Consider the following 72,089-nt stretch of genomic DNA (forward strand, 5'->3'; position numbering starts at 1 on the left):
AAGTAGCAATCACTTTGAATTGTAAGCAAATGACATTTTGGTGCTGGCTTCTGTTCCAAAAACACAACAAAAAGACAGCATAGCATGTGTATGTATGAATGTGAGCTAGAGAGACCTTAGATCTCCAAACTTTCTACAGAAAGATGGGCACAGAAGCTGCATTATATGGGCACAGAGGCTGCATATGATGGGCACAGAGGCTGCATATGATGGGCACAGAAGCTGCATATGATGGGCACAGAAGCTGCATATGATGGGCACAGAGGCTGCATATGATGGGCACAGAGGCTGCATATGATGGGCACAGATGCTGCATATGATGGGCACAGAGGCTATATGATGGCCACAGGCTCCATATGATGGCCACAGAGGCTGCATATGAATGGGCACAGGCTGCATATGATGGGCATGGAGGCTGCATATAATAGTCACAGGCTACATATGATGGGCACAGAGGCTGTATAATGGACACAGATGCTGCATATGATGGGCACAGAGGCTGCATATGATGGGCCCAGGCTGCATATGATGGGTACAGATGCTGCATATAATGGGAAAAGTGGCTGCATATGATGAGCGCAGTGCCTGCATATGATGGGCCCACTGTCTGCATTTTATGGGCACAGTGGCTGCATTTTATGGGCACAGTGGCTGCATTTTATGGGCACAGTGGCTGCATTTTATGGGCACAGTGGCTGCATTTTATGGGCACAGTGGCTGTGTTTGATGGCACAGTGAGGCTGAAATTGATGTTTTTTTCAGAATTTTTCAGTTTGTTTGCACCCCCTCAAAAATTTTGAGCACCAGCCACCACTGATGCAGACTTCTGGGAATATCAATCAGCCAATCACACAAGCAGGTAATTACATTTCATGGGGGGGGGGGGGGGTGGGGGGGGGCGGTCTTTATACCGTCTCTGTACAGAGCGCCTCCAGGTAGACGTATTGCATTATACAGAAAATTACAGCGGCTGCAGATTGAAAAGGAATGATCATTTTAATAACATTTAAAGAGGGTTGTAAACCTCTGATTAAAAATTTCCAAAAAAACAAAAACAAAAAAACAAACCTGCAAGACAAAGGCGTAATGAGCTATATTATACTAGCTCATTATGAAATACTCACCTTATAACGATGCCCTGCACCCGCTCCCACGGGTGACATCTTTCCTGTAGTTAACTGCGGGTTCACGGGCTCTGGCGATGTGATTGGCCGGAACCGTGGCGAGTGCCGCTGGTCACGGCGTGGGTTCTGATGAAACGTCACGAGCTGGCCGTTCCTTCAGTGCGCATGCGCCGATGACGTAGACGGCGGCGTATATAGTAAAACTCTCCTAAACGGTACAAGTTTAGGAGGTATTTACAGTACCTACAGGTAAGCCTTATTATAGGATTACCTGTAGGTACAATTAACCACTTCCCGACTGGCACACGCCGATGTACGTCGGCAGAATGGCACGGGCAGGCATATTGGCGTACAGGTACGTCCAGTTTTAAATGCCGCCCTGCCATCGCGAGCGTGCCGGTCGGGACCCCCGTTGGTCCGGTCGCGGGTCCCGCGGACTCGATCGGCGTGGGCATACCCGCAATCGTCTCACGGGGCGGCTGAACAAGGAGATGCTGTTGTAAGCGGCATCTCCCCGTTCTGCCTAGCAACAAGTGACGCTGATCTCTGCTCCATGTGATTGGAGCAGAGATCAGTGTTCACTAAAACAAAGCCCAGCCCCCCACAGTTAGTAGCACGCCCCTAGGAACACTCAACCCCTACACTGCCACCCACTGGTTAACCCCTTCACTGCCAGTGTCATTTACACAGGAATCAGTGCATTTGTATAGCACTGATTGCTGTATAAATGACAATGGTCCCAAAAATGTGTCAAAAATGTCCAATGTGTCCGCCATAATGTCGCAGTCACAATAAAAATCGCTGATCGTCGCCATTACTAGTAAAAAAAAAAAAAATATTAATAAAAATGCCATAAAACGATCCCCTATTTTGTAAACGCTATAACTTTTGCGCAAACCAATAATCGCTTATTGCGATTTTTTTATCAATAATATGTAGAAGAATACGTATCGGCCTAAACTGGGGGAAAAAAAAAGTTTTTTATATATATATTTTTGGGGGATATTTATTATAACAAAAAGTAAAAAATAATGCGTTTTTTTCAAAATTGTCGCCCTATTTTTCTTTATAGCGCAAAAAAGAAAAAACGCAGGGGTGATCAAATACCACCAAAACAAAGCTCTATTTGTGGGAAAAAAAGGACATCAATTTTGTTTGGCAGCCACGTCGCACGACCGCGCAATTGTCAGTTAAAGTGACGCAGAAGTGGTCTGGTCTTAAAGTGGGGTGCCCCCTAAAAAAAATAAAAAAATAAAAAAGTCAGCAGCTACAAATACTGCAGCTGCTGACTTTTAATAATCGGACACTTACCTGTCCCAGGGTCCAGCGATGCGGGGGGAACGAAGCGCCCCCCTCCCTCGTTCCCCGCTCCGCTCGCGGCGCAGTCATTCGTACTGTGGGCACCCAGCTGTGGCTTCACAGCCGGGCACCCACTGCGCATGCGCGAGCGGCGCAGGGCGCCGTGATACGCCGCACAGTCACCTGGGACACGTGACAGGTCCCAGATGACTGTGCGGCGCGAGGGGGAAGTGACCTCACCAGCCCGGGCAAGGAAGAAGGCAGACTACGAGGGACCCCCTAGCAACAGGTATTTAGAGGTGAGTAAAATAAAAATTATTTTTCCAATTTTTTTTTCTTTTTTATTAATTTTATTATTATTATTTTAGAATTTTATTTCTTGAATTTTAAACAATTTTTTATTTTTGGGTGGCAACACCACTTTAAAGTGGGGTACCCCCTAAAAAAAAAAAATTAAAAGTCAGCAGCTACAAATACTGCAGCTGCTGGCTTTTAATAATCGGACACTTACCTGTCCCGGGTTCCAGCGATGCGGGGGAACGAAGCCCCCCCCTCGCTCCCCGCTCCGCTCGCTGCGCCGTCATGCATACTGTGGGCACCCGGCTGTGGCTTCACAGCCGGGCACCCACTGCGCATGCGCGAGCGGCGCAGGGCGCCGTGATACGCCGTACAGTCACCTGGGACACGTGACAGGTCCCAGGTGAATGTGCGGCGCGAGGGGAAGTGATGTCACCAGCCCGGGCAATGAAGAAGGCAGACTACGAGGGACCCCCTAGCAACCGGTATTTAGAGGTGAGTAAAAAATTTTTTTTTTGCCAATTATTTTTTTTTGATTTTTTTTAAGAATTTTAAGTAGTTTTATTTTTTGGGGGGCAACTCCACTTTAAGCCAGTAAAATGGTCCGGTCTGAAAGTGGTTAAAGAGAATGACTTCACTTCCTCTTTAATTACAGAAGTTGTATAGGCTTGTTTCTTTTTTTTATTATTATTTGCTATTTTTTCCCCATGACAGCAGAGATTTATTTTAAATTTTTTTTACTTTTATTCTAAATGTTACATTTTTTAAGAATTTAGAATTTTTACTCTTTTTTTTTTTTTAGCTATAAATCTTACTATCCTGTGACACCATCCATCCAGCTGTGCTTCCATTGTGCCCCCTCCCGATGATAAGAAGGTGACCGACTCGCCAGGGTTAGCTGCTTGACATGCTTGCGGCGTCCAGTTCCCGCAATTATACACTATTTACCTAGCAGCATATGGCAGCGCCGAGCAGGTGTCTGACTAATGAAACACTACACTTCAATTATGCATCTGGGAAGCCGACTCAGTCCTGTCCTGATTAGCAGAAGGCTGCTTTCTTATTTATTTATTTTGCTACTTTTTACTTTTAATTTAGCCAGATTACCGCTTAATGAGATGCTGGATGGCTGGGCGTGAGGACAGTCGCACCGCCGCTCCTGGAATTAAAGGCGGACTCCAGACTGCGACAAAGCACGGGAGGATTTTTTATTTTTTTTTGCGGAATTCGTTGGCTCAACACATTTAAAAAAAAATAATCATACGCTCTTCCACAAACCCAATCTGAGATTAGTCGGACAGTTTCCGCCAAACTTAGTTATGCGGCAAAATGTCGCCATTGCCGAAATGTCTTCAAAACGATGTCTCTAAATTCAGCATGCTTAGGGTTGCCGCCTGTCCGGGTTTTACCCGGGTTTTGAATCATGTGTCCGGGTTTCAGGTGGACTGAAACCTGGACACATTATTCAGACTGGGCTGTAGCTTCCCAAGTAACCAAGATAAGTCACACACAAATCTGTTGGCATCTGGGAGCTGCAGGCAGCTGTTTGGTGGGGGGCAGGGTGATGTCAGCAAAAGCAATTTGGCCACACCCAAACGCTATGTGCACCGCATTACTACTCTCCTTGGGGCACCCAAAGTGTTCGGGTTTGGCTTGAAGCAAAGGTGGCAACCCTAAGCATGCTGCAGTGCAAGGCAAAAATTAGCTTTGCAAAAACTTTTCTCCTTTAACCACTTGCTTACTGGGCACTTAAACCCCCCTCAGTCCCAGACCAATTTTCAGCTTTCAGCGCTGATGCACTTTGAATGACAATTGCGCGGTCATACAACACTGTACCCAAATGACATTTTTATCATTTTTTTCCCACAAATAGAGCTTTCTTTTGGTGGTATTTAGTTACAGCTCGGAGTTTTATTTTTTGCTAAACAAACAAAAAAATATGCAAAAAAAAAAAAAATAATAATCATGTTTTAATAGTTTGTTATAAAATTTTGCAAACGGGTCATTTTTCTCCTTCATTGAAGTGCGCTGATTAGGCGGCACTGATAGGCTGCATTGGTGGGCACTGATGGGCTGCATTGGTGGGCACTGATGGGCTGCACTGGTGGGCACTGATAGGCATAGTTAAGGCGGCACTAATAGGCACAGATAAGGCGGCACCGATGGGCACAGATAAGGCGGCACTGATAGGCAAAGATGGGCACAGATAAGATGGCACAGATGGGTGGCACGGGTAAGTGGCACGGATGGGTGGCACGGATGGGCACTGATAGGTACCACTGATAGATGGGACTGATGGGCACTGATAGGTGGCACTGCTGGGCACTGATGGGCGGCACTGCTGGGCACTGATGGGCGGCACTGCTGGGCACTGATGGGTGGCACTGCTGGGCACCGATGGGCGACACTGGGGTGCAGCACCTTTGAGGCAGATTTTGGGTGGCACTGTGGGTGGCACTGCTGGGTGGCACTGTGGGCACTGCTGGGTGGCACTGTGGGCACTGCTGGGTGGCACTGACAGGGGGGCACTTACTTTATTTCAGGATGGCACTGCGGGTGGCAGGTGGGCACTGGCAGGGGGCAGGTGTCCGCTTGAATTGCTGGCCGTGATCGGGACTGATGTCCCGAACACGGCCGCCGGCGATCGGCTTTTTTTTTTCTCCTCGCGCTGTCAGCGCGAGGAGGAATACTAGCCGATTACCGGCTCCGTTTTATCACATGATCAGCTGTCATTGGCTGACAGCTGATCACGTGATAAGGGGTCGGGATCGACCCCTTGCACGGATCGGTGATCAGGCGAGTCTCATGGACTCGCCGATCACAGAGGGGGGCGCGCAGGGGGCGCGCAGGCCGCTCGTACACGGGACGACGTCTATTGACGGCGTCCCGGAAAAGGAGATCCGCGCTAATGCCGTCATTTGGCTATAGCGCGGATCTCAAGTGGTTAAAGTTAAAGAGAATGCGGCGCTCAGGGGCGGACTGACCATTCGGCCACTCGGGCAGTGCCCGAGGGCTCCGGGCCACTAGGGGGCCCAATCTGAGTTGCCAGCCTCAGTAAAACCAGGGACAGTATGTAAAAATCTGTGTGTTTTTTTTCTGACTCTGAAATGTCCCTTACCGACATCCTTTTGGTCTAAAAATCCTGAGATTATAGCTGCCCCACCCCTCCAGTACCTTCTCAGCCAATAGAAACATGTCTGTGTATATTGTGTGTACATGTATGTGTATACTGTGTGTACATGTATGTGTATCCTGTGTGATTGTATTCTGTGTGTGTATACTGTGTGGCCCCATAATCTCTGATTGCCCGGGGGGCCCCATGAGTTGTCGGTCCGCCCCTGGCGGCGCTCCTAGGTGTACTAACCTCTAATGCCCTGTACACACGGTCGGCCATTCCGACCACAAAATCCATCGGATTTTTTCAGCCGGATTTTGTGCCAAAACTTGTCTTGCATACACACGGTCGGACAAAGTTGTCGGAAAATCCGATCGTTCGGAACGAGGTGGCGTTCGTTACGTACGACGGGACTACGTTCAGGCTAGTAGCCAATAGCTTTGGTCTCGCAATTTAATCTGAGCATGAGTGGCACTTTGTCCGTTGGAATTCTCTACACACGATCGGAAAAAGTCCGATCGGAAATTCCGATGGAAAACGTTAATTTTCAGACCCAGCTCTTTAACGTTTTCCATCGGAATTTCCAACGGAAAAAGTCCGTTAGAGCCCATACACGATCGGATTTTCCGACAACATAATCCGATCAGACCTTTTCCGATCGTGTGTACAGGTCATTACTTTGTGGCATGACTTTGTGTATAAACGGTGCTATAAAACACATCCAATAAAAAAAATTTAAAAATCTAATTTCTTCATCAATTTAGGCCATTATTTATTCTGCTACATATTTTTGGTAAAAAAAATAAAAAATCCCAATAAGCGTAAATTTGATTGGTTTGCGCAACCGTTATAGCGTCTACAAAATATGGGATATTTTTATGGCATTTTTAATGATTAAATTCAGCGGTTAGAGATTTTTAGCGAGACTGCGACATTGCGGCTGACAAATCGGACACCTAACTGACACTTTTTTGGGGACCAGTTACGCTAAGTAATCAATGCTAAAAATATGCACTGTTACTGTACTAATGACACTGGCAGGGAAGGGGTTAACATCAGGGGCGATCAAAGGGTTAAGTGTGAGCCTAGGGAGTGCTTGCTCACTGTGTGGGGGTTGCTCCGACTGGGTGAAGACAGAGATCCATGTTCGTGCTTAGCAGGAACACAAGATCTCCATCTGCTCCCCTGTCAGAACGGAGATCTGCCTTGTTTACATAGGCAGATCGCCATTCTGCATCATCCGGGGAATGATCGCGGGTGGCCAGCAGATATTGGGTCCGCCGGACCAGCTGATTGACATTCCCTGTGTCCAATCAGTGTGCGATCACGCCTCCGGTGGCGCACATGCCCCACAGTGGCTATTGCACAAAAAGCACGTGCAGGTACATGATTTTGCACAATAGAGCCGACCTGCCTCAGTAAATATGCGGTAGGCGGTCGGCAAGTGGGTAAAGTGAATGTAAAGTCTCGTTTTTATTTTAAAAAACCTTCTCTGCTGCTCCTGGCCCCTCCCTCCTGACAAGTCACCCTCCATAAACCAGCAGCTTGCTATGGGGGCACCGGAGCCGAGTCAGAGCTCCGCGTATCCATTCAGACTCAGAGCCCCGACCCGGCCCCACCCCCTCTCTCCCCTGATTGGCTAACTGACTTTGATTGACAGCCGCGAGAGCCAAGGACACGGCGGGTGTGCCCCAGCCAATCAGGAGGAGAGTCCCGGAGGGCCGAGGGAATCGTGGACATCGCTGGATAGAGAAGGGGCTTAAAGCGGAGGTCCACCCTAAAGTGGACCTTCCGCTCATTGGAATCCTCCCCCCCTCCGGCGCCACAATTGGCACCTTTCAGGGGGGTGCAGGTAACTGTACAGTACAGGTATCTGCACCCACTTCCGGGATAGCTCTCTGTGGAAAGGGGCGTAGATGTACGCCCCTTTCCGAAAGTCCCCCGCTGCCTGCTGGGAAACACACAGATCCCAGAGGCAGCGGGTCCATCCTTATTTCGCAGTGCGACTCGCGCATGCGCAGTAGGGAATCGGGAAATGAAGCCGAAAGGCTCCACTTCCTGATTCCCAGTCCCAAGGTGGCGGCGGCAGCACCCGAGAGACGATCGAGAGATCGGCTTCGGGTGCCGACATCGGGGGCGCGCTGGGCGGGTAAGTGTCCTTATTTTAAAAGTCAGCAGCTGCAGTATTTGTAGCTGCTGGCTTTTAAAAAAAAAAAACATGGCGGAACTCCCGGCGGACTCCCGCTTTAAAACCTTTACCTTTACAACTCCTTTAAGTGAACTTAGTTCCTTTAGCACACAGGGGTGAAAGAATTTATACTTATTCTGTAATGTATCCATTTGTATATAATCCTTAAGAGAACTTTTAATAATACAGTACACAATAACAGATGTTAGGTTTCCTGGTCTGTAGGTTCATGGTTCTAGCAAATCCTTTGTTACTTTCTGAGCTGAAAACAAGATCCTAAGATATTAGGATTTATTGATCTATTAATAACTGAACTTAATTCCTTCAGCACATGGAGGTGAAATAATTCATCCTTATTTTCTAATATATCCTTTTGTATATAATCCTGTAAAGTACTTTCAATAATATATACACAATAACAATTGTCAAGTTTACTGTTCTGTAGTTTCATGGTTCTAGCAAATCCTTTGGAACTGTCTCAGCTGAAAAAAGAGAGTCTAAAGCGAAGTTCCACCCACTTTTGATAGGTGGTCTTAAATGAAAGACCCCCACCCCTTGTTTTTGGATATTAAAAAAAAAAAAAATCTTCTATCGTACCTTTTTATAAAGTACAGCCTGTACTTGCGATCCATCCCCCGTCCCCCCATTGACCTGTGTGTGTCCCAGAAGACAGCTGGCCATTCAGAAAGTGTCGCGTGACTTGCGCATGCACAGTAGGAAATGAGCAGTAAAGCCGCAAGGCTCCACTGCCATTTTCCCTTAGTTAGAATGGCAGCGCCTGCACCCAATCCAATGAATGGATTGGCCTCGGGGGAGGCTGAGATTGCGGGCTCCCAGGACAGGTAAGTGTCCCTATTAAAAGTCAGCAGCTACAGTGTTTGTAGATGCTGACTTAAAAAAAAAAAATTGCGGGTGGAACACCGATTAAGGAATTCAAATTTAGTGATCTATTAATAAGTGAACTTAGTTCCTTTAGTACATGGAGGTGAAAATTGTTTTATCTTTATTCTCTAATACATGCCTTTGTATATAATCCTTGGGGGAACCTTTAAATAATATTTATACAATAACAGATGTCAGGTTTACTGGTCTATGATTGAATGGTTCTAGCAAATATTTAGCATATCCACGTGGGCAGGCACTCACATCTCTGACAATTCATGGCGCCAAACAGGCCATTTAAACGGAGTCTGCTCTGTTCTAGTGCTGTCTCTTCTACAGCATTCCCATGCAAACCTGCAGTTTGCTATCCTGCATCTGATTCTAGTTACTGACCTGGCTTGTCTTGATTATTCCTTGAACTCTGCCTGCACCGACCCCGCCTTGTCTTCTGACTTCTGCCTGCTCCCTTGGTTTTTACAACGCTGATCTGTTACTGACACTGGCTTGTACACTGACTTTGCTTCTGTCTGTGTCCCTGTATCTGACCCTCCCTACCTGACTCCGCTGATATCCAGCCTGCTCCTAGTCCTCTGCTGCAAGCACCTGTCTGCTACCAGCCTGTGCCTCGCCAGTCTGCTGTCGCCAGTGCCAGCCTGTTCTGTCTACTTCTGACATGCCACAACCATGCTCTACCTCCCTGGTTGGCTGTATACCCCCGCCAACCCCCCCGTGGCTGGTGGGTCATCTAGCCCTACACTTACCCCATCTAGGTCGCGGGCCGTGCTCCTACAGGCGGAAAACGGCGGGAGCAGGTGTGTTAAATTTGGTGTTATCGCTCTGACTCTCATACTGCTCACTGGAAGTTCAACATGGCACCTCATGGCAAAGAACTCTCTGAGGATAAAGATGGCCTAGGCCAGTGATGGCGAACCTTGGCACCCCAGATGTTTTGGAACTACATTTCCCATGATGCTCATGTACTCTGCAGTGTAGTGGAGCATCATGGGAAATGTAGTTCCAAAACATCTGGGGTGCCAAGGTTCGCCATCACTGGCCTAGGCTATAAGAAGATTGCCAAGACCCTGAAACTGAGCTGCAGCACGGTGGCCAAGACCATACAGCGGTATAACAGAACAGGTTCCACTCAGAACAGGCCTCGCCATGGTCCACCAAAGAAGTTGAGGTCACGTGCTCAGCGTCATATCCAGAGGTTGTCTTTGGGAAATAGACGTATGAGTGTTGCCAGCATTGCTGCAGAGGTTGTAGGGGTGGGGGGTCAGCCTGTCAGTGCTCAGATCATACGCCGCACACTGCATAAAATTGGTCTGCATGGCTGTCATCCCAGAAGGAAGCCTCTTCTAAAGATGATGCACAAGAAAGCCGGAAACAGTTTGCTGAAGACAAGCAGAGTAAGGAGATGGATTACTGGAACCATGTCCTGTGGTCTGATGAGACCGAGATAAACGTATTTGGTGTCAGATGGTGTCAGGCGTGTGTGGGGGCAACCAGGTGAGGAGGACAAAGACAAGTGTGTCTTGTCTACAGTCCAGCATGGTGGTGGGAGTGTCATGGTCAGGAGCTGCATGAGTGCTGCCGGCGCTGGGGGGCTACAGATCATTGAGGGAACCATGAATGCCAACATGTACTGTGACATACTGAAGCAGAGCATGATCCCCTCCCTTCAGAGACTGGGCCGCAGGGCAGTATTCCAACATGATAACCACCCCAAACACACCTCCAAGATGACCACTGCCTTGCTAAAGAAGCTGAGGGTAAAGGTGATGGACTGGCCAAGCATGTCTCCAGACCTAAACCCTATTGATCGTCTGTGGGACATCCTCAAATGGAAGGTGGAGGAGCGCAAGGTCTCCAAAATCCACCAGCTCTGTGATGTCATCATGGGGGAGGGGGAAGAGGACTCCGGGTGGCAACCTGTGAAGCTCTGGTGATCTCCATGCCCAAGAAGGTTAAGGCAGTGCTGGAAAATAATGGTGGCCACACAAAATATTGAGCCCTACTTTGGGCCCAATTTGGACATTTTCACTTAGGGGTGTACTCACTTTTGTTGCCAGCGGTTTAGACATTAATGGCTGTGTGTTGAGTTATTTTGAGGGGACGGCAAATTTACACCGTTATACAAGCTGTACACTCACTACTTTACATTGTAGACAAGTGTCATTTCTTCAGTGTTGTCACATGAAAAGATAGAAGAAAAGATTTACAAAAATGTGTGGGGTGTACTTACTTTTGTGAGATACTGTATATTTTTGTAAATAATCCTGGGGAGAACATGCAATAAAAACATAAACAATAACAGATGTCGGGTTTGTTGGTCGATGATTTTTTATGGTTCTGGCAAATATTTTGGAACAAAGTTGAAAAAGACAGTTTAAGGAATTAAGATTTAGTAATCTATTAATAAGAAAATTTAGTTCCTTCAGCCAATGGGGGTGAGAGGATGAATTCCTATTTTCTGATATATACATTTTACATCCAGAAAATATTCACAGCGCTTCACTTTTTCCACATTTTGTTATGTCACATCCTTATTCCAAAATGGATTTAATTCATTGTTTTCCTCAAAATTCTACAAACAATCCCCCATAATGACAACGTGAAAAAACGTTTGTTTGAAATATTTGCAAATTTCTTTAAAAAAAATAAAAAAAACAAAAAAAATAAAAATCCCCTGTACATAAGTATCACAGCCTTTGCTCAACGCTTTGGTGAAGCCACTTTGGCACCAATTACAGCCTCAAGTCTTTTTGAGTATGATGTATGATGAGTATGATGTATGAGTATGATGTATGATGAGTATGATGTATGATGAGTATGATGTATGATGAGTATGATGTATGAGTATGATGTATGATGAGTATGATGTATGATGAGTATGATGTATGAGTATGATGTATGATGAGTATGATGTATGAGGAGTATGATGTATGAGGAGTATGATGTATGAGGAGTATGATGTATGATAAGTATGATGTATGAGGAGTATGATGTATGATAAGTATGATGTATGATGGGTATTATGTATGATATGTATGATGGGTATGATGTATGATGAGTATGATGTATGATGAGTATGATGAGTATGATGTATGATGGGTATGATGTATGATTAGTATGATGTATGATGAGTATGATGTATGATTGGTATGATGTATGATTGGTATGATGTATGAGGAGTATGATGTATGATAAGTATGATGTATGAGGAGTATGATGTATGAGGAGTATGATGTATGAGGAGTATGATGTATGATGGGTATTATGTATGATATGTATGATGAGTATGATGTATGATGGGTATGATGTATGATGAGTATGATGTATGATGGGTATAATGTATGATGAGTATGATGTATGATGAGTATGATGTATGATGAGTATGATGTATGATGAGTATGATGTATAATGAGTATGATGTATGATGGGTATGATGTATGAGGAGTATGATGTATGAGGAGTATGATGTATGAGGAGTATGATGTATGAGGAGTATGATGTATGAGGAGTATGATGTATGATGGGTATTATGTATGATGAGTATGATGTATGATGGGTATGATGTATGATGAGTATGATGTATGATGAATATGATGTATGATGGGTATAATGTATGATGGGTATGATGTATGAGGAGTATGATGTATGAGGAGTATGATGTATGAGGAGTATGATGTATGATAAGTATGATGTATGAGGAGTATGATGTATGAGGAGTATGATGTATGAGGAGTATGATGTATGATGGGTATTATGTATGATGAGTATGATGTATGATGGGTATGATGTATGATGAGTATGATGTATGATGAGTATGATGTATGATGGGTATGATGTATGATGGGTATGATGTATGAGGAGTATGATGTATGAGGAGTATGATGTATGATAAGTATGATGTATGAGGAGTATGATGTATGAGGAGTATGATGTATGAGGAGTATGATGTATGATGGGTATGATGTATGATGAGTATGATGTATGATGGGTATGATGTATGATGAGTATGATGGGTATGATGTATGATGAGTATGATGTATGATGAGTATGATGTATGATGAGTATGATGTATAATGAGTATGATGTATGATGGGTATGATGTATGATGGGTATGATGTATGATGGGTATGATGTATGAGGAGTATGATGTATGAGGAGTATGATGTATGAGGAGTATGATGTATGATAAGTATGATGTATGAGGAGTATGATGTATGAGGAGTATGATGTATGAGGAGTATGATGTATGATGGGTATTATGTATGATGAGTATGATGTATGATGGGTATGATGTATGATGAGTATGATGTATGATGAGTATGATGTATAATGAGTATGATGTATGATGGGTATGATGTATGAGGAGTATGATGTATGAGGAGTATGATGTATGAGGAGTATGATGTATGATAAGTATGATGTATGAGGAGTATGATGTATGAGGAGTATGATGTATGAGGAGTATGATGTATGATGGGTATTATGTATGATATGTATGATGAGTATGATGGGTATGATGTATGATGAGTATGATGTATGATGGGTATGATGTATGATGAGTATGATATATGATGGGTATGATGTATGATGAGTATGATGTATGATGGGTATGATGTATGATGGGTATGATGTATGATGAGTATGATGTATGATGAGTATGATGTATGATGGGTATGATGTATGATGGGTATGATGTATGATGGGTATGATGTATGATGAGTATGATGTATGATGAGTATGATGTATGATGGGTATGATGTATGATGAGTATGATGTATGATGGGTATGATGTATGATGAGTATGATGTATGATGAGTATGATGTATGATGGGTATGATGTATGATGGGTATGATGTATGATGAGTATGATGTATGATGGGTATGATGTATGATGGGTATGATGTATGATGAGTATGATGTATGATGAGTATGATGTATGATGGGTATGATGTATGAGGAGTATGATGTATGATGGGTATGATGTATGATGGGTATGATGTATGATGAGTATGATGTATGATGAGTATGATGTATGATGGGTATGATGTATGATGGGTATGATGTATGATGAGTATGATGTATGATGGGTATGATGTATGATGGGTATGATGTATGATGAGTATGATGAGTATGATGTATGATGGGTATGATGTATGATGGGTATGATGTATGATGGGTATGATGTATGATGAGTATGATGAGTATGATGTATGATGGGTATGATGTATGATGGGTATGATGTATGATGAGTATGATGAGTATGATGTATGATGGGTATGATGTATGATGGGTATGATGTATGATGAGTATGATGTATGATGTATGATGCTACAAGCTCGGCACACCTATTTTTGGCCAGTTTCTCCCATTCTTCTTTGTAAGACCTCTCAAGCTCCATCAGGTTGGACGGGGAGGGTCGGTGCACAGCCATCTTCAGATCTCCCCCGAGATGTTCAATCAGGTTCAAGTCTGGGCTCTGGCTGGGCCACTCAAGGACATTCACAGAGTTGTCCCATTGACACTCCTTTGTTATCTTGGCTGTGGGCTTAGGGTTGTTGTCCTGTTGGAAGACGAACCTTCGTCCCAGTCTGAGGTCCAGAGCGCTCTGGAGCAAGTATTCATCAAGGATGTCTCTGTACATTGCTGGATTCATCTTTCCCTCGATCCTGATTAGTCTCCCAGTTCCTGCCACGGAAAAACATCCCCACAGCATGATGCTGCCACCACCATGCTTCACTGTATTGATGGTATTGGCCAGGTGATGAGCCTCAGCACTTCTCTTAGGAGTCCTTGGTGCAAGTAGCAGGCTGACTCTTGAGGGAGGGGGGAGTAAGATCCTAGGCAGGCTGTCCATGCTTGCAGACCTCCCACATGTGATGCTGCTGAGCCTCCATGATTGAAAGAAACGAGACAATGAATGAAAGAGACAGACCGAGGAAGTCAGTCTGTGGTGGATTATGAGGGACGTCCTCCAGCTGGGAAATGAGTGAAGTGAAATCGAAGTCAGCACGTTTGTAGGTATGGGGGCACAGGAGTACCTGGTGTAGTTTGCCAGTTTGGCCACTAGATTTTGCAATACTTAGCCATGAGAGTAGTCCATTTTTAATATTGATTGGACCATGGGCAAACATTTCCTTGCCCCCCCCCATACAATTTCATTCTCCAGCCCAACATCCCAAAAAAGAAACAAAGCCGGCTAAGAGTTGGGGCCCAGTAATCGTTGGCGCGCTTTAAAGCAGTCAATAAGACCTACAGGCAGTATTAGAGCTATAGGATTGCTGGTAGGTAGTTCCTAATGACTCGGTCTATAGCGGTGGTAATAAGTAGAGGCCACAAGGCTCTCTCACCAGGCCCAGCAACACAGTAGCAGTGATCCCTCCCATCAGTTGTCCACTCACTCTGGGTTGCCCATGGTGACTCTGGTAGGCAGCACAGCAGGTCCTTATCCTGGCAGCAACTTCATCCCTTTGCACTCAGGTCACACTCTGTACCCTCTGTCATTCCCACACACGGCGGTGAGCTTTCGCTGGCACAGGCTCGCTTTCAGGTGGCGTCCTCAACGCAGTCCTCTCACACACTCTGTCCGGGCCGCCAACTTGAGGAGCAAACTGTGCCTGGGGAGACCTAGTTCTCTCCTCCTTACTGCTGCAAAGCTTGATGGGAAGTGTAGTTCATCCTTCATTATTTTCAATGGGCAACCTTCTCTTATTCACTGGTCACACGGTGTCCCCTCCTCCTACTTAGTATCACGTGCCCCAGTAATTCTCAATGCTCCAAGCTACTCACTCTACTCACATACTCCTAGTTACTACAAATTACTCACATAGACCTGAAATTACTCACAATAATCCAAGTTACTCCAAATTACTTGAAGCACTCCAGCACTCACTTCGCTCCACCTTACTTCAGACCACTCACAGCACTCCACATTACTCCAGACCACTCACAGCACTCCACGATATTACAGACTGTTCCCATCTCTCCAAGTTACTCCAGACCACTCACAGCACTCCACGTTACTCCAGACCACTCACATCATTCCAAGTAACTCCAGACCACTCACAGCACTCCACGTTACTCCAGACCACTCACAGCACTCCACGATATTACAGACTGTTCCCATCTCTCCAAGTTACTCCAGACCACTCACAGCACTCCACGTTACTCCAGACCACTCACATCATTCCAAGTAACTCCAGACCACTCACAGCACTCCACGTTACTCCAGACCACTCACAGCACTCCACGTTACTCCAGACCACTCACAGCACTCCACGATATTACAGACTGTTCCCATCACTCCAAGTTACTCCAGACTATTTACAGCACTCCAGGTTTCTCCAGACCACTCACAGTACTCCACTTTAATCCAGACAACTCACATCCCTCCAAGTTACTCCAGATCACTCACAGCACTCCACGTTACTCCAGATCACTCACAGCACTCCCCATTACTCTAGATCACTCACAGCACTCCATGTTACACCAGACCACTCACAGTACTCAAGTTAATCAAAAAGCCCCAAGTAACTCACAATACTCCAAAATCATTCACAGTTTGCCCACAGTTCTGCTCCAGATTACCCACAGTACTCCAAGTTACTCACAACACTCCAAGCTACTCCCAGTAGTTTAAGTTACTCCCAATAATCCAAGGTACTCCTAGTACTCCAAATTACTCATGGTACTCCAAGTTACTCACAATGCCCCAAGTTATTCCCTATTCTCTCAATACTCTAAGTTAATCCAAATTACCCACAGTGCTCCGAGCTACTCCAGATTACTCACAGTACTCCAAGCTACTCCAGATTACTCACAGTACTCCAAGTTACTTGCAATTCTCAAGTTACACCCAATATTCCAAGTTACTCCAAATTACATCCGGTACTCCAAGGTACTCCAAATTACTCCCAGTACTCCAAGTTACTCCCAATACTCCAAAGTACTCCTAGTACTCCAATTTAATCCAAATTACTCGTGGTACTACAAGTTATTTTCTAGTCTCTCAATGCTCCAAGTTACTCCAAATTACCTACGGTACTCTGAGCTACTCCAGATTACTCACAGTACTTCAAGTTACTCCAGTTTACTTACAGTACTCCAAGTTACTTGCAATTCTCACATTACACCTATTATTCCAAGGTACTCCAAATTACTCCCAATACTCCAAGTTACTCCAAAGTACTCCCAGTACTCCAAGTTACTCCAAACTACTTACAGTACTCCATGCTACTCCAAACTACTCCCAGTACTCCATGTTACCCCAAACTACTCCTAGTACTCCAAGTTACTCCCAGTACTCCAAGGTACTCCTAGTACTCCAAAGTAATCTAAATTACTCCCGGTACTCCAAGTTACTCCAAATTACTCCCGGGACTCCAAGTTACTCCAAACTACTCCCAGTACTCTGTATTACTACCAGTACTCCAAAGTACTCCTTTTACTCCAAGTTCCTCCAAATTACTCTTGATAATTGTTTAAAAATTACATTCAGTTAATTATATCTTTTGTTACTTCTGCAAAAATCAAGAGTCAAAAAATCAAGAGTCAAAAATCAAATCGACGCGTTTCGGAAATCCTTTTTCAGGCACACATGTGAAGGACATGTGTGCCTGAAGAAGGATTTCCGAAACCCGTCGAGCCTACATGTGAATTGTAAAGCTATACATGTTGTGAGCCTCTTAAGTGGAGAGTATTTTAACATGTTTTGTAAATGTTTTTAATAAAATATTCTTTGTGATAGTCAGTCTTTCTTATATATGTCCACATAAAATCCTATGACAACCAATGGAGTCACAGTATGCATGATGTCTGGGGACGTGGACATAGAGCGCACACAGGCTGGGGCGTTCAGCTGCTTTTGAACTAAATTCAGAGTTTGTTTTTAAGGTTTCCTTTTCAATCAAAAGTTCCAGTTGGGGGGGCTTCAAACGCCCGAATTTCCTCGCGTCTCATAAATCCTAACGCTGTCCGCAGCTCCTCTCTCTACGCCTCCCGTCTCGCTGCCGTCACTCACACGTATTCTAATAAGGCTTTCCAAGAGATTCTTTGCATTTTTCGGCCTCCCTCGGCAAAGACAGCAGAGTGGGTTTGACAGCGCTGGGGGCTCATACCTGACAGAGGAGGAGGTGGTGGTGGTGGTGGTGGTGGTGGTGGGGGGGGCTGAAGTCTGTAGGAACACCGCTGCTACAATCGCAAGCAAACGAACCAATTAAGGTGAAAATAAAAGGAGATGATCAGGACGGTTGACGCGTCTCATCAGAGGAAAGTCACAGCGGCGGGAGCTATCGAAGCTCATTAAATTGTGCATAGTGACACCGCATGAAAGGCATCGCTTCTTCACCAAAAAAAAAAAAGCCGCTAACAAGCACTTAACCCTTTCCAGCCTGCTTTGAAAGCCAGTCTATTCATAGGCGCGAAAAAAAAAGTTTACCTTTTTTTTTTTTTTTTTCGGCGGTCATTTGACTTCCGGGGGGGGGGGGAACGATAACCGGCACAATTACCGCGGCCGCGCAGCGGTTTAGCACTTACAGTTAAAAAGGGTAAAAAAAAAAGCTTTTGAGTCGCACAATGGCCCCTAATAATAATGTGGATGTGTACTAATCGACCCGCGAGGCTCCAAAACTTTACACATAATTATGAAATGTCGCTTTTTTTTTTTTCCGCAAGGCCAATCATAAGCCTTTCACCCACAGCAGGGAAAATATTAGGAGAGCTGCTGAGTGGATACATTTTTTAGTAAACTTTTACTTCCATGCCTGGTTACTGTCGAAGAGATTAAAGATTATTTTCTGCCCATAACGAAGCATTAACAATGGCCCCATTTGCTATGGGGCCTGGGGGTGGGAGGGGGCCCCATTAAAGCGGCTCTTGAGGCAGTTTAAACATAGAAAACCGGCTGTGTTTTTTTGGCAATAATACATATCAATGGCTGACTGGCTGTATCATTAAAGCAAATCTTCATCCTTGTAACCCCTTTAGTACCGGGCATGTTCACCCCCTTCCTGCCCAGGCTGATTTTTTAGCTTTCAGCGCTGTCCGACTTTGAATGACAATTACTCAGTCACGCAACATTGTACCCATATGAAATGTTTATCTTTTTTATCATGCAAACAGAGCTTTCTTTTGCTGGTATTTTCCCCCCTTTTCCCACCCGGCCTATAGCAAAATGGCGGCCGGGCGGTGGTTCAGTTATCTTGAATGGGCGTCACATGATGTCCAGCAGGATAAAAAGCCGCCAGGCGCAGGCCCCTGGGGGATGCACAGTATGGCGATCGTTGTTGCGGTGTGTCAGTCTAACACATCTCAACAATCCGCTCCGATCTAGGTAAAGAGTCTCTGATGACTTTTTAACCACGTGATCAGCCGTTTCCAATCACAGCTGATCACGATGTAAGCAGCAAGAGCCGTTTATCGGCTGCTGTCCTGACAGGAGGGGTCTGCGCTGATTGATTATCAGGGCAGCCCCCCTGAGGATGCCCACATGGGACCACCAGGGATTGCCACCACTGATGACCACCAGGTATGCCACCCATGGCCACCTGGCATGCCATACAGTGCCCATAAAGAATGCCAATCAGTGCCCACATGTGATGCCAGTCAGTGCCCATCACTAATGCCTACCAGTGCCTCCTTTACAGTGATGCCCATCAGTGCTATCTATCAGTGTCCATCAGTGCCACCCATAAGTGCCCATGAGTGTCACCTATCAGTGCCCATCAGTTTCGCCTATTAGTGCCCATCAGTGCCACCTATGAGTGTCATCTACCAATACCCATCAGTGCCACATATCGGTGCCCATCAGTGCTGCATATCAGTACCCATAATCAGTGGCACTTCATCAGTGCCACCTCATCAGTGCCCATCAGTGAAATAGAAAAAATACTTATTTACAAAATTGCATAACAGAAATTAAGAAAAAGTTTATTTTTTTCTAAATTTTTGGTCTTTTTTTATTTAACAAAAAATAAAATCCCCAGAGGGGGTCAAATACCACCAAAAGAAAGCTCTATTTGTTAGAACAAAATGATAAAAATTTCACTTGGGTACAGTGTTGTATGACCGCGAAATTGTCATTCAAAGAGTGACCAGTGCTAAAAGCTGAAAATTGGTCTGGGCAGTAGGGGGGGGTTTAGGTGCCCAGTGAGCGGTGGTAAAAAATTCGGGTCCCATAGACTTAAACGGGGGTTCAGGGTTCGGCTCCGAAGTTTTGCGACGTTCGAGAGTTCTGGCAAGAACCGGACCGGGGGGTGTTCGGCCCAACTCTATCCACAAACTTTGGGATATCTATCTGGAAATCTATCCTGATGTACTGATGGCCCGTCTCATTTCCTAGGACCATAAAATGCCAGGACAGTACAAATACCCCCCAAATGACCCCTTTTTGGAAAGTAGACAGTCCAAGGTATTTAGTAAGAGGCATGGCAAGTTTTTTGAAGTAGTCATTTTTTGTCACAATGCTTGGGAAAATGAAAACAAAAAAATGTAAAAAATGTATTTTTTTAAGATACTGTCACCAGTGCAGTACAGCGCCATCATATGACTGGTGTGGAAGTGAAAATAAAAATGAAATTAATTATTTTTTCAATTTTGTTTCATTTTCAGCCGACGTCCACCCCAGTACAACGAATGTCCCTCTCTGGCCTTCACTTGTCTATTGGCCACGCGGAAATCGGTTAATTAAATCGGTATTAAATCCCAAAAAAATCTAATATATTGCAGCTTACCAATCATCAGATGTGGCTACTGCATTCATTTTCTTTCTTTAGACTTCCCCCCCCCCCCTCTGTTTTCACCTAGTGATCTGGCCAGTAACACCTCCTGTAATAAAGCGCCTCCCCACACTGGATAAAGAAGCAACAGCCCAGATAGCAAGGATAACTTGCCACAAATTTGAGGCTTGGTTGAATTGTAAGCCAGGTCTGCTGCACATTTTCACAGGCAACTTGAAGCACATAAATCATAGTTCACTTTTCCAATTTGTAGCAAATTTGCGTGGCAAGTCTCTAGCAAGAGCAAAGTTGCAGTGGTGAGTCTACGGCAAGAGCTCTGCAAGTCTATAGCGTGAAAATTAATTCAGCCACAGTGCCCCCCTGTGGTGGGATGACTATTGCACAGCATAACTGAACCAGAACTTGCAGCAGACTATCAGAATGTTTGCAAAGAAAGTTGATCTGGAATTATGCAGTGCGGACTTGCTGCAATTGTGCATTCAATTTGTGAAGCCTGGCAAGTCTAGAAATAGCTTTGCAAGTCATTTTCAAACTTGCTGCACAATTGCTCGCTATCTGGGATGCTGAGGCCAGGGGAGGTGGTTGTGGAAACTGCAGTTGCTCTCGTGCCTGCAGCCATACGCATAGTGGGTGCTGCAGCTGCACAGAGAGGCGCAGGATCTGTGGGAGGAGTTCTGTCCCCTCTGCTGTTGACTTCTAAGGCAGGGGGGCATAGATGAGCCTCTCCTGGGCTGTATAGAGAAGCGCAGGATCCGGTGAAGTAGCTCTGTCCTCCTCTCTGCTACCTGCAGTTGCAACTAAGGTGGGGGGGGGGGGTGCAGCCACATTTTTTACTGGCACTGCAAAAAAGTACCTAAAATGCCTGTTTTCGGTGCTAAACAGTGAAAATATCAATATTTAAACTATAAACATGTTGCTGGTGCTATTCGCAATGTGTTTAAGTTAAACAACAGTCACAAAACATATACAGGGGTCAGAGGCTACATGGACATGGTACGGGGGTCAGAGGCTGCATGGACATGGTACGGGGTCAGAGGCTGCATGGACATGGCATAGGGGTCCGAGGCTACGTGGACATGGTATGGGGGTCAGAGGCTGCACGGACATGGCATAGGGGTCAGAGGCTGCATGGACATGGTACGGGGGTCAGAGGCTGCGTGGACATGGTACGGGGGTCAGAGGCTACATGGACAAGGTATGGGGGTCAGAGGCTGCACGGACATGGCATAGGGGTCAGAGGCTGCATGGACATGGTACGGGGGTCAGAGGCTGCATGGACATGGCAAAGGGGTCAGAGGCTGCATGGACCTGGTACAGGGGTCAGAGGCTACATGTACAAGGTATGGGGGTCAGAGGCTGCACGGACATGGCATAGGGGTCAGAGGCTACGTGGACATGGTACGGGGGTCAGAGGCTGCACGGACATGGCATAGGGGTCAGAGGCTGCATGGACATGGTACGGGGGTCAGAGGCTGCACGGACATGGCATAGGGGTTAGAGGCTGCATGGACATGGTACGGGGTAAGAGGCTGCATGGACATGGCATAGTGGTCAGAGGCTGCATGGACATGGTACGGGGGTCAGAGGCTGCACGGACATGGCATAGAGGTTAGAGGCTGCATGGACATGGTACGGGGTAAGAGGCTGCACGGACATGGCATAGAGGTTAGAGGCTGCATGGACATGGTACGGGGTAAGAGGCTGCATGGACATGGCATAAGGGTCAGAGGCTGCATGGACATGGTACGGGGGTCAGAGGCTGCATGGACATGGCATAGGGGTTAGAGGCTACATGGACATGGTACGGGGATCAGAGACTGTGTGGATATGGCATGGGGGTCAGAGGTTACATGGACATGGCATAGGGGTCAGATGCTACGTGTACATGGTACGGGGGTCAGAGGCTGCATGGACCTGGTACAGGGGTCAGAGGCTACATGGACAAGGTATGGGGGTCAGAGGCTGCACGGACATGGCATAGGGGTCAAAGGCTACGTGGACATGGTACGGGAGTCAGAGGCTGCACGGACATGGCATAGGGGTCAGAGGCTGCATGGACATGGTACGGGGGTCAGAGGCTGCACGGACATGGCATAGGGCTTAGAGGCTGCATGGACATGGTACGGGGGTCAGAGGCTGCATGGACATGGTACGGGGGTCAGAGGCTGCATGGACATGGCATAGGGGTCAGAGGCTGCATGGACATGGTACGGGGGTCAGAGGCTGCATGGACATGGCATAGGGGTTAGAGGCTGCATGGACATGGTACGGGGTAAGAGGCTGCATGGACATGGCATAGGGGTCAGAGGCTGCATGGACATGGTACGGGGGTCAGAGGCTGCATGGACATGGCATAGGGGTTAGAGGCTACATGGACATGGTACGGGGGTCAGAGGCTACATGGACATGGTACGGGGATCAGAGACTGTGTGGATATGGCATGGGGGTCAGAGGTTACATGGACATGGCATAGGGGTCAGATGCTACGTGTACATGATACGGGGGTCAGAGACTGCGTGGATATGGTACAGGGGTCAGAGGCTGCATGGACATGGCATAGGGGTCAGAGGCTACGTGGACATGGTACGGGGGTCAGAGGCTGCGTGGACATGGTGCGGGGGTCAGAGGCTACATGGACAAGGTATGGGGGTCAGAGGCTGCACGGACATGGCATAGGGGTCAGAGGCTGCATGGACATGGTACGGGGGTCAGAGGCTGCATGGACATGGCAAAGGGGTCAGAGGCTACATGGACAAGGTACGGGGTCAGAGGCTGCATGGACATGGCATAGGGGTCCGAGGCTACGTGGACATGGTACGGGGGTCAGAGGCTGCACGGACATGGCATAGGGGTCAGAGGCTGCATGGACATGGTACGGGGGTCAGAGGCTGCACGGACATGGCATAGGGGTTAGAGGCTGCATGGACATGGTACGGGGGTCAGAGGCTGCATGGACATGGCATAGGGGTCAGAGGCTACATGGACATGGTACGGGGTCTGAGGCTGCACAAACATGGCATAGGGTCAGAGGCTGCATAGACATGGTACGGGGTAAGAGGCTGCATGGACATGGCATAGGGGTCAGAGGCTGCATGGACATGGTACGGGGGTCAGAGGCTGCATGGACATGGCATAGGGGTTAGAGGCTACATGGACATGGTACGGGGATCAGAGACTGTGTGGATATGGCATGGGGGGTCAGAGGTTACATGGACATGGCATAGGGGTCAGATGCTACGTGTACATGGTACGGGGGTCAGAGACTGCATGGATATGGTACAGGGGTCAGAGGCTGCATGGACATGGCATAGGGGTCAGAGGCTACGTGGACATTATACGGGGGTCAGAGGCTGCGTGGACATGGTACGGGGGTCAGAGGCTACATGGACAAGGTATGGGGGTCAGAGGCTGCATGGACATGGCATAGGGGTCAGAGGCTGCATGGACATGGTACAGGGGTCAGAGGCTACATGGACAAGGTATGGGGGTCAGAGGCTGCACGGACATGGCATAGGGGTCAGAGGCTGCATGGAAATGGTACGGGGGTCAGAGGCTGCATGGACATGGCATAGGGGTCAGAGGCTGCATGGACATGGTACGGGGGTCAGAGGCTGCATGGACCTGGTACAGGGGTCAGAGGCTACATGGACAAGGTATGGGGGTCAGAGGCTGCACGGACATGGCATAGGGGTCAGAGGCTGCATGGACATGGTACGGGGGTCAGAGGCTGCATGGACATGGCATAGGGGTCAGAGGCTACGTGGACATGGTACGGGGGTCAGAGGCTACGTGGACATGGTACGGGGGTCAGAGGCTGCATGGACATGGTACCGGGGTCAGAGCTTGCTTGGACATGGTACCGGGGTCAGAGCTTGCTTGGACATGCCATAGGGGTCAGAGGCTACATGGACATGGTACGGGGGTCAGAGACTGTGTGGATATGGTAAGGGGTTCAGAGGCTACGTGGACATGCTACTGGGGTCAGAGGTTGCATGGACATGGCATAGGGGTCAGAGGCTGCATGGACATGGTACGGGGGTCAGAGGCTGCATGGACATGGTACGGGGGTCAGAGGCTGCATGGACATGGTACGGGGGTCAGAGGCTGCATGGACATGGTACGGGGGTCAGAGGCTGCATGGACATGGTACAGGGGTCAGAGGCTGCATGGACATGGTACAGGGGTCAGAGGCTGCACGGACATGGTACAGGGGTCAGAGGCTGCACGGACATAGTACGTGGGTCAGAGACTGCGTGGATATGGTACGGGGGTCAGAGGCTGCATGGACATGGCATAGGGGTCAGAGGCTACATGGACATGGTACGGGGGTCAGAGGCTGCATGGACATGGCATAGGGGTCAGAGGCTGCATGGACATGGTACATGGGTCAGAGGCTGCATGCAGTGGCGCGAGATGGCGATGAGAATGGAGCGCCTGACATTCAAAAATGGCGCCAGACGCGTCACTGCGCCTGTGCCCGCCTGGCTGAATGCATACGAGTTTTCCCAAGCTCAGCAGGCTTCGGAACGGCGCATGCGCAGTTATCTTTTTTACGGGCACAGCTGCCCATAATGGACATTTACAGGCGGCCAGAAAACGGGCTGAAATTTACTGGCTGCCCGTAAATTAACGGGCGGTTGGCAACATTGTCTTACAGATACAACCTGCCCTTTCAAGGCAACCATAATGCTGATGCTGCCTGCAATGAAATTGAGTTTGACACCCCTGGTCTAGATTAATGTTCCCCACGTTGTTGTACACACATTATTTTGTGACATGTGTCACTCACTAGTGCTCAAAAACGATGTGCTTTGACAGCCGCACTCACAATATTGTACAGTATTGTATATTTTTCTGGCACTTTATTTTATGCATGATGGCACTAATATCATGAATTGTTATTTCAATATTATTTATAGAACACATATGTGTTAAGAATTTGAATACTTATCTCTATATGCACTTTGATATTTAATTATTGACAGCGCAACACTTTCTTTAAAAAAAAAAAAATATCACTAGGACTTTGGATCGGTTCTTATACATTTTTTCCACATTTATTATGTAGCCCCCTGGAGTCTAGGCAGAGTTGCCCCTCACAAATTTACTTGCCAGGAATAATTACCCTGGTTGATTGATAGAGATCTATTGATTTCTCCCTAAGTTTGGCCTTGTTGCACTTTTCTCTTCTACCACTAGGTGGCCGGGTACTTGGTGGTACTAGATATGAGGAGGGCAACGCAAAGGTCAGGTTATGGGTATGTGGGGTATATCAGCCAATAGGCAGGGTTTTTCTTGAAGCCCTTGGCCTGCTGGGAGAACCTATATATTTGGGTGGAGTCAGATGATTGGTGTTCTGTGCCACCTGGACAGCTGTCTGGGTGGACGTGTGTTGTATTGCCCCGGCTGCTAGGCCGGAGATGGGGCCTATCCCTGTGTCCTGTGGCCCTAACCCTCCCTCCCCCCAAAAAAAAGATTGCCTCATAACCCACTACATACAGAAGGATGTCAGCTATCCCTGGCCCTGGAGGTCCTCATTAGACAAAAGGAAGCCTGGCCTACAGTTATCTGGTTCAAAAACATATAATAGGAATATATAAATAAAGTATAATATGTAGCGGTACCCCCCCCCCCCAGGGGCTGCTGATGACTGTGGCCCATCTCCCACCGTGCACTGCCAGGCACACAAATCTTCAGACATTCAGTAGTCAAGAAATACTCCTTGTATTTGTTTTTTTTTTTTTTTTTTGTAGGGATTATAACTTGGATGGGGATAGGGTACATATGGGATACCCACTTTAATTGAAGAAAGGAAAATGCAGGGACTAACTATATACACCTCCGGTATATACAATGCTTTACCTTCAGCACATACAATTGATTGCAGGCTATCACTCCAGGGACCAGCTAGTACAGTAGTTGAGGCCTGACACTGACTCAGCCAGGCCCAAAGCAAATGCCCTTTGCAGGCAGGGACCATGGGCCCCTATGGTATGGTGGTCCTTATGCTAGCTGTCCCATGTGGTCACTGATCCCAGCACCACCTCTTCAGGCCCTGCCAGCCCACCTGGCTGCAGCTGCCTCTTTCCACTGCCTGTGCCACCACAGTCTTCCCGACTGGCTCTGCACCCATCCCAGTCCTCTCAGACGTGCCTGCCAGTCCTCAGGACTGTGTGTCACTCACCAGTCCTCCTGGCTGTTCCTGTTGTTCCTCTCTTCCCTCCTATCTTGCCAGTCAAGAGACTAGCCTAGTTCTCCCGCTGCCCTGTTTGCTTCCAGTGCCTCCTGGCCAGGGAACCTCCGTGGTTTTAGGAAGGCCCCCCATCCACACATAAGCCCAGGCCCAAGGTCCCCCCCTCCCAGACTAGAGAGCTCCCTAAAGGCCTCGACAGCCTAACACTCCATCTTCAGCTTCCACCCGAACAACTCCTCCCTTGTTGGGCTGATCCACAGTATTTGAGGGGGCCTGTCCCCTGCCAATTCAAGTTGGGGATTGGTCAGGGCCCTTTTAGAATACGCCAGGCAGACGCAATAGACTGACTGCTCAGTCTTTTTCTCTGTCGTCACTTTTCTATGTTCAACAATTTGTGAAAACGAACCAATATATGAAGTCAGCCTGCCAAAAATATTTTGCTTTGGGGTTTTGATAGAAACGGTTGGTGCAAATGTAGCGGTACCCCCGTAGGGGCTGCTAAAAGTTGTGGCCCACCTGTCACCCTACCCAGCCCGGCATTCACTTCCCAGTCACTCTCGAGACAATGAACAGTCCATGTGCTTGTTCTGTTTTTTTTATAGAGGGATGTAAACTTGGATAGGGATAGGAATATATGGGATGCCCAGTAGAACAAGCAATTGGTTGATTGTATATCAATCAGTTGGGACAACTATATACACTTGGCTACTCCAGTCTCCTCCAGCACATCTCTTGCTTGCAGACTGTTACTCTCTCGCTCTCCCTCCTGCACAACACTTAACTCCAGGCACAGCTAGCACATTATTAGGCCTGCCACTGGCTCAGCCAGGCCTTAGCAACTGCCTTTTGCAGGCAGGGACCGGGGGCCCTTTAATGTAGCAAAAATGTAATAGGAAGTCTTTTGTGCTTGCTGTCCTACAGTGGACTACTGCTCTGGGTAAGCCCTCTGCAGGCCCTGGCTGCAGCTGCCTGACTCCACTGCCCATGACATTGTAATCCTTACTGGCTCCACACCCAGCTCTGACTGCTTCCTTTCAGTCCTCTCTGTCATGCCTCTCCAGTCCTCCCGGACATGTCACTCACCAGCCCTCCTGGCTGCAAACCAGTGGTTCCCTCCTGAAGACTTGCCCGGCAGTATTAGCTCCTGCTGTCCTCTCTGACTCCTGTCTGTGCCTCCTGTTCAGATCCTCCATCAGTTTGTGAAGGGATCCATCCTGCACCCGAGTCCTAGGCCCAAGGTCACCCCCCCCCCCACCTCACGAATGGGTAGCTCCCCTAGGCTCCTAGCACTCCATCCTCAGTTATTCCACCCGAAAACTCCCCTCCAGCTGGGCTGACGCCAGGTATTTCAAGGAGGCCTGCCCCCTGACAATCCTAGTTGGGGATCGGTCAAGGCTCCTGAGATACCCTAGACAGTTCCTCCTCTCTTCCCCACCTTTCTTTTAGAATCCTCTAGAAGGTGGCACAGTGGTGTAGTGGGTAGCACTCTCACCTAGCAGTAAGAAGGGTCGCTGGTTCAAATCCCAACCAGGGCACTACCTGCCTGGAGTTTGCATGTTCTCCCTGTGTCTCCGTGGGTTTCCTCCCGGAACTCCGGTTTCCTCCCACAATCCAAAGACATGCAGGTAGGTTAATTGGCTTCTGTCCAAAATTTGCCCTAGTATATGAATGGGGATCTTGGATTGTGGCTCCTTGAGGGCAGGGACCGATGAGAGTGTACAATGTACAGGGATAGGTGTAGACACTCACTCAGGATGGACTGGTGTCTTTATTCAACCTTACTAACTATTAAAAGGGAGGTGACAGTGGAGCAATGCTGTCTGTAAGTCACAGCTGCTACTCTGAGCCACTACCAGCCCACACAGATCAAAACAAACAAGCCTGCCTAAATTTACCTGCGCTTTACAAAAACTCTAAGCCCTAGCACCTACCTAGGTAGAGGGTGCTACACAAAGTTGACTTGACCCATTCGACCTTCAATCTGGCCATACATTCAGTCAGTCAACTTCAACCCCTTTCAATCCACAAACAAGCTTCCACCCATCAGCTCAATCAGCAACCAGAATTTGGTCAATTGTGAGGTTGAAACTGGGCTATATAATTGGCAGCTCTGATGCAGTTTATTGGAAGATCGAGGAGAAACCAGTAAAAAAAGCTGCGGAAATTTCATCAAAAGGTATTCAATTCTTCTGCCAGGCTCGGTCTTTTCCGGTGATCGAAAAAAACGAACAAACACTATTTTATGTCTTTGATTGCTTTGTGATTTCGACACAAAAACTGAATGGAAAAATTTGATTGGGCAAATAAATTCCCACTTGCGTGGCCAGTTTCATACTAAAACGTCAGACTTAGTTTCGAGTTTGTACAGCCAAAACTAGGCTGTTTATAAGCCAGAATGCGCAGTCACAGTTCAAGTGTCACTAAACCCACATCATAAAAAAACGATGAATAAACGGTGTATTCCATGCTATTCATACTCACTTATCTCTATGAGTTTCCTTTTCTGTATTCTGCAAAAATCCTGGTGCTCTCTATCTCCCCCATCTGTCCATGTCCCCAATGCAGCTAGGGATTTTGCAGAGCATCGTTGGCAGCTCTGATTTTCTCAATTAGAAAAATATTCACGAATACCTAAACAAGGGTCTCAGCAGGTGGCAATCAAAAAATATTTTGTTAGCCAAGCAAGGGCCTAGGCAGACGGCAATCAGAAAATAATCTATTATCCAGACAGGGGTCTGGGCAGGTGGCAATCAGAAAATAATCCGCTATCTCAGAAAGGGTCTGGGCAGGGGGCATTCAGAAAAAAAATTGTTATATAAGCAAGGACCTGGGCAGAGGTCAATCAAAAAATCTCTATTCGAGCAAGGGACTGGACAGATGGTAATCAGAAACTCGCTATCCAAGCAAGGGTCTGGGCAGATCACAATCAGAAAATAATCTGCTATCCAAGCAAGGGTCTAGGCAGGTGAGAATCAGAAAATAATTCATTATCCAAGTAAGGGTCTGAGCGGGTGGCAATCAGAAAATTATCTGTTAGCTAAGCAAGGGTCGGGGCAGGAGGCAATCGGAAAAATAATCTGTTAGTCAAGCAAGCGTTGGGGCAGTTGGCAATCAGAAAATAATGCACTATCCAAAAAAAGGTCTGGACAGTTGGCAATCAGAAAATAATCCATTATCCAAATAAGGGTCATGCAGGCACCATTTGTAAAATAATATTATCCAAGCAAAGACCTGGGGAGGTGGTAATCAGGAAATAATCTGTTATCCAAGCAAGGGTGTGGGCAGGTGTCAATCAATCAGAAAATCATTTATTATCCAAGCAAGGGTCTGAGCAGGTGGCAAACGGAAAATGATCTGTTAGCCAAGCGAGGGTCTGGGCAGGTGGCAATCGGAATATGATCTGTTAGCCAAGCAAGGGTCTGGGCAGGTGGCAATGGGAAAATGATCTGTTAGCCAAGCGAGGGTCTGGGCAGGTGGCAATCGGAATATGATCTGTTAGCCAAGCAAGGGTCTGGGCAGGTGGCAATGGGAAAATGATCTGTTAGCCAAGCAAGGGTCTAGGCAGGTGGCAATGGGAAAATGATCTGTTAGCCAAGCAAGGGTCTGGGCAGGTGGCAATGGGAAAATGATCTGTTAGCCAAGCAAGGGTCTGGGCAGGTGGCAATGGGAAAATGATCTGTTAGCCAAGCAAGGGTCTGGGCAGGTGGCAATGGGAAAATGATCTGTTAGCCAAGCAAGGGTCTGGGCAGGTGGCAATGGGAAAATGATCTGTTAGCCAAGCAAGGGTCTGGGCAGGTGGCAATCGGAAAATGATCTGTTAGCCAAGCAAGCGTCTGGGCAGGTGGCAATCAGAAAAAATTGTGTTATACAAGCAAGGACCTGGGCAGGTGTTAATCAGAAAATCTCCATCCAAGCAAGGGTCTGGGTAGAGAGCAATCAGAAAATAATCGACTATCTGAGCAAGGGTCTAGGCAGGTGGGAATAAGAAAAAAAATTCCCAATCCAAGCAAGGGTCTGGGCAGATAGCAATCAGAAAATAATCTCTTATACAAGCAGGAGTCTGGGTAGGCACCAATCAGAAAATGATCTGTTAGCATAGCAAGGGTCTGGGCAGGTGTCAATCAGAAAAAAAAATCAGTTCTCTTGATAAGGGTCTGGACAGTTGGCAATCAGAAAATAATCCATTATCCAAATAAGGGTCAGGCAGGCGCCAAATGGAAAAAAAATATTATCCAAGCATAGGTTTAGGCATTCTGTTATACGAACAAGGATCTAGATGGGTGAAAATTATAAAATTGTCAGTTATCCAAACACTAAATCCATTATCCAAATGGGGGTTAGACAGATGCCAATCGGAAAATAATATTATCCAAGCCAGGGTCTGGGCAGGTTGCAATAGAAATATAATTTATTATCCAAGCACAGGTCTGGGTAGGTGTAAATCAAAAAAATAGTCCATTATCCAAGCAAGGGTCTAGGCAGGTGGAAGGTGGAAATCTGAAAAAAATCTGCTATCAAGCAAGGTCTGGGCAAGCAACAATCAAAAAAGGAAAAAACGTATCCAAGCAAGGGTCTGGGCAAGCCGCAATCAGAAAATAATTTGTTAATCAAGAATGTGCCTGGGCCAGCAGCAATCAGAAAATAATCCATTATTCAAGCAAGGGTCTGGGCAGGAGGCAACCAGAAAATAATATGTTATGCAAGCAAAAGTCTGAGTAGGTGGCAATCATAAAATACTCTGCTATCCAAGCAAGGGTCTGGGCAGGTGGCTATCAGAAAATAATCCATTATCCAATGAATCCAATAGGAAAATATTATTATCCAAGCAAAGGGCCTGGGCAAGCTACAATCAAAAATAATCTTATCCAAGCAAGGGTCTGGGCAGGCCGCAATCAGAAAATAATTTGTTAATCAAAAAATGCCTGGGCCAGCAGCAATCAGAAAATAATCCATTATTCAAGCAAGGGTCTGGCAGGAGGCAATCATACAATAATATGTTATGCAAGCAAAGGTCTGAGTAGGTGGCAATCAAGAAATAATCTATTAGCCAAGCAAGGGTCTGGATAGGTGGCAATCAGAAAATAATATGTTATGCAAGCAAGGGTCTGGGCATGTGGTGATAAAAAAGGAATCCGTTATTCAAGCAAGGGTCTGGGCAGGAGGCAATCAGAAAATAGTATGTTATGCAAGCAAAGGTCTGAGTAGGTGGCAATCAAATAAATAATCTGTTAGCCAAACAAGGATCTGGATAGGTGGCAATCAGAGAATAATATGTTATGCAAGCAAGGGTCTGGGCGGGTGGTAATCAGAAAATAATCCGTTATTCAAGCAAGGGTCTGGGCAGGAGGCAATCAGAAAATAGTATGTTATGCAAGCAAAGGTCTGAGTAGGTGGCAATCAAAAAATAATCTGTTAGCCAAACAAGGATCTGGATAGGTGGCAATCAGAGAATAATATGTTATGCAAGCAAGGGTCTGGGCAGGTGGCAATCAGAAAATAACACTTTAACTAAGCAAAGATCTTGGCAAGCCACAATTAGAAAATAATTTGTTATCCAAACAAGGGTCTGGGCAGGCAGCAATGAGGAGATAATCCATTATCCTTGCAAAGATCTGGGCAGGCAGCAATCAGAAGATAATCTGTTATCCAACCAAGGGTCAGGGCTCTGGGTTTTTGAGGTACAAACAGAGCGTCCCAGTGCCTCCGGCCAATTAGGGCTGACAGGTAGGAGCAGGCAACCAATGAGAATGCTGCTGGCCTGTGAGGGCTCGTGGAGGGGCTGGTGCCCTCAGAGAGCGATGGGCTGCATAAGAGCGAGTTTCAAGTTCAGGGAAACAGGATGTGGTCCAGAAGGTCTGTATTTCTGCGGTTCAGCTAAGTATACATCTTGAACCCAGAGAGTTTAGGACGATAGCAGGAAGGATAATTTTGCTTTATCTTTCAGTCTGCAATCACACTTGTGTATCATGATATTGAGCGTTGCGTTTTTTGCCGCATCCATTAGATCATCCGTCACACAACAATCGCACCAAATAACGCTCATGACCCTTTTTAAGCTTTAATTATTGCATCTATTTAAAAAAAATAAAAAATAAAACGTTATATGCTCTGTTCCCTTATGTTCTGTTCCCTTTTTTATTTTTTATTTTTTTTATTTTTTGCAGCTGAACTGCGTTGCTCTGTGTTTGGATCGGCACAAGGTTATATGTCACAAAACATATTTCACACACATAATACACGCTTAAACAAAATTCTGTATTATTATCACAAAAGCATTCCAGCGTTTCAGTGTTTTCAGAACTTGCAGGGAACAAGACCTCTTCATTCATCACTTGATATCTCTTGAGGATAAAAAAAAAAAAAAAAAAAAGAGAAAAGCTTTTGTGCCATTCAGATGCTGCGAGCAGAGGAGCCAGTCTGAGGAATGCAGGAAAAAAAAAAAAAAAATTATAGAACATATTTTTTTTTCCCTTGTTGTGAATATACATTTCTGGTCGGGTGAGTCAGGAATATTCAGCGAGATAAAGAGTGGCGAGGTGCGCTGTCGTCGACCAGGAAGATTCGTAAAAGTTTGCTTCTGATTGGTTGCTTTGGGTTTTTGTACTTGCCCTGCTGTGGGGGTTACCCTCCGAGGTCACATGGCCGAAATCCTAGGTTTTTAGGTGTGTGAGCAGTAGGGCCGAAACAACTAATCGATTAAACGACAACTAATCGATTATGAAATGAATCGATTACTATTTTCATAATCGATTAATCGGCCACTAACATAATGGGGTTAAAAAAAACTAAAAGTTAGCCCTAAATATTACTTCACTGTCCCATAGTAAAAAATGAACCCCTTACAGTAGCGATTATTTGCTCTTTTTGTACAAATTTTTTTTTTTTTAACTCCATTATCTTACTAAACATCTCAGGCCTGGGTCACACCTCTGTTTTTTTTGTGCTTTTTGCAGAAACACACTACAGTTCATTTACATAGTTACCTATGGGACATGTTCACATCCATGTTTTTTTCAGCTGCTGCGTATTTGGAAAAGACAACGACTTTTTTTTAAACGCAAAATGGTGCTTGTTTGGTTCAATATACTTCAATGGAGAAGCTGCAGAAAAGCATATAATAATGCATTTTTGCGGCGTTTTGCAGTGTTTTTTAATCTGCCCAACAAAATATTGGCCAAAAAAAAAATGTAAAAATGCAAATCGCAGCAAAATTACCGTTTTTTTTAATTAACCGATTAATCGAAACAATAATCGGCCAACTAATCGGTTATGAAAATAATCGTTAGTTGCAGCCCTAGTGAGCAGCACTGGAGGGAGCGTGCGGCAGCATTAACACCGCCTACGTTTGTGGAAGATCTGTTTGCAGTTATATGTGGCTCCAAAAGAAAACTAAAAATTGAAAGCAAGTGACAGATCAGTGCCTAAATTTATCAAAATCGAAATATGCATGCAGTTGTAAAGTCAACTGAAAGTGGCAAGCCACTTGGATTCCTTGTCAACAGCACCGCTGCTCTCTTTACCAGTCCCTCTCACTGTGTTGCCCAGCTCTCCTGGTTCATTTAGCTTTTAGTCGCAGCGCCCACTCCTGGCCTCTGGATAGGGGTTCTCCTGACATCCCAATAGGAGCTTAGCTGACTTCTGGGATGAGACCTCCTGTCTCTTGACTCCTGGATGGGCCTCATTTGACCCCTGGGTGAGAACTCCTGGCTGGGGTTCCCGGGTCAGTCCCTGGATTGAGGACACTGTCCTCAGACCAAGTCTGTCCCCGGTTTTGGTTTGAACAGGGGCTAAGGCAATTTCAAAGACAGTCAGTGCAGAATAAAAAAAAAAAAAAAATCTGAATTACACAAGCCCCCCCCCCCGCTCTGCCACTCCTACTAGCTTAGGGAAGTGTATTTTTTTTCCATTATCTGTGCCCCTTTCTGATGGACATGTGCTGGTCAGAGCGGAGGGAATATTTCTACAGGTTCGGATGCATGCCCATCCAGCTCTGCTCACATGTTCTTCTGCCTTGGCTCAAGTCCCAGCCAGCTGCCTACCCGCTTATCTCCTTACCTTCCCTGGCGGAGTGATTTTCCTCCACTCACCACCCAGTAGTAGCCGGGGCCTGGAGAGTAAGGCTTGACAGGCTGTGAGGCAGGCGGCAGTGGCGATGGGCAGAGAGCGCTGATTGCCGATATTACTAGTAAAAAAAAAATAAATATGTCCCCGGATTTCATTTTAAAAATCTGGTCACCTTACCCTGGGTGAGACCTCCGGTCGCTTGACTCTTGGCTGGGGCTTCTCTGACCCCAGAGTAAGACTTCCTGTTTCCTGGCTACTGGCTGGGGCTCCTCTGAACCCTGGGTGAGACCCTCTGTTCCCTGGTTACTGGCTGGGGCTCCTATGACCCCTGGGTGGGACCTCCTGTCTCCTGGTTACTGGCTGGGGCTCCTCTGACCCCTGGGTGGGATCTCCTGTCTACTAGCTGGGGCTACTCTGACCCCTGGGTGGGATCTCCTGTCTCCTGGCTACTGGCTGGGGCTATTATGACCCCTGGGTGGGACCTCCTGTCTCCTGGTTACTGGCTGGGGCTCCTCTGACCCCTGGGTGGGATCTCCTGTCTCCTGGTTACTGGCTGAGGCTCCTATGACCCCTGGGTGGGACCTCCTGTCTCCTGGTTACTGGCTGGGGCTCCTCTGACCCCTGGGTGGGATCTCCTGGTTACTGGCTGCGGCTACTATGACCCCTGGGTGGGACCTCCTGTCTCCTGGCTGGGGCTCTTCTGACCCCTGGGTGAGACCTCCTGTCTCCTGGCTACTGACTGGGGCTTCTCTGAACCTCGGGGAAGACCTCCTGCCCCATGGTTAGTGGCTGGGGCTACTATGACCCCTGGGTGGGATCTCCTGTCTCCTGGTTACTGGCTGGGGCTCCTCTGACCCCTGGGTGGGATCTCCTGTCTCCTGGTTACTGGCTGGGGCTACTATGACCCCTGGGTGGGATCTCCTGTCTCCTGGTTACTGGCTGGGGCTCCTCTGACCCCTGGGTGGGATCTCCTGTCTCCTGGTTACTGGCTGGGGCTCCTATGACCCCTGGGTGGGACCTCCTGTCTCCTGGTTACTGGCTGGGGCTCCTCTGACCCCTGGGTGGGATCTCCTGGTTACTGGCTGCGGCTACTATGACCCCTGGGTGGGACCTCCTGTCTCCTGGCTGGCGCTCCTCTGACCCCTGGGTGGGATCTCCTGTCTCCTGGTTACTGGCTGGGGATCCTCTGACCCCTGGGTGAGACCTCCTGTCTCCTGGCTACTGACAGGGGCTTCTCTGAACCTCGGGGAAGACCTCCTGCCCCATGGTTACTGGCTAGGGCTCCTCTGACCCCTGGGTGGGACCTCCGGCCTCTTCTTGACTCTTGGCTGGGGCTTCTCTGACCCCTGAGTAAGACTTCCTGTTTCCTGGCTACTGGCTGGGGCTCCTCTGACCCCTGGGTGGGACCTCCTGCCCCCTGGCTACTGGCTGAGGCTCCTCTGAACCCCTGTGTGAGACCTCTTATCTCCAAACTGGGAGCACTAAGCTATGCTCAGGTTTGAGTATATAATGACCCACACACCTGTGTACTGAAGACACAAGTAAAATGCAGACTAGGAATGAGCCGAACCCCTCCTGGTTCGGTTCGCACCAGAACATGTGAACAGGTAAGAAATTTGTGCGGTTATGCAAACACCTATGTCTATGGGACACGATCATGAAAAATCAAAAGTGCTAATTTTAAAGGCTTATGCGCAAGTTATTGCCATTAAAAGTGGTGTCAGGTACTCACCAGGGGCCGAAGTGCTGAGAGCGGCTTCCCTTGCAACTGCGTGCACAGTACCCCTGAGGGTGGAACAGTGGGTACAGGGAATGAGGGGGCACGGGTTGCCAGCAGGTGACTTGTATACAGGAAGTCTTCTGAAGGAAGAGATTCCCGTGCACATGGCCTTGGGATTTACTTGTAGAGAACGCCCGGCAGAGGTTCTAACACCTGACTTGTGTGAAGGTCTGGAAGAGGGCTCGTGCAGGATGGACCGGAACCAGAAGGTAAGTAGCAAGCCAGTCTGTAAAACATGTAAGAAAAGTGCAGAAACAGGCCGAGGGTCAAACACAAGTAATCAGTCCAGGAGCCAGCAAGGCAGAGTGCAGAGGATAATCCAGAGGCAGGCTGAGGGTCAAACACAGGTATCAGTCCGGGATCCAGCAAGGCTAAGTGCAGAAGACAGAGGATATTCCAGAGGCAGGCCAAGGGTCAAACACAGGTATCAGTCCAGGAGCCAGCAATGCTAAAAGCAGGGAGTCCGTTAAACAAGCCAGGGGTCAGGTAAGGAGAGAGTCAGTGTAGTCTTCAGGCAATCCGGGTCACAACAGGAAGTGGTAAACAGGAACAGGAAGCAGAGGAACACAGGTGAGCTGAGGAGACAAATCAGCAAAGACACAGAGCACATTGATGCCTTTTATAGGCCTGCCAGAGTGATCAGGTGATGTGGAAACCCGCCGTATCTCGCATCCGCGTGCGCCTTTGCGCTGGTCTACCCCGCAGGCGCACAGGGAAGTACTGACGCTGAAGTCTGTTTATCCTCTGAAAAGTGGGGTACTGCCCCAGGGGACATGTATCAATGGAAAAAAAGTTTTAAAAACAATTTTTTTCAGGAGCAGTGATTTTAATAATGCTTAAGACCCCTTTCACACCAGGGCGTTTTGCAGGCGCTATATCGTTAGAAATAGCGCCTGCAATCTGCCCTAAAAAAGCTGCACCATTGTGTGTAGTGTGAAAGCCCCGAGGGCTTTCACACTGGAGCGGTGCACTGGCAGGACGTCAGGGAAAAGTCCTGCCAGCAGCTTCTTTGGAGCGGTGAAGGAGCGGTGTGTTTACCGCTCCTCCGCCGCTGCTCCCCATTGAAATCAATGGGGCAGTGCTGTATTACCGCCGGCAAAACGCAGATATTGCGGCATATTGCCAGCGGTTTTAACCCTTTCTCGGCCGCTAGCAGGGGGTAAAAGCGCCCCGCTAGCGGCCGAAATGCGCCGCAAATCCGGCGGTAATACGCCGCAAAAAATAGCGACGTTTTACCGCCGACGCTATGGGCGGTGTGGTGTGAAAGGGGTCTTAAGTGAAACAATAAAAATGAAATATTCCTTTAACCACTTCAGCCCCAGACCAATTGTCAGCCTAAGGACCAGAGGTCTTTTTCCAATTTCGCACTGCACTGCTTTAACGGGTAATTGCGCGGTCATGCAATGTTGTACCCAAACAAAATTTGCGTCCTTTTCTTCCCACAAATAGAGCTTTCTTTTGATGGTATTTGATTGCCTCTGCGATTTTTTTTTTTGCGATATAAATGGAAAAAGACCGAAAATTTTGAGAAAAATATATATTTTCTATTTTTTGTTATAAGAAAAATCGAATAAACTAAATTTTAGTCATATATTTAGGGCAAAATGTATTCAGCCACATGTCTTTAGTAAAAAAAATTTCAATAAGCGTATATTTATTGGATTGCGCAAAAGTTATAGCGTCTACAAACTAGAGTACATTTTCTGGAATTTACACAGCTTTTAATTTATGACTGCCTATCTCATTTCTTGAGGTGCTAAAATGGCAGGGCAGTACAAACCCCCCCCCCCAAATGACCCCATTTTGGAAAGTAGACACCCCAAGGAAATTGCTGAGGGGCATGTTGAGCCCATTAAATTTTTTTTTTGTCCCAAGTGATTGAATAATGACACAAAAAAAAAAAAAAAAAAAGTTTAGAAAAAGTTGTCACTAAATGATATATTGCTCACACATGGCATAGTTATATGTGGAATTGCACCCCAAAATATTTTCTGCTGCTTCTCCTGAGTATGGGGATACCACATATGTGGGACTTTTTGGGAGTCTAGCTGCGTACGGTACCCCGAAAACCAATCACTGCCTTCAGGATTTCTAAGGGTGCAAATTTTTGATTTCACTCCTCACTACCTATCACAGTTTCGAAGGCCATAAAATGCCAAAATAGCACAAACCCCCCCCCCAAAATGACCCAATTTTGGAAAGTAGACACCCCAAGCTAATTACTGAGAGGCTTGTTGAGTCCATGAAATATTTTATATTTTACCGCAAGTTGCAGGAATATTACAATTTTTTTTTTGCACAAAGTTGTCACTAAATGATATATTGCTCACACATGCTATGGTCATAAGTGAAATTACACCCCAAAATAAATTCTGCTGCTTCTCCCGAGTACGGGGATACCACATGTGGGGGACTTTTTGGGAGCCTAGCCACGTACGGGACCCCGAAAACCAAGCACTGCCTTCCGGATTTAAATATAAAACGCTACCAAAAAAACCTGTTAGTGATCGCAGGGATCCGGCCTGACTCTGCGATCGCTGCAGTTATGTGTTTAGTGTTTTGTAAGTGACAGTGATCGATCGATACTGCACTTGGGTGGGCTGGGCGAAGGGGCAAAACGCAGGTGCCAGCAGGTATCTGGGCTGATCCCGCTAACAATGCGTTTTTTTGGAACCCTAAACTGCTGGGGACGCTAGTATAGATCTGATCAGATCAGATATTGATCTGTTCAGATTCTATACCACTACGGGAGGTGTATGCTTTGCGCGTGGGTGTTAGCGGTACTGGCACTAACCTAGCGCTGCCTGGGGCGACGCAGACCCTGACCCTAAAACCTAATTGATATCAACCGCCGGGTGATCAGGGGGTTAAACCTTTATTGGGTAATAAATGGTGGGTGCCCTGATGCTATAAAAAGCAAACTAACTAACCAGAGTCACCCGTAACACTTATACGGTGATCACTGGTGAAAGGGTTAACTAGGGGCAATCAGGGGGTTCAAAATGTTATTAGGTAGTATATGGGGGTCCCTGGCGCTATATAAAAACCTGACGGGGAACCTAAATAACTAACTGGCTAACCAGCGTCACCAGTGACACTTATACAGTGATCGCTGGTGAAAGGGTTAACTAGGGGCAATCAGGGGGTTAAAACCATTATTGGGTAGTATATCGGGGTACCTAGCGCTATAAAAACCTGGCGGTGAACCTAAAAAAACAACTAGCTACCTAACGGCACCAGTGACACTAATGCAGCGATCAGAAAACGATTGCTTAGTGACACTGGCAAAAGGGGGTTAAAGGGTTAACTCTAGGGGCAATCAGGGGGTTAAACCTTTATTGGGGGGGGGGTAGGGGGCTACCCTGGACCTAACACTAACTGCCCTGACACTTTTTACTTTTACAACTGACACTAAATGCAGTGATCAGTAAATAAATGATCACTGCAATCAGTGACATTGTGACTGGGAGGGAGAGGGGGGGCGGGGAGGATCAGGGGGGGATTTGTGTGCCTATGTGTGCCTACATGTCAGCGTAGTGTTGGTGCACTTACTTTCAGTGTTCTCCTCGCAGTCCAGTCAAAAAGACCGCCCCGAGGAGAATGACATCACTTCCTCCCTGCCTGTGTTTACTATACACAGCGGGGGAAGCTTCTCATTCGCCAGGAGCGATCGAGAGGGGGTGGCCAGAAACCAACGGCCATCCCCTCATCCCAGATCGCTCCTGCAGCGAAACGGACCGCCGCATCCAGCGGGAGGGGGTCCGAACGGCGAGCTTGTGCCTGTCTGTGCCATTGCACCGACGTACATTGCCATGCGGCGGTCCTTAAGTGGTTAAATATCGTGCCCGGGGGGGGGGGGGGGGGTCCCCTTAGTCCGTCTGTAAAGTGGCGCATCTGTGTGATGTGTTTTACAGTTCCACTGCAAAATTACATTCCTAAAGGAAAAAATGTCATTTAAACTTGCTTGCGGCTGTAATGTATTGCCGCGACACAGGATTGAAGGTTCCAAGACACTTTGGAACCTTCATGCTCCAGGTCCCAATCCAGGTTTACAGAATCCAGGGAAAGCCAAAAACACAGCTTTCTCTGGCCAGAAACCTTGAATTAACCCTTAATGTGAATCCTATGTCACTTTCTGCTAGTGGCAGGGCCTCGCATGGCTACAATATAAATAAGTCAAGATGCACCTCACCCTTTAAGGGGCTTCAAAACATCTCCATATGATACCTCCAGATATACCGCCAGACCTCTCTCTTTAAGGATTCTTCAGCCAGGTTTAGCGGACATTGTTACACCCTTGCCAGATAATAAGCTTCTCAGCTCAAAGAAAATTGGACCATCATTGTGCTTTCCAGCTCGTTAAAAATGACTTTATTAAAATAATAAAAATCCACTCACATTAATTAGTGCTCAATAAAACTGGTGCACAACAGTAAGACCACTTTAACAATGATATGTATATTGCCCCCTAAGAACACTAGCTCGGCATCATCTCACCAAGGGCATCATCTCCTGTCCGCTTCCAGGGTTTGCACAATGACGTCACAAGCTCCGCCCCCCCCCCCCAATATACATCTAATTTTTAAAGTGTTTTTGCTGTTATGGACCCGTTTTATAGTGCACTAATTAATGTGAGTGGCTTTTTAAGTCATTTTGACCGAGGTGGAAAGCACAACGATGGTCTTATTTTCTTTGAGCTGAGGAGCCGCAGGGTGCTGTACAGGTCCAGGGCCGTGGTCCATCCCTATGGAACTCCAGACCCTAAGGCTACATGCACAGCGGAGCTCATAAACTGCAGTTTATTGGAGTTTGGGCATTTTTTTTTAAAAAGCCCATAAACTCCACTCTATGTTAGCCTATATGTCCATGCACACATGGATGTTTTTTTTTTAGCTTTAACCACTTCCCGACCAGCGCACGACGATGTACGTCGACAGAATGGCACGGGCAGGCATATTGGCGTACAGGTACGTCCAATATTCGATGCCGCCCTGCCATCGGAAGAGCGCCGGCGGCGGCGCGCTCCCGCGCTGGTCGGGACCCCCGTGAGTCCGGTCGCGGGACCCGCGGACTCGATCGCCGCGGGCATCCCCGCGATCGTCTCACGGAGCGGCCGAATAGAGCAAATGCTGTGTAAACAACATTTGTCTATTCTGCCTAGCAACTAGTGACGCTGATCTCTGCTCCATGTGATTGGAGCAGAGATCAGTGTACACTAAATGAAAGCCCAACCCCCCCACATTTAGTAACACTCCCCTAGGATCACTTAACCCCTACACTGCCACCCACTGGTTAACCCTTTCACTGCCAGTGTCATTTACACAGGAATCACTGCATTTATATAGCAGTGATTACTGTATAAATGACAATGGTCCCAAAAATGTGTCAAAAATGTCCGATGGGTCCCCGACAATGTCGCAGTCACAATAAAAATCGCAGATCGCCGCCATTACTAGTAAAAAAAAAATAATAAAAAATTATTAATAAAAATGCTATAAAACTATCCCTATTTTGTAAACGCTATAACTTTTGCGCAAACCAATCAATAATCGCTTATTGCGATTTTTTTTACCAAAAATATGTAGAAGAATACGTATCGGCCTAAACTGAGGGAAAAAAATGTTTTTTTATATATTTTTGGGGGATATTTATTATAGCAAAAAGTAAAAAATAATGCGTTTTTTTCAAAATTGTCGCTCTATTTTTGTTTATAGCGCAAAAAATAAAAACCGCAGCGGTGATCAAATACCACCAAAAGAAAGCTCTATTTGTGGGAAAAAAAGGACGTCAATTTTGTTTGGGAGCCACGTCGCACGACCGCGCAATTGTCAGTTAAAGCGACGCAGTGCCGAATCGCAAAAAGTGGTCTGGTCTTTGACCAGCAAATTGGTCCGGTCTGCAAGTGGTTAATACAGAAAGCCAACAACAAGTCGTCTTCACCACGTCTAGAGGCCTAAATGCATTGAATTTCTGCCATGTGATTGGCCGATTAGCAATTTGTGTTACCAAGCAATTGAACAGGTGTACCTAATAAGGTGGCCGGTGAGTGGATATCTGGTTTTGGTTGACTTGTGAGTCATTCAATAACAAGGTGGTCGTTGCCAGCTGCCGGCAGTCGGGTCGGATCTCTCTGTGACACCAGTTACATGTACTGGCTGTGAAGAGCGCTCTAATCGGGTCAGGGTATCCAGCCACAGAGGAAACGACTCCCCGCCCCCACCGCTTTCTATCTGTGTACATAGCAATTACACCTCTGTAGCAGCATTAAGAGCAATTGTGTCAGGATGGGAAGAGCTATTTCTCATTAACTCCGGCTCTTATGGAAATGATTACTAATGAGCAATCACACGTTCGCCTCCACCCGCCGACAATTAAATTATGTGAAAATGCCGGGGATGGACTTTTATTGCAGGTGTCCTCTGTGTGCGGCGTCCTTCACCATCCCAGGTGATGAGGGGGGGGGGGGGTTGCTAATGATGAGAGACTCGCACAGAGGTGTTATACCATCTTCAGTTTTCCAGATACCTTTTACGAACCTTTCACACTAGTGGTGATGTTTACCCGACTCTGAAAAGTGATCCGCAGTGGCTCGCTGTTCAAAGGGCAGCATAGCAGCAGATTCCTGGGAATCAGGTCCTGACTACTGATGCCAATTTTATGTTGTTTTTAAAAAAAAATACTATACTATACAGACTATACCGCAACTACAGTGCCTTGAAAAAGTATTCATACCCCCTGACATTTCCCACATTTTGTCACGTTACAACCAAAAACGTAAATGTATTTTATTTAGGGCTGTGGAAATTAAAGATTAATTCCTCGATTAATCGATTCATTTTTTTGATCAATCAAAATTCTTTTCTTTTTCTCTTTCCGCCGGCTTCCGGGTCTTCAGGGAGTTCCGTCGGAGATTCGGTGACATCACGGACATCGACATCACCGGACTCCTCCCCCCTTCCCCAAGTGCCTCCGTCTACTAATGAAGGGAAGGGGGAGGAGTCCGGTGATGTCACGGACATCAACGTCACCGGACTCCTTCCCCCTTCCCCGAGTGCCTCCGTCTGCTAACGAAGGGAAGGGGGAGGAGTACGGTGACGTCACGGACATCGATGTCACCGGACTCCTCCCCCCTTCCCCAAGTGCCTTCGTCTGCTAACGAAGGGAAGGGGGGAGGAGTCCGGTGATGTCACGGACATCGACGTCACCGGACTCCTCCCCCCTTCCCCAAGTGCCTCCGTCTGCTAACGAAGGGAAGGGGGGAGGAGTCCGGTGACGTCACGGACATCGACGTCACTGGACTCCTCCCCCCTTCCCCAAGTGCCTCCATCTGCTAATGAAGGGAAGGGGGGAGGAGTCCGGTGACGTCACGGACATCGACATCACCAGACTCCTCCCCCCTTCCCCAAGTGCCTCCGTCTGCTAATGAAGGGAAGGGGGAAGGAGTCCGGTGATGTCACGGACATCGACGTCACTGGACTCCTCCCCCCTTCCCCAAGTGCCTCCGTCTGCTAATGAAGGGAGGAGTCTGGTGAAGTTGAAGTTCTGATTGAACATAACGGATGTGGGGGAGGAGCTACGCATGACGCCACCCGCTGCTGCCCTACGGAACTAACACGCTTGTCGGCTTTACATGCTGTGTTTTTATCATCTTTATGTGAGTAGTTTGTGTTTGAACACAAAAATGTAATCTTATACTTAAGCAGTGAGCACTTCGATCTTTTCTTTCTACCCATGACCTGAGATTGTGAGAGAAGTTTATGGTCGGTGTTAACCCTTTTGATACCCGCTTGCATAACCACCTGTTTGCACAGGGGTCCATGCCATAAGGTGAGAGTGATTAGTTAGACCGGAGGTGGAGGGATGGTCGCAAATAATTGTGAAGTAGAAGAGAAATGATAATATGATAATTGTTTTTCAATTTTATTTCACAAATAAATATCTGAAAATTGTGGCGTGCATTTGTATTCAGCCCCCTTTTCTCTGATACCCCTAACTAAAATCTAGTGGAACCAATTGCCTTCAGAAGTCACCTAATTAGTAAATAGAGACCACCTGTGTGTAATTTAATCTCAGTATAAAAACAGCTGTTCTCTGGAGCCCTCAGAGGTTTGTTCAGTGGCAGCTGGTGCTCAACATTTTTGGGGAAAAAAACCCTATCAATTTCAGAGTCACTGTACCATCAAGCGCAGCCACTGTTCCCATCAATTGCCACCACTGTGCCCATCAAACGCAGCCACTATGCCCATCAAACGCAGCCACTGTGCCCATCAATCGCCACCACTGTGCCATCAAACGCAGCCACTGTACCATCAAACGCTGCTACTGTGACATCAAATGCAGCCACTGTGCCCATCAAATGCAGCCACTGTACCCATCAAATGCAGCCACTGTGCCCATCAAATGCAGCCACTGTGCAATATCAAATGCTCCCACTGTGCCCCATCAAATGCAGCCACTGTGCCATATTAAATGCTGCCAGTGTGCCCCCTGCCCACCGTCTGCACTTACCTAGTCTTGGTAGGACAGCTCCTCGATGTCTTCTCCTGTCCTCTGCTATGATTGGACGCCTGATAGGGGTCCAATCACAGCGCCTGTCGTTTCAGTCAATCAGGTAACGGGTAAAAGATCCGAGCACCTGATTGGTGGAGAGGCAGTTTAGTGTTAGGAAAGCGAATATTCATTTGTTCTTTTAACAAAGCTGAGTGACCTGCGAGTGCCCAGCATGGAGCTCGCAGGTCACCTGTTTTGACGCCTATTAGAACCTATGGCTCTAATTAGGTGCTTCAAAAACACCCCCCGCCACTGTAATTCAGGTGCCCGATAAGGGGCCAGGTGCCTGAATAGGAGGTGGCAGCGGTGGCCATAGATAGATTCATGAAATCCATGAATCTATCTATTGGTGATAGAGGGGTGGCAGGAGAGAGGGGGTGGCGCTCTTATGGACGCACCGCCACTGGGTTTGTTAGAGAACCTTAGTGAACAAACAACATCATGAAGGCCAAGGAACACACCAGACAGGTCAGGGATAACGTTGTGGAGAAGTTTAAAGCAGGGTTAGGTTATAAAAAGATTTCCCAATCTTTGAACATCTCACAGAGCTCTGTCCAATCCATCATCTGCAAATGGAAAGAGTATGGACACAACTGCAAACCTACCAAGACATGGCTGTCCACCTAAACTGACCGGGCCGGGCAAGGAGAGCCTTCATCAGAGAAGAGCCAAGAGGTCCATGGTAACTCTGGAGGAGCTGCAGAGATCCACAGCTCAGGGGGGAGAATCTGTCCACAGGACAACTATTAGTCGTCTCTCCACAAATCTGCCCTTTATGGAAGAGTGACAAGAAGAAAGACATTGGAGAAAGAAAGTCATAAGAAGTCCTGGTTGTAGTTTGTGAGAAGCCATGTGGGGGACACAGCAAACATGGGGAAGAAGGTGATCTGGTCAGAGGAGACCAAAATTCAACTTTTTGACCTAAAAGCAAAACGCTATGTGTGGCGGAAAACCAACACTGCACATCTCCCTGAACACACCATCCCCACCGTGAAACATGGTGGTGGCAGCATCATGTTGTAGGGATTCTTCTCTTCAGCAGGAACCTGGATGCTGGTCAGAGTTGATGGGAAGATGGATGGAGACAAATACAGGACAATCTTAGAAGAAAACCTGTTAGAGTCTGCAAAAGACTTGAGACCGGGGCGGAGGTTCACCTTCCAGCAGGGCAACGACCCGAAACATCCAGCCAGAGCTACAATGGAATGGTTTACATCAAAGCATATTCATGTGTTAGGATGGTCCAGTCACAGTCCAGACCTAAATCCAATTGAGAATCTGTGGCAAGACTTGAAAATTGCTGTTCACAGACGCTCTCCATCCAATCTGACAGAGCTTGAAATATTCTGCAAAGAAGAATGGGCAGAAATGTCCCTCTCTAGATGTGCAAAGCTGGTAGAGACACCCCCAAAAAGACTTGCAGCTGTAATTGCAGAGAAAGGCGGTTCTACAAAGTATTGACTCAGTGTGGTCTATCGCATAAAATCCCAATAAAACACATTTCCATTTTTTGTTGTAACATGACAAAATGTGGAACATTTCAAGGGGTATGAATACTTTTTCTAGGCACTGTACAAGCCAAGCTCCATGGCTCTCAATGGGTGAGTTTGGCAGGCGGCAAAGCATTGCATTCGTGGCATGTGTACCCTTGTAAGGCTGTAATGTTAGGATTCCAGTGGGCGGCAGGGGAACTATAAAAGCAAGGCTCACCCACCTGTGAAAGGCATCTCTTGGTCTTTACCAATGATCGGGGACTGGCGAGATAGGCTCCTGATTATATGTCTGCTGTGACAGCCAAAATCACAGTGCTCACATGAATAGGCAGACCTTCTTACCCAGGTAAAGAAATGCCCAGGAAGGAAGGGGTTAAAAAATGTGAATGAAAGAGCAGACAAGCAGGGGATCAAATTTTTACAATAATCCGGCTTTACATGTTATCTTAACCTTTTCACCATGGCCGTACGCATATACGCTGCCCTGTGTAAACCACTTACGCTAAGAGTACGGTAGCCGGCGGAAGTCGGTAAGCTCCGGATGCATTCTTGCACAGCTAATCACAGCGGTCACATGACTCGGATGCCCCGCCTCCACCTCCTGGCTTTTTAAACAATAAAAAGGGCCAGGATGGTGGTCCGGCATGGAGGGTTTAACGGGTATCAAATGTCTAAACCCAAAAAAACTAAAATATCATATATTACAGCCTTAGATGTGGTGGCCGCACTGCTCGGTGTCTCACGGGCTGCTGCTCTGATTACTTCCCCCTTAATTCTAGAACAGGGGTCTCCAAACTTTCTAAACAAAGGGCCAGTTTACTGTCCTGTGGGAGAAGAAAAGGTCCCGATGTCAGTGGGAATAAACAATGCCACCTCCTTCAATTGTGCCCCATTGTTGGTGTCATTGTGCCTCATTGTTGGTGTCATTGGGAAGGAATTGTGCATCCCATCTTTTGTTCCATTGGGAGGAATTGTGCCCCCATCTTTTGTGTCATTTGGAGAAATTGTGCCTACCATTTTTGATGTCATTGGGAGGAATTGTGCACCTATCTTTGGTGGCATTGGGCGAAATTGTTCCTAGGAAAACGTGTGCCCCCATCTTGGGTGTTATTGGGGGGAGTTGTGCCCCCATTTTTGGTGTCATTGAGAGGAATTCCGCCTTATCTTTGCTATCATTGGTAGGAATTGTTGGTGTCATTATGCTCCATTGTTGGTGGAATTGAGAGGAATTGTGCATCCCGTCTTTGATGTCATTGGGAGGAATTGTGTCTCCATCTTTTGAATCATTGGGAGGAATTGTGTCTCCATCTTTGGTGTCATTGGGAGAAATTGTGTCTACCATCTTTGGTGTCATTTGAACAAATTGTGCCTACCATCTTTGATGTCATTGCGAGGAATTGTGCAACTATCTTTGGTGTCATTGGGCGAAAATGTGCCACCATCTTTGGTGTCATTGGGAGGAATTCTGCCTCATATTTGGTGTCATTGGGAGGAATTCTGCCTCATATTTGGTGTCATTGGGAGGAATTGTGCCCCCCATCTTTGATGTCATTGGGAGGAATTCTGCCTCCATCTTTGGTGTCATTGGGAGGAATTCTGCCTCATATTTGGTGTCATTGGGAGGAATTGTGCCCCCCATCTTTGATGTCATTGGGAGGAGTTGTGCCCCCATCATGATGTCATTGGGCGAGTTGTGCCCCCATCTTTGATGTCATTGGGCGAAATTGTGCCCCCATCTTTGGTGTTATTGTAAGGAGTCGTGCCCCCAATTTTGGTGTCATTGGAAGGAAGTCTGCCTCATCTTTGGTGTCATTGGGAGGAATTGTGCCCCCATCTTTGATATCATTGGGAGGAATTGTGCCCCCATCTTTGATATCATTGGGAGAAATTGTGCCTTCATCTTTGGTGTCATTGGGATGAATTGTGCCCCATCTTTGGTGTCATTGGGATGAATTGTGCCCTTCATTGGTGTCAGTGGGGGGAATTATGTCCTATTGTTGGTATCAGTTGATGAAAATAGTGCCCTAAGGGCTGTATCAAAGCAAGCAAAGGACCTGCATCTATCCCCCCCCCCCCCCCCCCGGGCTGGAGTTTGAATACCACTGTTCTAAGGGATTCTACAAATATAGTGGGAGGGAGAACAGAGCAAGCAGCCTGAATATTTATGGAACTCTAGTCAATCCCTGGGAAGGTGTGTGCAGAAGATGGTGGAAGAGCTCATAAATAGTCTGGGGCTTGAGGCAGCAGACCCCTATGTGGTCCCCTAAGCAGGATCTCTGAAGGTGCCATTTGTGCAGCTTCTGGTCCTTTTAGAAAAGTCCTAGTCATCTGTCAGCATTATGACTCTATGGGACATTTTTTGCATAGCTCAGCAAGCTAGAGAAAAATCCTCAGTTCTGGGGTATCCTGTGCCCCCCCCACCCATCCAAGTTCTACGGTCTAATAAAAACCCAAAGAGAAACCCATAAACTGCTCATTAGTGCCAGAGAAAGAGTGGAGAGAATGCTGTGTGCCAGGCCATGTGTGTCCAAACTGGGGGGATAAGGCCAATTTCACCAGTGGCTGTTTTGGGGGTGTGCAGCATAAGGATGGGTAATAAGCAATATATAAAAAATGTTGTTTTGGGGTTTAGCTATCCCTTAGATGATATTGCTTCTGCTACCACCATGAGCCAATAAAATACCCTCAGAATGTAACGTTACTGCCACAATATGGGTCATTCTGAGCTCCTCCTGTGTATGCATCTTGACCACCATGTTTATCCCTGTGAAGTTTCTGCATCGCCGACACAGATCATGTCCCTGCATCCATCCAGCTTATTACCGCACACAGTAAATCAGAAGATCAGGAGAGACGGGCGACTGGCAGAGCGGCCGGTGCTGCTGCAAACACAGATTTATACGGTTTAACACCTTTTTTTCTATTCTGTTCCCTCTCTGGTTCTCTCATTTTTTTCTGGCACTCGGTGAGCTGAGCTGAGATATAATCACATGAGATGAGTGAGAAGAGCATGGGGGTCCAGCATGACATCGCCATAGAACTTTCCTCCAAACACTTGTTTGCTTTACTAAAACCTACCCAAACTTCAAAGTCTCTGCAGCAGCCAAAGTGTAATGAGCTCCCCTCTGCATCCGGAGGAATAAGAACCAGATACATTGCATGCTGATACATTTCATTTAGCTTCAGATCTGTACAATATGCAGGGCCGTTTTTAAGGCAGGGCAAAACGGGCAGCTGCCCTGGGCCCTGTGATTGTTGTGGGGCCCAAAGCAGCTGCCTCATACTTGCCAACTATCCTGGATTAAAGGTTTTAGTCCTGTGCTGTGTCCTGATATCTCAGTGTGAAGTGCTGCTACTAATGCTGCCCAGCTCTGCCCTATTGTTGTGTACAGATGACTCACCTGCAGACCCTGTGTTTACATGCAAATAACTGGCATTGATATGTAAATAGCAGAAGCCAGTGGCATTACTATGTATATCATGTCCCCATGAGGTCATATCTACAGTAATCTCTAGCAAGCAATCAACAAGCAGAAATCATGTGCTGTAACCTCTAGCAACTAATGAGTGAGCCATAATGTGTGCTGTAACCTTTAGCAACCAATCGCAATAGCTGCCTGATCTGATTCAGTAAACAGATTTTGAATCTAGTTGTTATTTATTGTATGTCTCAGAGTAGGTGTAGAGCGAGACTGCATGTGGGGGGGGGGGGGGGGCAAGAAACGTTTTTCCCAGGGTCCAATCAATATTAAAGACGGCCCTGACAATATGGCCAAAATGTGGTGGGCACCTGAACATCACCTACAATATCACCAACAGTATTTGGACAGCCCAGCAAATGATGGAGGTCAGGTGTCTCTGGGGAAGGGTCCTGGTAATCCTCCATCGTACAAAGACATTGTAGACAATTGTGCTCTTCTATCCTTGTGGTAACAGTTTGGTGAAGACCCTTTTCTGTTCCAGCATGACCGTGCCCCCTCTGTGTACAAAGCCAGCTCCATAAAGACATGGTGTGACCAGTTTGATGTGGAGGAACTCCAGTGTCCTGTACAGAGCCCTGACCTCAACCCTACTGAACACCTTTAGGATGACTTTGAACATTTTACTGCCTTTGCCCACTCAGCCAGTAGAGCATTTGTGAAGTCAGGTACTGATGATGGATGAGAAAACCTAGCTCACCTTTGGAATTCCAAAGGTGTTCACTGTTCAGTAGGGTTGAGGTCAGAGGGACTCAAGTTCTTCAACACTAAACTGGTCACATTGTCTTTATGGAGAAGGGCTTTGTACACAGGGACATGCTGTAGCATCAAAAGTACCTTTTGATGGAACCACCTGAAGTAAAAGACACTGTAGACCAGGGGTCTTCAAACTACGGCCCTCCAGTTGTTCAGGAACTACAATTCCCATCATGCCTAGTCATGTCTGTGAATGTCAGAGTTTTACAATGCATCATGGGATGTGTAGTTCCGCAACAGCTGGAGGGCCGTAGTTTGAGGATCCCTGCTGTAGACAATCTCTTTTGCAGTGGCGGCTCGTCCATTAGGGTTGCCCCTTCTATCCAAGGCCACCAACCCCTCCACCTTCTAGCAATGCGATGCTCTATCCATCGCCACCACCACCCCCTATTCATGCATCTGGCCCCTTTCAGGATGCGGGCCCTTGAATTACAGTGTTTTTTTTAAGCACCAGAGGCTCTAATAGGCTTCAAAATTCACTGATGCAACACTGATCCTCCTCCCAGACAATCGGGAAGCAGGTCAGATACCTGTCACCCGACTGGCTGAAAGGGGAGGAGACGTACGGTGGAAGCGAGGAGGAGAAGACACAGGAGCCCCAATCTCCATCGCCCCGTGATGTCTGCTGCTGCCCAATCCCCACCAATACTGGGGGGGGGGGGGGGGGACTTTGAGAAGCAGCGGGTGTGGTTGTTTGCCACCCACCCAAACAAAAAAACACGAGCCTCCATTGTTCTCTTCCAACGTTGTAGTAACAGTTTGGTGAAGACCCATTTATATTCCACCATGACTATGCCCCTATGTAAAAATCCAGTTCTATAAAGACATGGTGTGACCAGTTTGGTGTGGAAGAACTTGAGTGTTCTGCACAGAGCCCTGACCTCAACCCTACTGAACACCTTCAGATTGAATTGGAACACCAATGGTGAGCCAAGTCTCATCCAATATCAGTAATTGACGTCACAAATGTTCTTTTGGCTGATTGAAATTTTATTGGATGCCAGTCAGGAGCAGTGGAACCAGATATATAAAGACATGGCGTGACCAGTTTGGTGTGGAGGAACTTGAGTGTCCTGCACAGAGCTCTGACCTCAACCCCACTGAACACCTTTGGAGTAAATTGGTATTCCGATGGTGAGCAATGTCTTCTCATACAATATCGGTACCTGACCTCACAAATGGTACAAGATACACCCTCCGAAATCTCGTGGAAGGTCTTCCAAGAGGATGTAATACCCCCAAAGTTGGGTTAACTCCATATTAATGGCCATGGGGGGGGGGGGGTAACTTTATATTAATGACCATGGTTTTGGAATAAGATACCAACTCAACCCTGTGGTAACAGTTGGGTGAAGACCCTTTTCTGTTCCAGCATGACTGCGCCCCTGTGTATAAAGCCAGCTCCATAAAGACATGGTATGACCAGTTTGGTGTGGAGGAATTCAAGTGTCTCTTGAGCCCCAGCCTCAACCCTAATGCCAACTGGTGTTCTTTTTGGTGCCCAATGTGAGGCCAAACATGTGTGCCATCTTCTCATCCAGCATCAGTAGCTGACCTTACACATGGGCACGCATTTCCACAGACACTCCCATGGGCTCAGCCCTTCCTTCTCTGAGCTGGCTGCTCAGCTGTCGGCTAATTGCCAGCTCCCATCTCTCTCCACAGTTACTCAGCTGTTGATGATATCCTGCTCGTCAATCCTGCCTACTTAAGCTTCCAGCCCAGAGGATCTCTGCCTTCGCCCTAGTCAACATGACAGAGACTATTCTTCTGCGTTCCTGTTAAAAGACTTGCTTGGCTGATCCCTTCTGGCTCCAGATCCTGCTTGCTGTTTTACTATGCTCATCTCCGGCTCCCTGACGTTTGGCTGGTCTGACTATCTGTTCCGGTTCCTGAACTCTGGCTATGTTTTGACTACGTTTTGTTCTATTTACTTTTATTATTAAACAAGTGTGATTTAACTGTATGTCTCGGTCTGATTTCATGGTTTCTGACACATAGAAGTCCACCATCATGGCCTTTCATCGGGTAAGCACCGTTCTCGGTATCATGGAGGACTACTCACCCTTGGAAGAAGATCTGAAGAGGACTTATGGATCATGTGAAGGGCCTGAAGGCATATAACAAAAAACATAAAATACTGCCACCGGGGGTGGGAGCTGAGGGTGCTTCAAGGCAGGGAGGGAGACTGACTGAAGAGCCCAAGGCCCAACATTGGACTTCAAAAAGGGTCGTCATACCTAAATCTGTGAATTTTACAGCCATAAAGCAATGGGGGTAAATCAGAAACAGAAGGGGCAAGTACTGGTAAAAATAATGCACATTGATATCGCATTATCCTTATTTGAAAGTAGATCAACATCTTAATAAACGCAGCCAGCTGTCCCCCCTCCTTCTGTAACAGGATGGAAATCGCAACAGGAGACCTTTTCTGTAGTTGTCACGACGAGGAGGTGATTGGTTTTCCCGTGTAGTGGAGTCACCTTTGACCCCTCCATTCCGCGTACTGGTACAGATCGCCTGCTAATTACCGGGGAGGTCCCTGGGGTCCAGGGATCAATATTTATATGGGAGGCCAGGCGGCTTGGTTTTCGCATTCCGTGTCATCTGATCAGTTGCAGTCCAGGTCTCATTAGGTGAATTTATATATATATATATATATATATATATATATATATATATATACACAGAGAAAATATCATTTTAATTACTTTTGAAGCGGCCTTTTCTCTGAAGTCCAGTTGCCAAGCGGCTCCTTGCAAAAATAAAAAACCCTTTGCCATTGGTTTGACATGGTCCACCGCCGGCACGCTGATTAGTCCACACTGCCGCCTCGCTATATATTTAGACCTAATACAAAGATTGGCTTGGCGTGTTATTATACATAAATATTAGACAGAAGTACCAATTATGCCTCCGTAGTTTCATACAGAAGTAAAAATCAGACGGCTACTTCTCCCACCCTGCACCATTGTTCTAGAAAACGCTCCTTCCAGACAAGTCACTTCTATAAGTAGAGCTAGCATTTGTCATACTCAGGATTGTGTCATTACAAGGTATTTATGAACTCTCATAGAGATCACAGGACACCCCTTGACAATGTTTTTATCTGTTTTCCTTCTCTTTCCAGAAGGACAGCACCACCTATGTTTAGGCATCATCCAGAGTCACCATCTACTTCCTTGACTGAGGTGCCGGGGCGGAGATGACACAATCGTGTAAAATCCTGGTGCCTGTGCGGTTCTTGGCTGTGTTCACAAACGTGTGACACCACAGCTACAAATCGACCTGATATGTGAGTGTCTTAGGGTCAGGGCCGGGACAAGGGGTGGGCAGAGGTCCATAAGGGCAACTGGGTGCTGCCCCCTCTCTCCAGCCACCCCTCTAGCACCAATAGATAGATCTATCTATTCTATCTATGGCCGCCTCTGCCACTCTCTGTTCAGGCGCCCGGATTTACATTGGCAGGGAGGTGTTTTTGAAGCACCTGATTAGAATCATAGGCTCTAATAGGCATCAAAAAAAGTGACCTGCGAGCGCCATGCTGGGCGCTCGTAGGTCACTCAGCTGTGTTAGACACTAAACCGTCTCTTCACCAATCAGGTGCTTGGATCTGTTACCCATCACCTGATTGGCTGAAATGACAGGCGCTGTGATTGGATGCCTATCAGGCATCCAATCATAGCAGAGGATGGGAGAAGACATCGAGGAGCTGTCCCACCGCCACCGAGACAGGGCAAGTACAGACGGCGGGCAGGGGGCACACTGGCAGCATTTGATATGGTACAGTGGCTGCATTTGATGGGGCACAGTGAGGCTGCATTTGATGGGGCAGAGTGAGGCTGCATTTGATGGGCACAGTGGCTGAATTTGACGGGGCACAGTAGCTGCACAAGATGGGCACAGTGGCTGTAGTTGATGGGTCATGGTGGCTGCATTTGATGGGGCACAGTGCAAACATTTGATGGGGCACAGTGAGGCTGCATTTGATGGGGCACAGTGAGGCTGCATTTGATGGGGCACAGTGAGGCTGCATTTGATGGGCACAGTGGCTGCATTTGACAGGGCACAGTGAGGCTGCATTTGATGGGCACATTGGCTGCATTTGATGGGCACAGTGGCTGCATATGATGGGCACAATGGCTACATTCGATGCTGCACAGTGGCTGCATTTGATGGGGCACAGTAACTGCATAAGATGGGCACAGTGGCTGTAGTTGATGGGGAACGGTGGCAGCATTTGATGGGCACAGTGGCTGCGTTTGGTGGGCACAGTGGCTGAATTTAATGGGCACAGTGACTGTGTTTGATGGCACAGTGGCCGCAATTGATGGGCACACTGGCTGCGCTTGATGGCACAGTGAGGCTGCAATTGCTGTTTTTTTTTTTTTCAGAATGTTTCCATTTGTTTGCGCCCCCCAAAAATGTTGTGCACCAGCAGCCACTGGCTGGGCACTGTAGTATCATGTGAGGTGAGGTGGGGGGGGCACACAGGGAGATTTGTGTTGGTAGGGGGAACTTGGGTGGGGGAAGGGGTAAGTATTGCTCTGGGGGGGGTAATATAAGTTGTCAGGGTTTGTGATAGGAGATGGGATTTGTGGGGAATTTGTGCTGGGAGGGGGGATTTTTTTTGGGAGGGGGGGGCAATTGAGCTTATGGGATTTGGAGGATAGGAAGGCAAAGAGGGAGAATTTCAGCGGGGGGGGGGGCAGATTTGTACTGGGAGGAGGGGGAGTTAATTCTTAGGGGGTAAGTATACTGATTAGTACTTAGTGACTTAGTAATTAGTGTTTTTGTGGGGAGATTTTTGCTGACACATATTGCTCATATATCTTGGGGGGGGGGGGTGTGGCGGTTTTTTGATATGTTCGCCGTGGGCTCTAGATGACCTTGGCACTGCTTAGGGTATCTGTAACTGAGGCTGAAGCTCCTGCTGGGTCCGGCCATCACTGGTCAGCGCGCTCTGCAAAGTGCTGCGGAATTTCTCACTGCCATTTAAATTAATGGGAATGGGGAATACAATGGGCGTCTATATACATCTGCTGTCCAGGGTCCTGAAATATACATTGTGTGGTCTGATACTGCTGAACAAACTCGCTGCGGCTCTGCAGATAGCAGGAAGCTAATTTTTAAGATGGTTTAACTACTTTCTGAACACAATATACTTTATTTTAAGTCTACATTAAAAAAAATGCCCCTTGCCATTAGAAGATTAACTAACAATGCAGTAGAGAACTGGGAATGTGCACCCGTGTGCGCTCCTAGATCTCAGAACCGATTTTAACTTTCAAATCCATGACCACCAATGCTGTAAGGGGGAGTGGAGAGGGGGTAAATTTTCACTGCCAGTGACCACCAATGCAAGGAGGGGGGTAATTCAAATTTACTGCCAGTGACCATCAATGAGGAGAGGATTAATAGTACTGACACCAATGCTGGGGTCATTACTGCATTCACTGACCCCAATCCTGGATGTTCTTATTGTGTCCACTGACACCAATGCTGGGGGTTATGATTGCGTCCACTGACACCAATACAGGGGGTTACAATTGTGTCCACTGACACCAGTGCTGGGGGTTATTGTTGTGTCCACTGACACCAATGCTGGGGGTTATTATTGTGTCCACTGATATCAATACTGGGGATTACAATTGTGTCCACTGACACCAATACTGGGGGTTATTGCTGTGTCCACTGACACTAGTGCTGGGGGTTATTATTGTGTCCACTGATACCAATGCTGGGGTTATTTTACTCCAACTTCTTCTGTTTGCATTGCTTTTTTCTGCAAAAAAAAAATTGCAGCAAAACCAAAATGTTAGGGCATTGAGGTGTGATATAAAGTATAACTTAATTCTCCAACCACTCCTGTAGATACTGCAGAACAGTATCTGACCATTTCCAATCTTCAGTCTTTTATAGCATTAAGCAAAGAGGTTCTAAAGTCTAAAGCGTTTATAGCTTACACTGTTAGTTCCAGTCTCCAAACTTATTAACCACTTCAGCCCCAGAAGGATTTACCCCCCCCCCCCTTAAAGTGGTTGTAAACCCTTACAAACCACTTTGACCTACAGGTAAGCCTAGATTAAGGCTTACCTGTAGGTCCAAGCAATATCTCCTAAACCTATATGGTTTAGGAGATATTTGCCCAAAAACGGGCACCGCTGTCGGCGCGCAGGCGCACTGAGCGCGGCATTCTCAGCGACGGAGCTGCCGCGCGTGTCGGCTCCCGTGCGCATGCGCGGGAGTGGCGTCATTGCGGCTTCGCCGAATGACAGCGGCGGAGCTGCGAGACCCCACCAACAAGATGGATGCGGCGGACTACAGGGGACAGCGGCGACTTCGCTGGCTCCTGTGTCAGGTGAGTGACACATAATGGGCTACTATGCGATGCGATGCGATACATAGTAGTCCATTATGCTTTACCTTTGCAGGGAATGAAAGAGGAAGTAAACTCATCAGGGTTTACTTCCTCTTTAATAAACAGGTCATTTTTTGCGATATGCACTGCGTCGCTTTAACTGACAATTGCACAGTCATAATAAGCAATAAGCGTATATTGATTGGTTTACACAAAAGTTATCGTGTCTACAAAATAAGGGATAGATTTAGGGACTTTTTATTTTATTTAATTTTTATTGTTTTTACTGGTAATGGCGGTGAACTGCGATTTTTAGCAGGACTGCTACATTGGACAAATCTGACCCTAAGTGACACTTTTTGGGGACCACTGATCAGTGCTACATAAAAAATGCACTGATCAATGTATAAATGACACTGGCAGGGAAGGGGTTAACACGGTGTTCCCTGGATGTGTTCTAACTGCCTGGGGGATGGGCTCACTGGGACAACACATAGATCGCTGTTCCTGATCCCGGTGAACAGCAGACCTCCATGTTGTCTCCTATCAGAACAGGAGTCCGCCTTGTTTACATCCCCATTCTGCCTCTCTGTACTGCGATTGCAGGTGGCCAGCAGACATCAAGTCCGCCGGACCCAAGTGCGCGCTGCGTGCGTGCCCACACTATCACATTCACAAACCAACGTACAGGTATAAAGTAAAAAATGACATAGCACCTGTGATTAGTAGGAGGAATAGTACCCCATCGTTAGTGTCAGTGGAAAGAATAGTGCCACATCACTGGTGTTAATGGAAGGAATAGTGTGCCAGTGTTGGCTCTCAGTGGAAGGAATTGGTGCTCCCTCATTGGTGTCAGTGGGAGGAATAGTGTCCCATCATTGGTGTCAGTGGGAGGAATAGTGCCCCACCATTGGTGTCAGTTGGAGGAATAGTATCCCTTCATTGGTGTCAGTGGGGGCGAATAGTGCCCCATCATTGGTGTCAGTTGGAGGAATGGTATCCCTTCATTGGTGTCAGTGGGGGCGAATTGTGTCCCATCATTGGTGTCAGTTGGAGGAATAGTGTCCCTCCATTGGTGTCATTGGGAGGAACAGTGCCCCATCACTTGTGTCAGTTGGAGGAATAGTGCCCCATCATAGGTGTCAGTTGGAGGAATAGTGCCCCATCATTGGTGTCAGTGGGAGGAATAGTGTCCCTCCATTGGTGTCAGTGAGAGGAATAGTGTCCCACCATTGGTGTCAGTGGGAGGAATAGTGTCCCTCCATTGGTGTCAGTGGGAGGAATAGTGTCCCTCCATTGGTGTCTGTGGGATAATTAGTGCCTCATATTAGTGGGAGGAATATTGCCCCAAGGGCCGGATAAAGGCAAGTAGAAGGGTGCTTCCAGCCTGTTGGCTGCAGTTTGGAGATCACTGTTTAGAAGACAGTCAGGGACTTAGTATGTGGTACCTGAAGCTGCTAGAGATTACTGTTATTAAAGGCCCCTTCACAAATCTGAGCTCCCACTACAGACTGTGGGGGGGGTCTGAGGGGTACATTTCAAACACCAAAGGGTCATACTTTGGGCTTCAATGATTTAGACAATATCTATTTTTGCCTGGATTTTAGCTTGATATGGTTCTAATTATTGGACTTTTATAAAGTCCAAATTCAAAATGAATGATTTGAGTTACGCGATCCCTTCCTCCCATCGCAGTCTGCCTGCGTCGGAGCACTTTGCGTTGTTCCCGTGACTCGCGCTTAAAAAGTGAGGCGTAATTCTGCTATTTAGTGTTAGTTCTGGTTTGCTAATTTCATTCTGTTAGAAGGGTCCTGGATCTTTGCGTCATGCGTCGGCCTCCTGTAACCGCGGCTGATTCCTGTCTGTCAATACCGCTAAGAACCCAATTAACAAATCTATTCCCGGCATCGGTTCACAGGAGGTACGATGGGGTCTCCAACCTCACCACTGTATTAAGAGATGATTTTGCTGAACTAATAGCCCGAACCCCCGAATTATCTCCTCGTTAGTCTGTAGCCGGGTCTCTGCTAAACTTTATTCAAGGCAACATCTATAACATGGCTGACAGCCTACATCCGGGGCTCGCTCTTTCCTCTTAGCAATTAGAAACTCGGCGGCCATCTCTTCTAACCAGAAAATTCAATACATAAGGCAATTCTCATACAATTAAAGCAGACATTGCATGAAAATGCTTCCGGCCCCAAGTCCCATTAGAATGCACACTTGCACACTGCTGCAGCATCTTCTTGTGGGATTTGGGACCGTCAGCTTTCAATATTTTGAGTGACCACACTTTGCCTTCTTCTGGGTAGACTTGCACACAGTTGTTGAAGGAACTCGGCAGGTAGGTTGTTCTATGTACATCTTGGAGAGCTAAGCACAGATCTTTCTGTGGATGTCGGCTGCCTCCAATTCTTCTGTCTCTTCTTCGTGTCATCCCAGACAGGCTCCATGATGGTGAGATCCAGGGCCGTCTTTAAGGCAGGGCAAAAGGGGCAGCTGCCCTGGGCCCTGTCATTGTTGTGGGGCCCAAAGCAGCTGCCTCATACTTGCCAACTATCCCAGTTTACATTCCCTTGTCCCTTGAGGTTTTAGTCCTGTGCTGTGTCCTGATATCTCAGTGTGAAGTGCTGCTACTAATGCTGCCCAGCTCTGCCCTATTGTTGTGTACAGATGACTCACATGCAGACCATGTGTTTACATGTAAAGTACCGGCATTCATATGTAAATAGCAATGACATGCATATGTAAATAGCTGAGGCCAACGGCATTAATATGTAAATAAAGGCAGCATTCATATGTATATCATGCCCCCCTGCAGTGAGGAGAAGATGTGTTGTAACCTATAGCAACCAGTGAGCAGTATTACTGTACAGTAATCTCTAGCAGCCAATCAACAAGCAGAAATCATGTGCTGTAACCTCTAGCAACTAATCAGTGAGCCTTAAGGAGTGCTGTAACCTCTAGCAACCAGTCAGTAAGCAGTAATGATATGCTGTAACCTCTGGCAACCAATCGCAATCGCTGCCTGATCTGATACAGTAAACTGATTTTAAGTCTAGCTGCTATTTATTGTATGTCTCAAAGAAGGTGGAGAGTGAAATTGCATGGGGGGAGCGGGGCCCTAAGAAAATTTTTTCCCAGGGTCCAATCTCTATATTAAAGACGGCCCTGGTGAGATCAGGACTCTGTGGGGTCAAACCATAACTTCCAGGACGCCTTGTTCTTCTATACACTGAAGACACATTGGCTGTATGCTTGGGGTGGTTTTCCTGCTGCAGAATACATTTAGGGCCAATCACATGCCTCCCTGATGGAATGGCATGATGGAGTGGAGATGTATCTGCCTGTATTTCTCAGAATTTAGGATGCCATTGATCCTGACCAAATCTCCAATTCCGTTTACAGAAATGCAGCCCCAAACTTACAAGGAACCTCCACCATGCTTCACAGTTGGCTGCAGACACTCATGATTGTACCGTTCTCAATAAATTCCCTTTGGGATTAATAAAGTATTCTCATAGAGGGTGAAACCCATCAATAGAAAGCATGGGTAAGTGTCCTTATTTCCCCTAGATCAATAAAGTTTTAGTTTTTTTTTTTTTACATTTTCATCTTCTATTTTAAAAAGTAGAAAAACAGTAGACCATGAAAACCTTGTATCATACAGAAAATAATAGTACTTTCCATAAAACATCAAGTAACGTATAGTACATTATTACCAACTGGGAAAATAAAATATGGGATAGCGGCTTCATATTTGTACTATACAGCCCTGAGGAAGGGGGCAAGTACCTCAGAACTGTGTTGGCCTTTTAGCTATAAACAATAAAGCTTTCCCTGACTCCAGACATTTTGTCATGTGCCTGGTTGGAGGCTGAATTGACGAGAGGGATTCCCTAAGTACCAAGCACCCCTTGAGGTAAGAACAGGGAGTGCAAGGCTTAAAGAAGCATGGGCGCCATTTAGGTAGGTCTGCTGAAAATTGCTTGTAGAGACACCCAACTAGGACGGCAGGAACACTGGAACCTTTAGAGATGTGGGAGGACCGAGGCAGCAGCCAGAAGCAGAGGGCGGATAGGCTTGTAGAACAGGACTGAAGAGGCGTCGTCAGGATCAGAGCCAGGGTCATACACAGAGAATCAAGTAGGAGGTGTGGCAGGAGCATAGCCAGGAAGGAAGCCAAGGTCATGCACAGGAATCAGGCAGAAGAGTAGTCAGGAGAGCAAGCCCGGGTCATGTACGGATGGTAAGAAGAGGCAGAGTCCTTAAAGCAAGCCGGGGTCAGAGCCATCAGTTAGGTAACAGGAAGATCTAGAGGTAATCCTGGTCAGTAATGGAAGTCTACAGAATACAGGATACACATGAGCATGGCGTATGGGCGAGCTGAAGATCATCCAGCATTCTCTTGTTGCTTTTACTGTCCTTATAAGGGGCATTTGGCGCCAGTTCTGGAAGTGGGCTTGAGCAGATGTGTGCGTCAGTGCAATCCCAACGTGCCTGCATGTATTCTTTTGCCAAGTCTTCATTTCAGCACATGCACACCCTTCTTCCAAACGGCGCCCTGACACATTTTGATTCTTGGCACTTCCATCATGTTTACAATAAAAAAACATGGAGAATCTAAGCCCAGCCTTTCTCAACCTTTTTACCCCAAAGGAACCCTTGGAATCATTTTCAGGAAACCCGTAGTAGGTTGCCTACGGGTTGTTTAGACAGTAGCTGACCTAGGCCGGGAAGGGGTTAATGCTGTACTTTGCTATTCCCGGGCTTTTTGGGCCCAGTCTATCCACCCAGTATTATAAAAAAGGGGAAGGCCAGGGTCCAAGAGTTCCTGCTCAAGAGAATACCTTGATTATTGCAGAGGAGGACTTCTGCACCTTGCAGTCCGCTGGAAGGCACCTGGGGTCTGGAGATCTACCAGTTTCTGGAGATCACAAAACACAGTCTATTACCTTATGGAAGTACTCCACTGTCTCAACTCTCAACAGTATCAACTGTACTAAGCCTGGTCTCAAGTAATTTCAAAGGGGTGCATGATGGTTCTCGTGTTTGAAAGAACTAAGGTCAGTAAAGCACATGTGGGTTATGAAGTAAAGCCATTATCTACTCAGCAAGACAAGCAGAAGGAGTAATGCAGTTGCCATAAGTAGCTGAGGACTAGTGCAAGGCACATTACAGCCATGAAGTGTGGTACCTAGCAAGCAGCTGATGAGTCCTCCGGCAGAGAGAGATTGGTGATCTGGCTCCCTCCCCAGTAGTCGGTCTCACGTGGCAAGCGGGACTGTCCCTGCATTACATGGACTCCTAGCCTGGACATATGGTAACAAGTGCACATATGAGGTCCACGATATGTGCATGGCAGGACTCCATTCTGTCACTGAGAGTTAGGTGGCAGAGGCACGTGGCGCTGGTGGAGTGGGCATGGGCTCAGCGTTCTCCCTCCTAAATGCAACAAATTTCAGGCAACAGTATGTAGTGACACTGGACAGGACTTTCAGAGGAACTCTGTACATTTATTACTGCACACAGTGACAGGGCTCATCTCTAACATGACCGCAGTCCCTTCCTGGTCCTGGGCATTGTTGAGTGAGGGCACAACAAAAGGTACCAATGCATGCAGGGAGAGTAGCCCTGCCCGCAAGTCATTAGAAAATTGCATTACATTGATGGTGCTTAGTGGGAAGAATGCCCCCCTTAAAGAGCCAAGTCTGCCAAGTGGTGATGGATCTGAAACTATACGGCCACCATCGGATTAGAGGTCAGTTGACCACAGCTCAGGGCACGTCTAGCCACCAATGGAGAAACCCTGGTTGAGAATGGCTGATCTAACCATTCTCTGCTCAACCTAAAGCCAAAAAACTTGAGTTGGAGTTCCTCTGCGCCTCAAGTCTATCAGGTCCATCAGAGGTCATTTGAGAAATGCCTCTTATATTGATGGCGCTAAGTGGGAAGAATGTCCCCCTTAGAGGGGTGGCCAGAATTTCCCCCTTGCAATCATGCTGCTGGCTCTGCCAAGTGGCGATGGATCTGAAACTATACGGCTCCCATCAGATTAGAGATCAGCTGGCCACAGCTCAAAAAACCTCTAGCCACAAATGGAGGAACCCTGGTTGAGAGTGGCTGATCTAACCATTCTCTGCTCAATTTAAAGCCAAAAAACTTGAGGTGGAGTTCCTCTCCGCCTCAAGTCCATCAGGACCATCAGAGGTCATTTGAGAAATATCCCTTATATTGATGGTGCTAAGTGGGAAGGCCAAAATAACACCCTTGCAGTCATGCTGCTGGGTGTGCCAAGTGGCGATGGATCTAGAAGCATAATGACACCATCAGATTGGAGGTAAGTTGGCCACAGCTTAAGGAACCTCTACCACCGATGGAGGAACCCGGGTTAAGAATGGCTGATCCAATCCTTCTCTACTCAACTTAAAGCTAAAAAACTTGAGGTGAAGTTCCTCTCCGCCTCAAGTCCATCAGGTCCATCAGAGGTCATTTAAGAAATGTCCCTTATATAGATGGTGCTAAGTGGGAAGAATGGCCCCCTTACAGGGGTGGCCAGAATGACACCCTTGCAGTCATGCTGCTGGCTGTGCCAAGTGGCGATGGATCTAGAAGCATACTGGCACCATCTGATTGGAGGTCAGTTGGCCACAGCTTAAGGAACCTCAACCGCTGATGGAGGAACCCTGGTTGAGAATGGCTGATCCAATCCTTCTCTACTCAACCTAAAGCTAAAAAACTTGAGGTGGAGTTCCTCTCCGCCTCAAGTCCATCAGGTCCATCAGAGGTCATTTAAGAAATGTCCCTTATATTGATGGTGCTAAGTGGGAAGAATGCCCCCCTTACAGGGGTGGCCAGAATGCCATCCTTGCAGTCATGAGCAGAGAATGGTTAGATCAGCCATTCTCAAACAGGGTTTCTCCATTGGTGGGTAGACGTGCCTTGAGCTGTGGTCAACTGACCTCTAATCCGATAGCGGCTGTATAGTTTCAGATCCATCACCACTTGGCAGAGCCAAGTCTCCCAAGTGGTGATGGATCTGAAACTATACCTCCACCATCGGATTAGAGGTCAGTTGGCCACAGCTCAAGGCACGTCTAGCCACCAATGGCTGATCCAATCCTTCTCTACTCTAAGCTAAGCTAAAAAACTTGAGGTGAAGTTCCTCTCCGACCTCAAGTCCATCAGGGGTCATTTGAGAAATGTCCCTTATAGTGATGGTGCTAAGTGGGAAGGCCAGAATGACACCCTTGCCGTCATGCTGCTGGGTGTGCCAAGTGGCGATGGATCTAGAAGCATAATGACACCATCAGATTGGAGGTCAGTTGGCCACAGCTTAAGGAACCTCTACCACCGATGGAGGAACCCTGGTTGAGAATGGCTGATCCAATCCTTCTCTACTCAACCTAAAGCTAAAAAACTTGAGGTGGAGTTCCTCTCCGCCTCAAGTCCATCAGGTCCATCAGAGGTCATTCGAGAAATGTCCCTTATAGTGATGGTGCTAAGTGGGAAGAATGCCCCCCTTACAGGGGTGGCCACAATGACACCCTTACAGTCATGCTGTTGGCTCTGCCAAGTGGCGATGGATCTAGAAGCATACTGGCACCATCAGATTGGAGGTCAGTTGGCCACAGCTTAAGGAACCTCTACCACCAATGGAGGAACCCTGGTTGAGAATGGCTGATCCAATCCTTCTCTACTCAACCTAAAGCTAAAAAACTTGAGGTGGAGTTCCTCTCCGCCTCAAGTCCATCAGGTCCATCAGAGGTCATTTGAGAAATGTCCCTTATATTGATGGTGCTAAGTGGGAAGAATGCCCCCCTTACAGGGGTGACCACAATGAAACCCTTGCAGTCATGCTGTTGGCTCTGCCAAGTGGCGATGGATCTAGAAGCATACTGGCACCATCAGATTGAAGGTCAGTTGGCCACAGCTTAAGGAACCTCTACCGCCGATGGAGGAACCCTGGTTGAGAATGGCTGATCCAATCCTTCTCTACTCAACCTAAAGCTAAAAAACTTGAGGCGGAGTTCCTCTTCAGTTGAAGTCAATAAACAAAACCGTCCTTTTGAGCTTGAACCTTTCCTCACCCCGCCAACCAATACCAATCCCCCCCCCCCTACGCCATCCTTTTGCGAGCGGCCAGACAGTCGTTATCGCTGAATTTTATTCCGTTCACTTTAATGTCAGATCCCATTAAAATTCAGCTCCTTCTTTTACACCGGAATGTGTCAAAATAAGCACGAAATTGTTATTTCACTCCTTTTACAGCTAATAATTTCAGAGGCAGCAAAGTGATATTTTCCTTTTGATGTCTGTTTTAAGCCCAATAGAACTTTGGCGGAGATGTTAAGTAATTGACACGGTCTGCGCTTGTAAGTAATTTTTGTAAAAAGCCATTTTTGAAGCATTTGTGACACACGCGGAGTTGTGTGGATGTCACTAATTCGGAGCATGCTGAGCGTGTTGTGTGTCTAATTGTGTCAGCAGATTCTTTTCTCTCTCTTTTTTTCCCTATTTTTGTGATGTTAAGATGCAAGCTGTAAATCCAAGCTCAGCTTTTTAATTAATATGCAAAAATAACCTTCCGCATCTTAAAGCTGAACTCCGGAACCAACAAGTAAAAGATGCAGGTGAAATACACATAAGAGAGACGTTTTCACCCATCAAAGGGTTTGCAATTATGTCCATCCAGTCCTGAAATTTACACAGCTCTGCCGCACAGCACAGCCCTGCCTGGCGGGGGAAGGAGACCTGATTTTACTCTGTTGAGTTCAAAGCGGAGGTCCGCCCACCGCGGCCGACAATTAAAAGCCAGCAGCTGCACACGCTGCAGCTGCTGACTATTCATAATCGGACACTTACCTGTCCTGGAGTCCCGCGATGTCGGCACCGCATGCCGCCTCCGTTGCGAGTAAGGGAACCCGGCAGTGTAGCCTTTCGGCTTCACGCTGGGAATCCTACTGCGCATGCACGAGGCTCTGCTGCACTCTCCTACTGGCCCAGGGACAGGGGGAGGAGGAGGAGGAGGAGGGAGCCTCATCCGTGACGTCAATACCCGCGGCTGAGGCTCCCGGAAGTGGGGAAAGCATACCTGTGAAAGACAGGCATGCTCTTCCCCCCCCCCCCCCAAAAGGTGCCAAATGTGGCACCGGAGGAGGGGAGGAGTACAATGAGTGGAAGTTCCACTTTTGGGTGGAACTCCGCTTTAAGCAATGTTTACAGGTCTTGTCCCTCCCCAAGCATCTGATTGGACAGTGAAAGAAGCAGTAGACTGATCCCTGCACTCTATACATTACATACATCATACCTCTGCACTATGTACATTACATACACCAGACCTCTGCACTGTATGTAATGTACAGTACATTACATACACCCGATCCCTGCACTCTGTACATTACATACACCTAAACCCTGCACTATGTACATTACATACACCAGACCTTTGCACTCTGTACATTACATACTCCTAGCCCCTGCACTCTGTGCATTGCATACGCCTGGCCCCTGCACTCTGTGCATTACATGCATCTGACCCCTGCCCTATGTACATTACATACACCCAAACCCTACACTCTGTACATTACATACACCTGACCTCTGCATTATGTACATTACATACACCTGACCCCTGCACTCTGTGCATTACATACGCCTGACCCCAGAACTCTGTGCATTACATACTCCTGACCCCTGCACTATGTACATTACATACTCCTGACCCCTGCACTATGTACATTACATACACTTGACACCAGCACTCTGTATATCACATACACCTGACCCCTGCACTCTGTATATCACATACTCCTGACCCCTGCACTATGTGCATTACATACATCTGACCCCTGCCCTATGTACATTACATACACCTGACCCCTGCACTCTGCGCAATTACCATCACTGTTCTCTGCACTGTGTACATTACATACACCAGACCTCTGCACACTGTACATTACATACACTTGACACCAGCACTCTGTGCAATGACCACCCCTGTTCTCTGCACTGTGTACATTACATACACCTGACCCCTGCACTCTGTGCATTATATACTCCTGACCCATGCACTATGTGCATTACATACATCTGTTACCTGCCCTATGTACATTACATACACCTGACCCCTGCACTCTGTACATTACATACACCCGACCCGTACACTATGTGCATTACATATACCTGACCCCTGCACTTTGTACATTCTCCACTCCTGACCCCTGTACTATGTACATTACACACTCCTGAGCTCTGCACTCTGCTGTAAATTACATACACCTGACCCCTGCACTGTGTGCAATGACCACCCCTGTTCTCTGCACTGTGTACCTTTCAGTCACCTGACCCCTGCACTCTGTGCATTACCCACTCCAGACCTCTGCACTCTGTACCTTACAAATGCTTGACTCTTTGTAGATTACGCACCCCTGAGCCCTGCATTCTGCGGGCGTTACCCACTCCTGACCCCTACACCCTGTACATTACATTCACCTGACCCAGAGGCATAACTAAAACCTTCGGGGCCCCCCGGTTCAAGAAACCATTAAGGGCTCCCCTGATATCCCCCCCCCCCTCCATCCAAGCCCAGGAAAGGAGAGCTGTTAACTGGCACAAATGTCAGTACATTGTTTGCCCATAAGATCAGGGCCCTGATTATCAGTGCAGCCCCATCAATGCCCGTCAGTGCAGTGCCATCAGTGCCCATCAATGCTGCCTATCAGTGCCAATGATGTATCCTGGCCTAGGCCAACAAGGCCAAGGCCTAAGGCAGCACATTGCAGCAGGGGGGCAGCCCAGAAAGAGTCCCCGCCGGCTTGCGCTGTTAGTGTAGCGCCAATCTTATGGGACGGACTAGGCTGAGAGGCAAATAAGTCTAGTGCCCCCATAAAGTGGCCGCACTGCTTCCAGTATGCGGGGGGCCGGTATCCCGCAACTGTGAGGGGGGGGGGCCTTCACTTCTAATATTGACTGTCCACAAACCTCCCTCACTGCACATGTTTTCTGCTGCACCATTGACATGGTTGTATCTTCTTAGTCCTCTGCATAACATTATAAGAAATTTGTTCTTAAAGTAGAACTATAGGCAACACTTTTTTTTTTTTAATTTTGGAAAGCGTAAGGAAGGGTTATAACCCCTATTAGTTTATATTTTACCATCCCTGTCCCATTGCAGAGATTTCCCTTCACTTCCTGCCCTATAGCCAAACAGGAAGTGAGAGTAAATCAATGCAAATTAAGGGAATCCATTGCCACAACCCCCCCCCCCCCCAAGCCCTCAGAACTAGTGTCCCCTCTCGTAAATGTCAGGGCGAGTCTTAAAATAGCAAGGGGTGTAGCCTTGACAGGAAGGGGTGGGTCATATTTAAATTAGGGGTGCATGGGTTTAGTCAAGGCTAGGGCAGCACAAAACCTACAAATACACTACTGATCAGTGCACATCAGTGCTGCCTATCAGTGCCTTATCAGGGCTCTGAGCTGAGAGCACCTCTCATACAGCCCAGAGCCTGCACTGACAGTTCCCCCTCCCTCCTCCCTTTGCACGGATGGGAGAAGAGAGAGCTGATCTGCTCCTTCTCCTCCCACCTCTCTCCTCCTGTGTGTGAATTTGATAATTTAGCTGCTTAGGTTCACACTTCCTGTGGTGCACATAGGAGGAGAGGGGCAGGAGAAGAAGGAGCAGATCAGCAAGGGGTGTGGCCTTGACAGGAAGGGGTGGGTCATATTTAAATTGGGGGTGCATGGGTTTAGTCAAGGCTAGGGCAGCACAAAACCTACAAATACACTACTGATCAGTGCCCATCAGCGCTGTCTATCAGTGCCTTATCAGAGCTCTGAGATGAGAGCACCTCTCATACAGCCCAGAGCCTGCACTGACAGTTCCCCCTCCCTCCTCCCTCATATGGATGGGAGAGGAGAGAGATGATCTGCTCCTTCTCCTCCCACCTCTCTCCTCCTGTGTGTGAATTTGATAATTTAGCTGCTTAGCTTCACACTTCCTGTGGTGCACACAGGAGGAGAGGGGCAGGAGAAGAAGGAGCAGATCAGCAAGGGGTGTGGCCTTAACAGGAAGGGGTGGGTCATAATTAAATTAGGGGTGCACGGCTTTAGTCAAGCCTTGGGCAGCACAAAACCTACAAATACACTACTGATCAGTGCCCATCAGTGCTGCCTATCAGTGCCTTATCAGGGCTCTGAGCTGAGAGCACCTCTCATACAGCCCAGAGCCGTCACTGACAGTTCCCCCTCCTTTCTCCCTTGCACGGATGGGAGAGGAGAGAGCTGATCTGCTCCTTCTCCTCCCACCACTCTCCTCCTGTGTGTGAATTTGATAATTTAGCTGCTTAGCTTCACACTTCCTGTGGTGCACACAGGAGGAGAGGGGCAGGAGAAGAAGGAGCAGATAAGCAAGGGGTGTGGCCTTGACAGGAAGGGGTGGGTCATATTCAAATTAGGGGTTCACGGCTTTAGTAAAGCCTTGGGCAGCACAAAACCTACAAATACACTACTGATCAGTGCCCATCAGTGCCACCTATCAGTGCTGCCTATCAGTGCCTTATCAGGGCTCTGAGCTGAGAGCATCTCTCATACAGCCCAGAGCCTGCACTGACAGTTCCCCCTCCTTCCTCCCTTGCACGGATGGGAGAGGAGAGAGCTGATCTGCTCCTTCTCCTCCCACCACTCTCCTCCTGTGTGTGAATTTGATAATTTAGCTGCTTAGCTTCACACTTCCTGTGGTGCACACAGGAGGAGAGGGGCAGGAGAAGAAGGAGCAGATAAGCAAGGGGTGTGGCCTTGACAGGAAGGGGTGGGCCATATTCAAATTAGGGGTGCACGGCTTTAGTAAAGCCTTGGGCAGCACAAAACCTACAAATACACTACTGATCAGTGCCCATCAGTGCCACCTATCAGTGCTGCCTATCAGTGCCTTATCAGGGCTCTGAGCTGAGAGCACCTCTCATACAGCCCAGAGCCTGCACTGACAGTTCCCCCTCCCTCCTCCCTCATATGGATGGGAGAGGAGAGAGCTGATCTGCTCCTTCTCCTCCCACCTCTCTCCTCCACCTGTGTGAATTTGATAATTTAGCTGCTTAGCTTCACACTTCCTGTGGTGCACACAGGAGGAGAGGGGCAGGAGAAGAAGGAGCAGATAAGCAAGGGGTGTGGCCTTGACAGGAAGGGGTGGGTCATATTCAAATTAGGGGTTCACGGCTTTAGTAAAGCCTTGGGCAGCACAAAACCTACAAATACACTACTGATCAGTGCCCATCAGTGCCACCTATCAGTGCTGCCTATCAGTGCCTTATCAGGGCTCTGAGCTGAGAGCACCTCTCATACAGCCCAGAGCCTGCACTGACAGTTCCCCCTCCCTCCTCCCTCATATGGATGGGAGAGGAGAGAGCTGATCTGCTCCTTCTCCTCCCACCTCTCTCCTCCACCTGTGTGAATTTGATAATTTAGCTGCTTAGCTTCACACTTCCTGTGGTGCACACAGGAGGAGAGGGGCAGGAGAAGAAGGAGCAGATAAGCAAGGGGTGTGGCCTTGACAGGAAGGGGTGGGTCATATTCAAATTAGGGGTTCACGGCTTTAGTAAAGCCTTGGGCAGCACAAAACCTACAAATACACTACTGATCAGTGCCCATCAGTGCCACCTATCAGTGTTGCCTATCAGTGCCTTATCAGGGCTCTGAGCTGAGAGCATCTCTCATACAGCCCAGAGCCTGCACTGACAGTTCCCCCTCCTTCCTCCCTCATATGGATGGGAGAGGAGAGAGCTGATCTGCTCCTTCTCCTCCCACCTCTCTCCTCCACCTGTGTGAATTTGATCATTTAGCTGCTTAGCTTCACCCTTCCCGTGGTGCACACAGGAGGAGAGGGGCAGGAGAAGAAGGAGCAGATCGGCTCTCTCTTCTCCCATCCACACGTGGGAGGAAGGAGTGGGAACTGTCAGTGCAGGCTCTGGGTGAGAGCTAATTGAAGGGAGGTGACACCCCCCCCCCCCCCAATCACAAAGCACACAGGAACAGAGCTGAGGCTCTCAATCACAGGCTGTGTGTCGGAGCTCCCTCCCCTGTCACCATTTTTCTCTTGGTGTCAGGAAAACTTGTCAGAAGTGATTCGTGCAAATAGCAGAGGAAGAAGGCAGCAGACTGGACCGAGACACATAGACACTATAGAGGCATATGCTTTGTTCAGATTTCACGTCTGAGGTTTACAATCACTTTACCTGTCCAATCACAGGCTGCGTGTGGTTTATTTAGCTGTTCAGCTTTAAGAACGGACACAAAAAGAAAAAGGTAATATTGTTCCCGTATTGGGGGGTCATCACTCAACCTTCCCTGAATGCATCCCCAGGGCTGTCACTTAAGTTGCAACTAATCAGAGAAAACCAGATTAAGCCCTGTAATGGTCTCTGCGGTGGCGTGCCGTGCATTGATCAGCCATTACAGTGCAAATAGTAACTACCAATCATCCCCCTACAAACCGCGACACCGACGCCGCTTTGTCAGTCTCGGGGCTCACCGGGAAACGAAGGTGTGCCACTTTACAGGCGACTCCGGACGCACCAGCGACTTCTCCGAGAGTGTCACCGGCGCCACCAAACCGTGACCCCGCCATGGAGCGCTAAAGCCGATTTGAACCCCCATAAAATGACAGTTCAGGTCGTTAACCCCTTCAATACCTTCAATACTGGGGGGCACTGCCACCCCCTTCCTGCCCAGGCCAATGTTCAGCTTTCAGCGCTGTCACACTTTGAAT

Source organism: Lithobates pipiens, unplaced genomic scaffold, assembly GCF_037356315.1.
Source record: "Lithobates pipiens isolate NorthernLeopardFrog02 unplaced genomic scaffold, aLitPip1_a1.2 Scaffold_28, whole genome shotgun sequence".
Taxonomy (NCBI): domain Eukaryota; kingdom Metazoa; phylum Chordata; class Amphibia; order Anura; family Ranidae; genus Lithobates; species Lithobates pipiens.